The following is a 72,089-nucleotide window of genomic DNA, read 5'->3' as shown; positions in this document are numbered from 1 at the left end:
AGCAGTGCTCGAGAACCAATCAGAGCCAATTGCTTCCTGGAGATGGAATTTATGAACCCCGTAACCAGGAAGTGATCTTCTGTGGGCGGCCAAAGACAGCAAGAAGTGCATTGGAGCTCCGGAGAGCAGCAGGAGGGACCTAGACTGAGTCTGCAATATAATTCCTTTTTTTATGTAATGCGGCTAGGGCTTATTTTTCGGGTAGAAGTTATATTTCAAGCCTCCCTGAAAAATCAGAGTAGGGCTTATTTTCCGGTTAGGGCTTATTTTCAGGGAAATTGGGTAGTATCTGTCTGCCGATGTTTTTTCATTTTTCGTGTGTTCTCCTATAAGTGGACATTTGCCCCTATGGCTATAAAGAATATAGGAAGGTATTAGACAATCCCGATAGGGAAAATTAGGTAGTCTGACCTCTTTTTATAAGAACAGTCTTATATGAATATGAGTCTAAGTCTCTTAGGAACCATCGAATGTGCTTGGCTCCTTCCCAGATCCATCAGCCATATTTTACTGATCTTGTGCGGAATTATAACAGCCCCATCTTCTGCTCAAGTTTCGGCTTCTATAAGCTTCAACAATAGATTATTTTCAGTCAGGCCTCTCCTGCTTCCAAAATACCTCATTTGTAAGCATAAACAGCGCACACGATAGCCGGACAAAGACGTCTTTTATCTGCTCCTTCAATTTGTGACGGGAAGGATTGCTGCGGCAGTGTTTTTGGACAAATGATTACAACGATGATTAGGACCTTGGTGATATGACCGTTTTGGCAAAGATATTATTCCCAAGTGACGAGTCCTTGAGATTTCTACAGCTACTACTTAATGAAGAGCTAACAATGCTGCGTTGTACTGGAGATAACACGGTGTGCAGACATGTCCTTTCTCAGGCAGGAAAACAAAATCTTATTTAACTAGTTGCTTATTTGTTGCATTACAAAAACATATTGGGAAGACACCGCCGAGCGTGAAGAAGAAGCTTTGTAGTCATTCTGTTATCGTGCTACATGACTCAATTGGACGAATAAAGAAACCAAGATTATTTGAAGAAACTCATATCATCTCCAAGTCATTTAACCCCTTAGTGACGAAGCCTGTAAGGCACAAGGGCTGCGGAATATACAAATAAAGATTATTATTATTACTAGCTAGAGATGAGCAAGTATACTCGCTAAGGCACATTACTCGAGCGAGTAGTGCCTTAGCTGAGTATCTCCCAGCTCGTCTCTAAAGATTTGGGGGCCAGCGAGGGGTGGAGAGTGGCGGGGGAGGAACGGAGGGGAGATCTCTCTCTCCCTCTCTCCCTGCCGCAACTCACCTGTCACCCGCGCCGGCCCCCGAATCTTTAGAGACGAGTGGGGAGATACTCAGCTAAGGCACTAATCGCTCGAGTAATGTGCCTTAGCGAGTATACTCGCTCATCTCTATTACTAACCCATCCTATGTTCTTTATCACACATGCTTAGGGCTAATTCCCACGGGCGGATTTCCGCGGCGCAGCCCCGCAGCTATTAGGTTCTATTGAACCTAATAGCGCAATGCTCACGGTGCGGAATTCCACCGTGGAATTCCGCCCTGTGAATTCTTCCGTACTCACCCGCGGCATGTTCTATTTGCCGTGGGCATACGCGTTGACGGCTTCCATTGCGCTCAGTGGAAGCCATCCGATACGCTGTCTTCCACTGTGTAGCACAGCGGAAGATAGTGTGAAAACGCTTCACCGCCGGCCATGTCATGTGATGCGGCCGGCGCGTCATGCGCTCTACTGCGCATGCGCGCCGGAGCGTCATGCAGGACGTCGGGCGGCGGTTCTGGAGGTAAGTATGGGGTCTCTGGGGGGGGGGGCGTTGTGACGGGCTCCGCTGCGGTATTCTGCTTGCAGAGCCCATCACGGCCGTGGGCATTAGGCCTTAGAATTGGGAGGAGAACTATGAGAGTGTGTGGCGTCCTAAGCGCTTGCTCATGACCTGAATGTTGTGGGTTTAATCCCCACTTGGTTCAGGTAGCCAGCTGAAATGCAGTCCTAAGCTCTTTCTCACGCCCTGAAGGTTGTGGGTTCAATCCCCGTTTGGTTCAGGTAGCCAGCTCAAGGTTGGCTCAGCCTTTCATCTTTTTGAGGTCAGTACTGGGGGTAAAAGAGGTCTGGGAAAGGCAATGTCAAACCACCCCACTAAAACAGTCTGCCATGAAAACATCAGGATGTGACGTCAGTCATGACTCGGTGCTTGCTACCTTTACTAATGGGAATATTTAATGCTCTGTCACTTTCAATCTTGAGATCAGCAATGACTTCTTTTCCATGTGTTAGCAAAAGCAAGTTTTCATATAATCAGTGGTACAATGGCCAGGTTACGCCTCTGGTCATGGAAGATTTCCTCCACCAGAAATGCTGATGAACTTGGCTCCCAGTGAGATACCTAGAACAAGACTTCTCTATTTTTACCATATTACTGAATTGAAGTAGGCCCTTAGCGTTCTTACTCATCCTGAAGTGAAGTAGGACATTTCTCTATATGGTCCAGATGTAAAATATCTGCAATGACAGTGACATACCTAGATCAAGGTTCCCAGGTGGAAACAACAACACCTCCACATATGACGATACCTGAGCTGAGATACTTTGCTATAGAACAGAGTCACTTCCCCATCCCTCCTAATGGCGTCAACGAGTACCCTGGGCACTTGCGAAAGCAGCTGGCAAGCGCCACCAACAGCAGGTGTACTTAACCCCAAGAGAGATAAATAACAGCAGCAAAAATGTAATCTAAAGCCCTGCGTCAGCTCCTTAGCACTTCAAATTGGTAGAACTCTTTCATTATAAAGTCAATTATTGTAGGTCACGAAACACCAAAAGATTAATGGTCGTATAGCAACGTATATAGCTAGTTGCAACACGCATGTCCATACTGCTCCAGCCTCTGGTACCTGAAGGAGAATCATTAGCTGGGAATAATTGTCCCCGGCCCCAAGACTTGACCCCTTTGTTCGATTCATGTCAATACTAAGCAAGCACAGTATCTAATTAATCAGGATATGGACTCTTGATCTAGTTAAAAATCTCCTGAGCACACAGGACTCGGTCGCCTTACGAGATTACAGGTGACCTTTCGTGTTGAATTTCAAAATAATTTATAGATGTGTAAACAGTTTTAATGACGATTATACGTCCTGCCTAATGAAATTTTGTTAAAAATGGTCATGAAATGCATGATGGTGCATCATTAATATGGTATTAAGAGCCTACCACTGAGATGATCTGATAAGTTCTCAATAAACATACGCGGCTGGAAATGAGGGATTTCTGGGTAAATCAAGCATTATGTAAGGCAGCGCAGTTACAGAATATAAATGGGTGAAGCATAATGTACCAAGATTTACAAGAGCAATTAGAGAAAAATCAGATCCGCTAATACTAGATAAGGCAGAGATGGAATGTTAAGTTTCAAATGTGTTTATCTTGTTTTTAATGTGAAACTGCAGTTTTTGTATATTTTGTCGCCATGATTTAGGTATAAATATGGGCACAGGTAATATTTTGGATGCAACTTATTCACATAGCTTAGGGGTAGCAGATAAAACTTATTTTGGGAGCCAAAATTACTGCAGATGTAAGCTCCACCCTAACTCTGTCCCCTTTTACTTTGGCCACACCCACAGAACCACCCCTGAGCAAAAGTTCAAGATAATACTGGATTTTTAGCTTGTTTTGAAGATCTATAGGTCCTGAGCAATTATATTGCATCTGTTGCGGTTTGTCGGTTTTGGCATGGTGGCTTCGACGCAGGCCAAGACCTGTCGCCTTGTTATGCAGGACAAGGGTTATTGCACCATGTGCAGAGACCACTGGTGCTGTCTTTCTTTGCTGCATAGATGCATGTTGGATTAGTCATGTCTGGGAGAAGAGTGGAGGTGTGCTTCTCTAGTTCCTGTGCTGGTCCTCAGGTGTGGTGTAGTTGTATATTCTCACTCCTCCTTGTGCTCAGTGCTGCTTATTCTGTTCCATAGTGGAGTACTTGGAATTTGGAGCTCTTCTGTGCTGGGTTTATTACTATTTGCTGACGAATTGCTGCTGGTTCCCTTTCAGTTATATTTCTCTTTTCCTTTCTGTATTTCTTTGCTGTTCGGTTCATCTGTCCGGGGGCCTTTATAGGAACAGTCAGGGCCCAGGATGAAGATCGTGGGGCTGCCTTTATTGAGGCGATTACTCTGCTTCTAGGCAGGGACCCTTCACCCCCTGCTAGGTTAGGGCCAGGCTTCCTTCTCCCTGGAGTGGTGTTACTGTTCAGCATAGCGTGATGTGCATCTATTTTCAGTTGTGTGCACGTTCTCTGATGCCGTGCTGAGCGTAGCGCTTTTTGTGTCGCATGGTCTATGTTCTACAGTGCATAGTAGTATCAACTGCAGTAGTTGTGAACGTCACCCTGTGTCCGTGTGGAGAGTTGTGCTTGTGAGCTTCACGGACATGACAGTATTCTCAAAAAAATATTTGGAGTTTTTTTCATTCTTTTTCATTGGGTAGAAATTATGAGAACTAGAAATAGTGTAGAACACTCAAGTGTAGAACATTTTCAGGAAGATGTAGATTAACTCACCTACCATTTGTAACACTGCTAATGCATCTCGCTCTGCTGGATTACTTAGCTAATGAGTAGCAGCTTTGCGCTGCAATGCTATTTGTGCAGCATGGCCGCCAATCAAACTAAATGGCAGCTGGAACCCAATGCAAAAAGTGTAGTGGCACCCAGCAGTCTGCAGTACAAATGTAGCATACCATCCTTTAAGGATGGTGCTGCTACATCAGAATTGAGGTTGTGTATTACACAACTTTCAATACACACAGTAAATAGATATGTCCAGCCACTGCCAGATTTCTTGCCAAACTCTTCACTATAATCCTCTTATTACCCATTCCCTCTCATTAATGGACTAATTAACTAAAGGGAAATGCTGATCACAGAGTATCCCATTGCTGAGATCCTCAACAATTAACAGTAATATGGAAGAACCTGACAAAAAGTGATCATTTCCTAAGTAAGTGACACCACAGACAAAATAAAGCATTACTATTGTGGCAAACAGGCCACAACTAGGAAGTGGTTTGGGGTGACATCATGAGTCACAGCATGAACACAGTTATTTGAGTGCTGGAAACCGACTGGTGAACATTTCCCTGTATTTTATGGGCTGATTGGTTGGCAGGAGATGTTATTCCTAGCCGTCCAATCATTTATCATGGAAGTGTATTTATTCCAGCCCCGCCTCTGCATGGGCGCCGGTTATTGTCCTGTGGGAAATGTCTGGTGAGGCAGCTGTCTCTTGTTAACTACTAATAGCTATTTAGACTTTGTTAGGGGTGTATTCACTATCACCTAGTGTTGTTTTTCACTTGACTATTTCCAGCTGTTAAATATAGTCTTCCTCCCCTCCATCCAGGGACTGACTAGGAGCCCTAGGTTCCTGATGTGGGGCCATCCCTATTAGGACAATTGTAGGCAGGGTCTGACATTCGAGAGTTGGTTAGGAATAGCTTTCCCATCTCTTTATTTCTTTTAACATTATTTTGCCCTATTTTGTGTTCCCTGTATTTTTGTGATAATACATATGTCTATGTTCATCCTCAGTAGACAATTCTACATCTTGGTTTGACATATCAGTGGCGCCCATGGGTTGCACCATTCTTGCACACTGCATGGATGTAACAATTACATGATTAATATAGTAATAAATCAGCTGTGAATTTCATGAATGTCTTGGATCTTCTCCAAAGTGAGAAGTACTTTCTGCAGATGGTCCTGGCCAAGCTACAATCCTGGAAGTTCACTAAACCGCTACTACTGGTGTATAATACTGTGAATGTGTTGTACAGGGCTTTTATGTCTCTAATTGTTATACACCAATGTTCAGGATTAGTGTTGAGCAAACTGAACTAGTAGAATTCTGTTCCGGGCAGAACATTAACAAAAGCTTGCTTTGGGTTCATACCAAACCAAACATTTAGCAAAGTTTGACCCAAAATACGGTTCTACTGCTTCAGTTTTCTCAATACTAATAATCAAGTCTGTTGGGTTTTTGCCATGTTATCCAATATTTTACCCAGCATGCTGTGCTATGTTGTCGGATATTTTAGATCAGATATGCAATGGCAGCTCTTAATGGAGTCTCCAACGCAGATGGGAAGAACATAAAGCTTTTGGACTAGAGATGAGCGAGTATACTCGCTAAGGCACATTACTCGAGCGAGTAGTGCCTTAGCTGAGTATCTCCCCGCCCGTCTCTAAAGATTTGTTGGCCGGTGGGGGGCGGGAAGCAGCGGGGGAGAGCGGGGAGGAACGGAAGGGAGATCTCTCTCTCCCTCCCCCCCCCCCCCCCCCCCCCGCTCCCCGACAACTCACCTGTCACCCGCGCCGGTCCCCGAATCTTTAGAGATGAGCGGGGAGATACTCGGCTAAGGCACTACTCGCTCGAGTAATGTGCCTTAGCGAGTATACTCGCTCATCTCTATTCTGGACCCTAATGCAAAATCTGTAACAGGGCCCCCAACTATAATTCTTTATTCATAGTACTGGGCTCTCTTTATGGAAAGCAGAGGCTTTATGGGCCAGGGTGCAATTGCTTCTCTGCATCCCCTATAGTTACCCCAGTGGTCATGAGTAAGACTCTAGATTTCCTAAACGGGTATTTGAAAATTAGTTTATTCATTTACAAAGACATTTCCATGGAAAGTCTGAAATCCGTAGTGGAAATTCTGCTCATGTTAAAAATGCTATTGTGGTAGAGGTAACACCGTGTATCTCTTTAGAGCGAAAACCACAGGTTAATGCTTCTATGTCAACGTCATCTCTTTGTTATAAGGGGAAATCCTGTAATCTCAGCCTATGGCAGTGAGACAGTGATAAACGGTGCTCCTTGATGAACCAAGGCCAAAGTTTTGACAAGTGCTGACTGGCGAAAGAGAATAGTGTCAGCCAATATTATGGATAAGTACATCAGCCGTGTCATTCCTGACAACAATATATCATAGGAACAGGTGAGACAAAACATATCCTATACTCATGGAATGCAATGAATACTAAACTCAGGAGGGGGCGGGGGGGATCTCCATTAAAGCTGAGATCTAATAAAGAGGGTTTAGGAGAGATTGGTGGCAGGAAGTCGCCTGAACAAACCGGTATATTTAAAATTTACAGTCAGTCAGGAGAAATCCTACCGTCGGAGCCTCAGGAACAATTTAATTACATGCAGGGCTTTTCAAAGTATAATTTATAATAAATGCTCCACAAATCCTTTATCCGACATAATTTATGGTGTCTGTTTTTCGGTAAGATAAAATAAATACGACCCAGACTTTCCTTGTTTATTTCGTATTCAGACTCCAGCGTAGTAATAGTCACATAATTGTAGGGTTTTCATCTATACATGATATGTAATAATAAGCATCAAAGTACATCGTGAGCGACGCTTTAAATCACTGGTCTCCAACCTGCACCCCCCTGCTATTGGAAAACTACAGCTCCCAGCATGAGTTGACCGGCATTAGCCCGACAGGCTATGCTTCTAGTTGGGAAATCCCTTTAAGCCAATAACCATTTTATCATGGTGACTAAGGGGAATAATATCGATGGATGAACCTTTTATAGCGCTGCATTAGGCCTCATGCACCCGGGCGAATTTTCATTGCGGCATCCGGAGTGGGCATCTGCCTTAGGATTCCGCAGCAAATACCGCCCATAGCATGCCATGGAAAAGTGATTCTTCATGCACATAAGTGGAAACCAATTGTGTTTTCCGCTCAAGGAGGAAAAATTGCAGCATGCTCCATTTTGGGGCAGATTCCACGTGGACGGCTTCCATTGAAGTCAATGGAAGCTATCCGATTCAACAGCCCTTCCGCAATTGACATTGCGAAAAAAGGCTTGGGATTTCCATGTCATCGCCTAGCATGTGCATCGGTGGCCCATCCGCAGTACAGAAGAAAAGTCAGGTATGCAGGGTCACCGGCAGGGGGCACAGCAGATTCCATGCAGGATTCCCCACACGGAATTCGTACATGCCTGTATGCAGGCAGGGAGCAGGGATGGATTCTGTGCGGGATTCCCCACACAGAATTAGTGCATGCTCGTGTGCAGGCAGCCTTAGCAGGACTCCATGGTCCCGAATGACATTGGATACTCTTCGTGGCATACTTTCTACTAACACCTGAGACACTTCATCTGGCATTTTCCTCCATTCATCCTGCGAACATCTGGTGAGTTCTCCAAGAAAATGGATGCTGTTCATATTTCCTGACCGACTTTCCAGTTGGTCCCACAGATGTTCAGTAGGGTTTAGGTGGGAACTCTGTGCAGCCGGTCCAATCATGAAACATCCATATCCTCAGACCAACGTAAAACAGTGTTGGATTTGTGACAAGGCGCGTTGTCTTGTTGGAAGTATGGCTGACCATACCCTAAGTATTACCATATTGTCAACAGCACATTGTTGTCTAGAATGTCAGGGTACACCTCCATGTTCATGGTTCTTGTCACTACAACCAACGGACCAAGACCGTGCCATGTAACACATTCCAAGAACATGACGGAACCTTCACCGTACTTATCTGTTGGCACAACACACTCGGACAGAAGACGTTCCCCAAACACTTCCACACCCAGGTACATCCATCTGACGTAATGGTGGAGTAGCGCGATCCGTCACTCTATAGAACGTTCTTCCATTTCTCAAGTGTTCTATGACGACGCTCCTTGCACCACTATAGGTAGGCCGATGCATTGTACTTTATGGTGGACAACCCGTGTGCAGCGTTATAACCCGAATGTCCAATGGAGCACACTTTCCATTACAAACTATGGCTGACACCTCCAAGGGTCTACATCTTATGTAGCATGGTTTAGGACCCATGGCATGCTAATAATTCTACTAGCAGGGGGGGGTCCAAATACTTTTGGTATGACAGTGTATGCTGCCTACAAATTAGACTGCATTTTGAACATAACAGGTTCCCTTTAATTTAAAAGAAAAATAGTCAACCCTCTTAAAAAGGCAATGTCATCAACCCTAGCGTAACTACCCTGCTTTGACAGCCTAATGGGAAATTTATGCCAAGTTCAAAAACCTATGCAAGCGTACTTTTTTGAATTTTACAGCTTCAGTTCTTTCTATGAGGAGACTCAGACCTATAATACAAATGAAGGATCTGATGGCTTCTTCAGTACTAATACTAAAAAAAAATCTAGGATGAAGATGGAAATTGTTATATCACCGAATGCGTTGCTGTTGTTTAGAATACCAGCAGGAACACTGTGAAATATGTAATTTCCAACCAATTTTGATAACTACTTCTAAGGCTTCCAACCAATCTATTTTCTGCCCATACTTTTCATTCAGTTAAAATAGGGTAGCGTAAAAAATAAGCCACATTATATGAAAATCCAATACACTACACTCTAGGCAATTTGAGATTACTTTTAAGAAGACGTCAAGAGATGGGCATAACACAGTATTGATTTGGTGACTGCCAATTTGCCAGCAATGCTAAATATTTCACAATTTTAACTATTTGATCTCTAGGGTCAATGGAGCGCACGATTTTCTTCTTTCCTTATAGAAATGTAATATGAAAATAATTTACCATTGAGGACTGAGAGGTCTTGTTTGTCATTGTTAGAGGGAGAAAGCAATTTCTACCTCCGTGAGACATACATTGTTCATTCTGTATGCTATATGTCCAAAATGATAGAAAATTTGGATTCAGAGCGTTATGTGCCGGGCGTATTTCTTCATAATAGCTTTTAGCTAGGTTCATCTGGTGGTTGCTATGTTTTAAAGGGGAAATCTACCCAAAATGTTTGAAACGCATAGGGATGTGCTATAAATCACATCCAAAATTATAAATCTTACAAACCCATTTGGCACCACCAAATTTTCATCAAGGTAGAGCAAACTACCATTGATTGGAATTGCCATTTGTTTCACGTACCTCCCAACTTTTTAGATGGTCGATATGGGGCACTTACTGATGTATTGAAGGTAGTGCTGCCAACCGACCGGTAAACCACCAGCCTGACCGATAACTAAGTTCCAAGGCTGAGGATGGTATCGACCATACTGATGGCTGGTAAAAAATAATTGCTGCCCATGAGTACTTCCAGCCAAGCAGCAACCATGTCAGCAAGCAATTTAGCCATGCTCAGCTGCTGTACACAGAGTTCTTGCTTCCTCCCTTAGCCTCTCCATTGCGTACTGCCTAAAGTAGCCGCCAAACCGGACTTGCTTCATTGAGTCAACTACTTGCTGCCATGGTTGTTGCTCATCGGTGAAGAGATCACGCTCTGAAAATTGGGGCCACTATCGGGGCACTATTACTTTTGGGGCTACCAATGAGGCCACTATTGCTCTTGGAGCTACTATTACTATTGGGGCCACTAAGGGGTGCACTATTACCACTGTGCCACTAAGACTACTGGTTCCACTGAAAGGGGGCATTATTACAATAGGATCCACTGGAATTATGGAGCAAAAATTATCTATCATGATAAGCCATGCCGTTAACCATGCCCCCTTCTACAATGACCAGTATTTTTGGTGGTAAAGTTGGCAACCTTAATTATAGAGGATTTATGAGACTTAAGAAGAATTATAAGGGGTGGATAAGGAGGAAGCTAAAGAAAAAAGCCATACTTACCTTTATAAAGGTTGTCCCAACCCCAGAAGAGACTGCAACAGTCATGTAGGGTTCACTATTTATATGACCACTCAGCCAATCCTTGGCTTCACTAATCACCGAAGCATTTGGGGGCTTAACTGGCCAGGATTGGAGTTATCCCTGATCCTAGCTGCTGCAGCCAGGTACCAGATGTATTTCACAGCTGCCACCTACTACATATGGAGTGGGCTCATCCCTTGAGCCTGCTCCATACTGTCCCACTCAAGTTTATCTATGTATTTATGGTGGATGTCGGGAATGGGTTGAAGGGATAGTTGTATCTTTGACATTTATGCCATATTCACAAGATATGCACAAACGCCTGATAGATGCATCTCACTTGATGAGGCATCTGCTGGCTGCTGCATGCAGGTGGAAAATGAATGCAAAGGTGGCTGCAACTGTCTTCATTCACTTATAAGGGTGCAATGAAAACAGCCAGGAAACCATGCTACCCCCATTCTGGAGATAGCTTCAGGTCCCACAGCTGAGACTCTCATCTACAAGACATTTATGGCATATCCTGCAGAAATGCTCTAAATATCTAATATAGGAGTTAATGTAAATACAATATATTGCAGTTTGATTTGTTTCTGCTATAGGATGAAGCCTCAGTTAAACATCCGAGAAAATTCCTCAGACAATAGACAAGCTGCTGCGATTGGGAAGTGGCGGGACCTCTGGTTAACAGCTTGCTGGTTCTCTAAACTAATATTTTGAAGCGCGTTGGATGAAAGTTATGTTTTTGTAGGTTATTTCAGATCAAGGATTATTTTCTAACATTTGGTATTGTAAATTAAAAATTAGCATTTTAGTAAATTCTAAGTGAAATTTGGAATCGAGAAAAAAGTTGTTTTTTTTTAATGACCTGAAATTAGCAGAAATAAGATATAACATTCAATGGATTTGCTTCGTTTACTGACTTAGTAACAGTGGCAACTCTTGCAATTAAAATTTATTTATAGTATGGAGGTATCTTGCATAAGATTTTAAGGAGCCACAAATTACTATAATTTACATACAAATTTACCATCAGTGCTGCCTATCAAAGCCTAACTAGTCCTCAGGGGAGGTGTCATGGTACTGGCTGCAGAGTAAGGACCCGGTCCAGGATGACATCGTGCTACCAGCACTTGTCCTTGACTTCAACACATCAGCACTGGGTGCCAAAAGTGAAACATCTCCTGTTGCTTATGGTTGAATTGGTTGGCTGGGAGGTGGGACAGCCCAGTCAGCCAATCTTCATTACTCTGTGTATATTTATTCCGGCCCCTCCTCTCCGAGGGTGCCATTTATACTCCAGCCTCAGTTGGTGTGGTCTGACTTGCTGTCTGATCTGTCTATTAAAAATTTGTCGCCAGTCTGACTGCTGTTTGACTCCTGTCTGACTCCTGACTGATCCCTGTCTGAAGACCCTCTTCCTGAATTGGTATCTGGTTTCTGAAGTGGTTCCTAATTCTGACCAGAATATTGATTAAGATAAGTCTGTTTGGTGATTACTTTATCTGGAGTGTGGTTATATATTTTCCCTATGCATCTGTGGTCTATAAATTTGTGTTAGATCTAACCTTTCCCACATTTCCTGTTACCAACTAGGAAACATCAGGGTAACCCCAGGTTCCTGACATGGGGCTATTCTCATCAGGGCTATCTCCTTGTTTGTAAGCAGGGCTTTCTCACAATAGTAGGCTTTGGTCAGATGTCCCTTTCCCCACTATCTGGTTTCATTCTAAATATTTTGTGCTATCTGTATTTGTATATTGTGTGTATAACCATTCATAAAAAACATATTTACTTAATTGTAGGCCATGTAGAATAAGCTCTGCATGGGCGTAACAGGAGATCTGCAACTGATGAACTTGCAGCAGTGCCCATGCTGTGATATAATTTGATTGAAGGGTTATTCACATCTGAAACTTTTATGGTATATCCCTCCACTGCCCCTGGCTTGGATGAATGCATCAGCATTAGAACTTACAGAAACACCTGAGCACACTTTGTTATGCTGTTCCTATAGAAGTTTATGGGAATGATGGAAACAGCATATGACACAAGCTATACTGTTTCCACAGCTCCCGAGTTACATAAATAGCATAGCTCATCATACTACACTATTTCCATAACTTTTATTGATCATAGATTCCTATAATGGTAGAGTTGGAAGGGACCTCCAGGGTCATCGGGTCCAACCCCCTGCTCAGTGCAGGATCACTAAATCACCCCAGACAGATGTCTGTCCAGCCTCTGTTTGAACACTTCCATTGAAGGAGAACTTACCACCTCCCGTGGTAACCTGTTCCACTCATTGATCACCCTCACTGTCAGAAAGTTTTTTCTAATATCTTATCTGTGTCTCCTCCCTTTCAGTTTCATCCCATTGCTTCTAGCCTTTCCTTGTACAAATGAGAATAAGGCTGATCCCTCTGCACTGTGACAGCCCTTCAGATATTTGTAGACAGCTATTAAGTCTCCTCTCAGCCTTCTCTTCTGCAAGCTAAACATTCCCAGATTCTTTAACCGTTCCTCATAGGACATTTCTATAACTTCTATGGGAATTACAAAGACAGTGTAGGAAAGCCTGCTTGGTGGTTTCCGTAAGTCATTTCCACTGCAGTCAGCCAAGCTGGAGGAAGTGGGAGTCAAAACTTGAAATATGCGCAGGTCACAGGGGTGGCATCTGCATCTATCAATCTTTCATGGCATATCCCATGGGTAAATCATAAGAATCTCAGATGGGAATACCCTTTAACAAGCCGAATATCATGTAGTCAAAAAATTGAATGAGCATCTTATAGTCAATTACATCACTAAATAAACACTGCTCCAAGCTCCACCCCTGAGGAACAGTCATGTGTTAAAGAGGTTGTCTGAGTTATAGAGACCTCTGTCATCTGGTAACTCATGCAATAAAATAACAAATCAGCAATTACTCACCTCTCTCCACTCCCCGCTTTTTCCTTACCGCTTGCCCCGGTGCCCACTGTCTTTGTTTTTAGGCTGCTCTGACATCCGGTAAACCTGCTGTAGTAGTCAATGACAGAACTCAGCCATGAGTAGTGTCATGATGAGCAGTTTCATTGGCTGCTACAGCTTTTTTGTAGCTTGTTTGTAAAGCAACATCACAGGAAGACCAGAGCTGGCGGTGGGGACGAGAGGGGAAGCAGAGAGCAGTAACTAACCGCTAATTTGTTATTGTAAGGCATGGGGGATCCAGTGAAAGCGGCTTCCTTAACTCAGACAACCCCTTTAATTGAAAGGCGAGTAATTTATTACTAACTATGATCTAGATCAATGCTTCTTAACTCCAATCCTCAAGTACCCCTAACAGGTCATATGTTCAGGATTGACAGTGCCTCAGAAATTGCTACAAGTGTTCTCTCTAAAGGATATCATCAAATTATGACCTACTGGGAGGACTTGAAGACTGGAGTTAAGAAACACTGATCTAGATGTAGAGCTTTGCATAAGAGTGACTCACATGTTATGGTTGCAGAACTTTTTATATCTGCAAAAGTTTAGCTAAACTACAGAAGAGGAGTTTACGCATTTCGTAACTAATAAGTTTGTTTATAGCTTAAAAAACATACTTTAATGGAAACTGCAATACTGTAAATGAAATTCAGATACTTCTTCACAAGAACAGAGGGTGTTAAAAATTTCATTATTGCAGAGTGTTAAAATATAGTTGTGCCTAGCAAATAGTTCACTTTGCACATAAACTTACTTAAAATTAGAATAATTTTACAAAGCCAAACAAAAAAAAAACATTGCCTGTGATACTGATGTTCGCCCTTCCTGCATGTTTTTGTGTGTAATTCTGAATAACAGGTGTAACCACAGCTTATGTTAAGTATTAGCTCCTCATAACCAAGTATTCTGAGCAGTTGTCGAAGACTCATGATGTATTTTTGTTTTCACTGCAATTTTATGCTGGGTATCCAGAATGTGTAAAAGATCTGGAATAATCTTAAATCAAATTTAGTAACATAGTATGTAAGGCCGAAAAAAGATAAATGTCTATGCAGTCCAGCCTATTACCCTCCACCCCTAATGTTGATCCAGAGGAAGGCAAAAAAAACAAACAAACAATGAGGTAGAAGCCAATTTTCCACATTGCTGACTCCAATCTGGCAATCGGAATAATCCCTGGATCAACAACCCTTCCGAAGCTATTAATGTTTATAACTAGAGATGAGCGAGCACCTCATTAGCAATGCATACCTTAGCTAAGCACCACACTACCTCCAGCAAAGCACAATCACTGCCTGCATGACACTCCGCTGCCACTTCTCCTGGGTTACATGCTGCCCAACCCCCCCCCCCCCTGCATGACCCAGTGTCCACAGCGCACACCAAATTGTCCCTGCGCAGCCTTCAGCTGCCCTCATGCCACACCACCCTCATGTCTATTTATAAGTGCGTCTGCCATGAGGAGGAACCGCAGGCACACACTGCAGAGGGTTGGCACGGCTAGGCAGCGACCCTCTTTAAAAGGGGCAGGGCGATAGCCCACAATGCTGTACAGAAGCAATGAGAAATAGAATCCTGTGCCACCGCCATCAGGAGCTGCACACGTGGGCATAGCAATGGGGAACCTATGTGCCACACACTATTCATTCTGTCAAGGTGTCTGCATGCCCCAGTCAGACCGCGGTTTTTTATAAATAGTCACAGGCAGGTACAACTCCGCAATGGGAATTCCGTGTGCACCCACAGCATGGGTGGCTCCCTGAAACCCACCGGCTGTACATAAATGTATCCCATTGCAGTGCCCTGGACAGCAGAGCTAACGTCAGATTAAATGCAGGTGGGCTTCGGCCCACACTGCATGCCCCAACCTGACCGGGCTTTTTAATTCATAGACACAGGCAGGTACAACTCCCTATTGTGAAGTCCCTGTGGACCGACAGCATGGGTGGGTGCCAGGAAGCCACCGGCGGCACATAAATATATCCCATAGCATTGCCCATCACAGCTGAGGTAATGTCATGTTTAATGCAGGTGGGCTTCGGCCCACACTGCATGCCCCAGTCAGACTGGGGTTCTTTAGAAGTGGACACATGTAGTTACAACTCCGTGTGGACCGACAGCATGGGTGGGTGCCAGGAAGCCACCGGCGGTACATAAATATATCCCATTGCATTGCCCATCACAGCTGAGGTAATGTCATGTTTAATGCAGGTGGGCTTCGGCCCACACTGCATGCCCCAGTCAGACTGGGGTTCTTTAGAAGTGGACACATGTAGTTACAACTCTGTGTGGACCGACAGCATGGGTGGCTCCCTGGAACCCACTGGCGGTACATAAATATATCCCATTGCAGTGCCCAGCACAGCTGATGTAACGTCAGCTGTAATGCAGGTGGGCAAAAAATTAATTGGATTACACTGTAGGCGAGGGCCTCAAAAAATTGGTGTACCAACAGTACTAATGTACCTCAGAAAAATTGCCCATGCCCAACCAAGAGGGCAGGTGAAACCCATTAATCGCTTTGGTTAATGTGGCTTAATTGGTAACGAGGCCTGGAGGCAGCCCAGTTAAAATAAAAATTGGTTCAGGTGGAAGTTTCAACGCTTTAATGAGCATTGAAACGTATAAAAATTGTTTAGAAAAATTATATGACTGAGCCTTGTGGGCCTAAGAAAAATTGCCCGTTCGGCGTGATTACGTGAGGTTTCAGGAGGAGGAGCAGGAGGAGGAGGAGGAATATTATACACAGATTGATGAAGCAAAAATGTCCCCGTTTTTGATGGTGATAAAGAACGATGCTTCCATCCGCGGGTGCAGCCTACGTATTGCTTAGGTATCGCTGCTGTCCGCTGGTGAAGAAGAGAAGTCTGGGGAAATCCAGGCTTTGTTCATCTTGATGAGTGTAAGCCTGTCGGCACTGTCGGTTGACAGGCGGGTACGCTTATCCGTGATGATTCCCCCAGCCACACTAAACACCCTCTCTGACAAGACGCTAGCCGCAGGACAAGCAAGCACCTCCAGGGCATACAGCGCGAGTTCAGGCCACGTGTCCAGCTTCGACACCCAGTAGTTGTAGGGGGCAGAGGCGTCACCGAGGACGGTCGTGCGATCGGCTGCGTACTCCCTCACCATCCTTTTACAGTGCTCCCGCCAACTCAGCCTTGACTGGGGAGCGGTGACACAGTCTTGCTGGGGAGCCATAAAGCTGGCAAAGGCCTTGGAGAATGTTCCCCTGCCTGCGCTGTACATGCTGCCTGATCTCTGCGCCTCCCCTGCTACATGGCCCTCGGAACTGCGCCTTCTGCCACTAGCGCTGTCAGATGGGAAGTTTACCATCAGTTTGTCCACCAGGGCCCTGTGGTATAGCATCATTCTCGAACCCCTTTCCTCTTCGGGAATGAGAGTGGAAAGGTTCTCCTTATACCGTGGGTTGAGCAGTGTGTACATCCAGTAATCCGTAGTGGCCAGAATGTGTGTAACGCGAGGGTCACGAGAAAGGCATCCTAACATGAAGTCAGCCATGTGTGCCAGGGTACCTGTACGCAACACATGGCTGTCCGCACTAGGAAGATCACTTTCAGGATCCTCCTCCTCCTCCTCCTCCTCAGGCCATACACGCTAAAAGGATGACAGGCAAGCAGCATGGGTACCCTCAGCAGTGGGCCAAGCTGTCTCTTCCCCCTCCTCCTCCTCCTCCTCAACGCGCTGAGATATAGACAGGAGGGTGCTCTGACTATCCAGCGACATACTGTCTTCCCCCGCCTCCGTTTCCGAGCGCAAAGCGTCTGCCTTTATGCTTTGCAGGGAACTTCTCAAGAGGCATAGCAGAGGAATGGTGACGCTAATGATTGCAGCATCGCCGTTCACCATCTGGGTAGACTCCTCAAAGTTTCCAAGGACCTGGCAGATGGCTGCCAACCAGGCCCACTCTTCTGTAAAGAATTGAGGAGGCTGACTCCCACTACACCGCCCATATTGGAGTTGGTATTCCACTATAGCTCTACGCTGCTCATAGAGTCTGGCCAACATGTGGAGCGTAGAGTTCCACCGTGTGGGCACGTCGCACAGCAGTCGGTACACTGGCAGATTAAACCGATGTTGCAGGGTCCGCAGGGTGGCAGCGTCCGTCTTGGAGTTGCGGAAATGTGCGCTGACCCGGCGCACCTTTACGAGCAGGTATGACAAGTGTGGGTAGCTTTTCAGAAAGCGCTGAACCACCAAATTAAAGACATGGGTCAGGCATGGCACGTGCGTGAGGCTGCCGAGCTGCAGAGCTGCCACCAGGTTACGGCCGTTGTCACACACGACCATGCCCGGTTGGAGGCTCAGCGGCAAAAGCCAGCGGTCAGTCTGCTCTGTCAGACCCTGCAGCAGTTCGTGGGCCATGTGCCTCTTCTCTCCTAAGCTGAGTAGTTTCAGCACGGCCTGCTGACGCTTGCCCACCGCTGTGCTGCCACGCCGCGCGACAGCGACTGCTGGCGACGTGCTGCTGCTGCTGACACATCTTGATTGCGAGACAGAGGTTGCGTTGGAGGAGGAGGAGGGTGGTTTAGTGGAGGAAGCATACACCGCCGCAGATACCAGCACCGAGCTGGGGCCCGCAATTCTGGGGGTGGGTAGGTCGTGAGCGGTCCCAGGCTTTGACTCGGTCCCAGCCTCCACTAAATTCACCCAATGTGCCATCAGGGAGATATAATGGCCCTGCCCGCCTGTGCTTGTCCACGTGTCCATTGTTAAGTGGAACTTGGCAGTAACCGCGTTGGTGAGGGCGCGTACAATGTTGCGGGAGACGTGGTCGTGCAGGGCTGGGATGGCACATCGGGAAAAGTAGTGGCAACTGGGAACCGAGTAGCGCGGGGCCGGCGCCGCCATCATGCTTTTGAAAGCCTCCGTTTCCACAAGCCTATACGGCAGCATCTCCAGGCTGATCAATTTGGCAATGTGCACGTTTAACGCTTGAGCGTGTGGGTGCGTGGCGGCGTACTTGCGCTTGCGCTCAAACAGTGGCGCTAGCGACGTCTGGACGCTGCGCTGAGAGACATTGCTGGATGGGGCCGAGGACAGCGGAGGTGAGGGTGTGGGTGCAGGCCAGGAGACGGTAGTGCCTGTGTCCTCAGAGGGGGGTTGGATCTCAGTGGCAGGTTGGGGCACAGGGGGAGAGGCAGTGGTGCAAACCGGAGTCGGTGAACGGCTTTCGTCCCACCTTGTGGGGTGCTTGGCCATCATATGCCTGCGCATGCTGGTGGTGGTGACTCCCCAGCTGATCTTGGCGCGACAAAGGTTGCACACCACTGTTCGTCAGTCGTCAGACGTCTCTGTGAAAAACTGCCACACCATAGAGCACCTTGACCTCTGCAGGGTGGCATGGCGCGAGGGGGCGCTTTGGGAAACAGTTGGTGGATTATTCGGTCTGGCCCTGCCTCTACCGCTGGCCACCGCACTGGCTCGGCCTGTGCCCACACCCTGACTTGGGCCTCCGCGTCCTCGCCCGCGTCCACGTCCTCTAGCCCTACCCCTACCCCTCAGCATGCTGTATTACCAGTAGTGCAGAAACAGAACGCTGTAATTAAATGTGCCACTTATTGGCCTGTGGTTGGAGGCTGACTTCGCTTACGGAACGCACAGCAGAGCCAGGAAATAATTTTGCGCAAGCCTGCTGTAACACTTAGCTGGCTGCGTATGAATTAGGACAACTACCCCCAGCAGAGACCCAGTACACTGAGGACGGTCACAGGCAGCCCAAATAGATTTTTTTTCGCAAATGTTTTTGGAAAGGCCCACTGCTTATATACACTGTATATGTCTTCTCTCCCTGCGTCACCACTACTGGCCCTGGAGTATGTAAAATAACTGCAGACTGTTGCACTGTGGACTGGAATACAGCGGTGATGTAACAGCCAACACAGAACCAGGAAATAATTTTGCGCAAGCCTGCTGTAACACTTAGCTGGCTGCGTATGAATTAGGAGAACAACTACACCCAGCAGAGACCCAGTACACAGAGGACGGTCACAGGCAGCCCAAATAGATTTTTTTTCCCAAATGGTTTTGGAAAGGCCCACTGCCTATATTCAATAAATATGTCTTCTGTCCCTGCCTAACCACCACTTCTGGCCCTGGACTATGTATAATTACTGCAGGGCGCAATGCTCTGCACGGCCGATATACAAAAAAAAACAAAAGTGCAACACTGCAAAAAGCAGCCTCCACACTACTGCACACAGTCAGATGTGGCCCTAAGAAGGACCGTTGGGGTTCTTGAAGCCTAAAATACTCCTAACAGTCTCCCTATAGCAACTCCAGCAAGACAGCACTTTCCCTGATCTCTGTCAGAACGCATCTGTGGCGAGCCGCGGGAGGGGCCGATTTATATACTCGGGTGACACCTGATCTCGCCAGCCACTCACTGCAGGGGGGTGGTATAGGGCTTGAACGTCGCAGGGGGAAGTTGTAATGCCTTTCCTGTCTTTCAATTGGCCAGAAAAGCGCGCTAACGTCTCAGAGATGAAAGTGAAAGTAACTCGAACATCGCGTGGTACTCGTTTCGAATAACGAGCATCTCGAACACGTTAATACTCGAACGAGTATCAAGCTCGGACGAGTACGTTCGCTCATCTCTATTTATAACATATAATATTGTATCACTCAAGAAGGCATCTAGGCTGCTCTTGTACTGTTCTATGGAGTTCTCCATCACCACGTCCTCAAGAAGAGAGTTTCATAGTCTGACAAGTAGCATGGTGCTTTGTGGATGGTCAGAACCTTGCACAACATGAAGTAATGAGGAAAAAGAAGTCAAAGTGCAAAAGATAATGTGAGCATGGGTGTAACAAGCGGGAAAATCTTGTAATAACTTGTTGGCTTTCTACCAGTGTCAGACTGGGGCATCCAAAGCCCACCAGGAAATTCAGCTTGGGGGCCAGCTGGTATTGCTACATGCAAATGTTACTTAATCCCCATTCACAAATTCAATACTGCTGCGTTCTTTATATATTTCAATAGAAAGGTGGTTGTGTTTGTTTACACCCTTGTTTCCACTGAAGTATTCAGAGAATGCAATTTATCCCATTTATCAAAAATTTGCAAATTCTGTGGCCCAACTTGTATGAGGGGTGGGTCGTTGGTGACCCCCCTGGCTCAAGGTCCACCAGGGGTTTCACCTGTTCCCTTGTGGGCCAGTTCAAGCTTCCTACTGGGTTTTAGGGCTGTCAAAAGCTTAATTCATCCATGGTATGTATACACAGGCAGGGTTTGATGTGGATCCACTGTGTCACCCAACCAGGAAGGCGTGACTTGGAATGCAATGTGACCAGGGGATCTAGCCCTATGCTGGAAGCAGGGGATGGAAGGTCCCTGCTTATTAACAGCAGAGAATTCACCCTGACAAGGGCGGCCCTGTGTGGGAACCTAGGTGCTGATTAACCCTGTCAGGACTGATCAGCAGGAAGCCAGGAAGTTGGATAACAACACACTGTCTGCAGAACCAAGGAGTTAGCAAGTTCAGAACCAGCCTGGAAGTACTTGAGCAAGCTGAAGACAAAGCATTAACATACACCAACACTGCAGCAGAGGCTGTCAGGTCTGAGGCCTCTATTTAGTGGTGAAGAGATGACCAACAATCTGCAGCTGGGTTGAAGAGACAGATCCAATTTAACCATGACAGTGCTGAAAAAAAGGCAATCACAGATTCAGAGCACGACGCCCACGTCTGCCAGACCTAACACAGGGGACCTGGTGCATATTTGGTAAAATTGCCCAAATATAAATCCCTACTGGCAACTTATCACAAACAAATAAATAAGATTTATGGGACTTCTTTTTCATTCTCACCTGAGGAGGTGTTGCTATGGAAACCTTCAAAACAATTGAAGTCATCAAAGAAATACCTACCACCTTAATAGCAGCAGTGGAACTTCTTATTTCAGTTTTTTGGAAAGAAAAACAAATACCTACAGTGTCACAATGGAGAGATTACGTAACACAATTATATAGATTTGAGGAATTAGCAGCTTGGGAGTCTAGCTCGAGAATTAATTTTCTTGAAATATGGTCACCATGGACAACATATTTAAAGGAACAAATATTATAAACTTGCCTTGTGTGATGCAGAGTGTTACGGCAGCATAAATGCAGACCTAAGCTCTCGTTCACAACCTGAAGGTTGCCGGTTCAACCTGAAGGTTGCCGGTTCAATCCCCGCTTGGTCCAGGTAGCTGGCTCAAGGTTGACTCAGCCTTCCATCCTTCCGAGGTCGGTAAAATGAGTACCCATGGGACTTTACCTTACCTATTATAAACTAACCCAACACATTGCCACCACAGGGATGCTCTAAAACTACCCAATATTAAGCTTACAATCTGATGACCTTCTTTTTTCCTTGATCTCATTGATCTGGTTTTACTTCTCATTAATTTAATTTACTTTTTTATCATGTCCGTTCGATTCTGATTACTTTTCAATTTGACACCGCATTATTGCTCATCTATATATATAAAGCTGAAAGCCCTCACTGACTCACTGACTGACTGACTCACTGACTCGCCAAAAGTTCTCCAACTTCCCGATGTCGTAGAAACATGAATTTTGGCACGAGCATAGATTATCTCCAAAATAGGAAAAGTAATTGGGTCCCAACTCGATTATTCAATTCTAGCGCAAAAGAATTGGCGTTGAAATTTAACGTACATAATCTAAATCTGTCACTTCCTAATGTCATAGACACTTAAAACTTGGCACGGGCATTGAATATGTCATAAATAGGAAAAGTTAATGGGTCCCAACTCGATTATTCAATTCTATGCGCAAAAGAATTAGCATCCAAATTTTACGTACGGAATCTAATTCTTTCACTTCCCGGTGTCATAGAAACTCGAAATTTGGTATGGGCATTGATTATGTCATAAGTAGGAAAAGCTAATGGGTCCCAACTCGATTATTCAATTCTATGCGCAAAAGAATTAGCGTCCAAATTTTACGTACGGAATGTAATTTTCTCACTTTCCGGTGTCATAGAAACGTGAAATTTGGCACGAGCATTGATTATGTCATAAATAGGAAAAGCTAATGGGTCCCACCTCGATTGTTCAATTCTAAGCGCAAAAGAATTAGCGTCCACGTTTTACGTATGGAATCTAATTCTCTCACTTCCTGATGTCATTTTATATAAAGGAAACGTCGCATGGTTACCTCCCGTGGTGTTTCCTGGGTAACACAGAGAACTACACAAAATGGTGAACATATGTTTTTCCGGTATAGGCCTCATGTCCACGGGGAAAATAAGATCCGCTGCAGATTCTCCATGTAGAATCTGCAGCGGGTCCCTCCTGCCCCGCGGACATGAGCGCCGAAAATAAGAATTTAAAAGCATTTACCTATCCGGCGCGGGCGGGGAAGGTCAGCTGTTCCTCACGGTCGGATCTTCATTTTCGGCAGGCCGATGAATTCCTCACGCCGGCGGCACGTCGCCGGCACGTCGTCGACGTGCCGCGCGCATGCGCCGGGCACATCCGCCGAGCCGAAGCAAGGAAGATGCGGCCGTGAGGAAGAGGAGACCTTCCCGGTCCGCTACGGATGGTAAATACTTTAAATTCCTATTTTAGGTCTCCCGCGGATCCGGACGGCTTCCATAGGCTTCAATAGAAGCCCGCGGGAGCCGTCCCCGCGGGAGACCCACACGAAAATGGAGCATGGTCCAGATTTTTCCATGCTCCATTTTTTTTTAAATCCCTTTTATTGACGATCCGCGGGTATTTATCTACCCGCGGGTGGTCAATGCATCCCTATGGGGTGCGGATCCGCATGCGGGAGATCCGCTGCGGATCTTAAATCATATTTTGCCCGTGGACATGAGCCCTAAAGTAACCACGGCTTCATAAGATTTCCGTGTGAACACCAGATAAACACCAGTACCAAATTAACTCGGGCGAAGCCGGGTATATCAGCTAGTTTTTATATATTTTTTTTGTTTTCTGTCTTTGTTTATATAAACTTTACTTATTTGTCCTATCAAATCATATATGTTCTTTCAATAAAAAGAGATTTAAAAAAAAGTTCATTCATGTTTCTGCACGGTATGTTCACACAGGCAGATGATCAGCTTTTGGGAACAAACATTCTTTGGTATGATCATAAAGCTGGTCACACAGGTAGATCTACAGTCGGCCAGCAAACATTTTTATGCTGATGTAGAGAGGCATTCTATGGTTACTCCTGCTTTATTTAGTCTGTAGAAAATTGTTTCATGCAGTAATGAAGCTGAATAGCAGATACATGGTTTATATAAATGTGATCTTTTGGTGCCTGATAGTGGTCAGTATAAGAAATGACAGGAAAAATGCTGCTTTGCATGATTAATTAACTGATTGGCATGGCAGATCATGTGTCTCTGGGAGATGAAACAGGAAGTGAAGCAGTGGAGAACTTGATGCAGCTGATTGAAGGAAAAAGCATCTGAGAGACTTGGTGTACTGCTTACCACTGTCTGAGCAGATGCCGTGCTCAAGGAAGACTCCTAGAAGTGCAAAGCTGCTGAAGCACAAAGACTAAAGTAAGGTCACCGCTGCTGGGACGGTGATATAGAGCAACATGACAGAGTGACGCGTCAGGGTGATACGTCATTCCCCAGCTTGTTGGATTGGTAGCTAACATCAGATTCTGGGAGTCTAGTCACTGCCAACACAGTACTGGAGATGTAAGTAGGGACAGGACTCAGTAAAAAACCAAGTGTACGCACAGTAAAGAGGCACAGAGAGTAAGCAGGCCTGCTAGAAAGAGACAGACATGGCAGATAAAGCTCATTGCGTGGAGAATGTTATTGTACTTGTGTTCACTAACCATAAATTGTTTAATGTGTATATTAAGTCTTGCAATAGCATTAACCAGTGTTAGCTAGCATTAGTCAGGACTGTAGGATAAAACGGTAAAGTTACGCAACATTTACCAACAGTTCACTATCCTTTCATTAGCCTATTTCCCTGCCATTACGAGTTGTAATAAAAATCTATTTGTTCATATGACCTCTGTCCACAATCTGTGTTGTCTACCATCTACCACAATTCCTGCATAAAGAAGCAAATCAGCTGATGAACAAGCATTTGCTCATTCATTGGCTGATATTTGTACATTCAAATGAGCTGAGGAAAATGAATGTTTGGGCAAATGTCCGTTCCTGACAATTGGTCAGTCTAAATGGGCCTTTAGTTACCAAGTTGCCTTTTAGGCGAAGTGCCTTACTCATGGGCTTTCTCCAACAAAGAAGATGATGTAGCAGGTTGAATGTGCCAATTGCTAGACATCTCTTTGCTGAGATTTAATTGAATTCATATATTTACTGGAAACATTTAGAAATAAACTTACCGCATATACTCGAGTATTAGCCGACCCGAGTATAAGCCGAGCCAATAACTTTTACCAGAAAAAAATGGTAAAACTTATTGACTCTATTATAAGCCTAGCTATACTCGAGTATATACTAGGTAAAGGAAAAATGCAATACTCACCTCCCAGTCGGTTTCTGTGTCCCTGGCGCGATTGTCTCCCTGGTGGTGCAGCAAGCTGCTTAAGAATTCTCCCTGCTGTCATCTCCCTGCTCGGCTTTGAATTCCCCTGCCATCAGAGCTGTGTAGGTAAGTGCTTTGATTGGATTGAGCACCAGCCAATCACAGCCGGCACTCGATAAACCAATCACAGCCATTCAGTGATGTCATCCAGGAAACAGCTGTGAATGATCGAGCACTAGCTGTGATTGGCTGGCACTCAATTCAATAACAGCACTTCCCTACACAGCGCTGACGGGGGGGAAATTCAAAGCTGAGCAGGGAGATAACAGTGGGGAGAATTCTCAAGCAGCTTGCCGCACCGCCGGGAAGACCATCGTGCTGGGGACACAGACGCCAGCTGGGAGGTGAGTATTGTGGGTTTTTTGCTGTTTTATCTTTTACCTCACTCGAGTATAAGCCGAGAGGGGCTTTTTCAGCATAAAAAAATATACTGAAAAACTAGGCTTATACTCGAGTATATACGGTAGTCCTTAATTCCATTGTATCATCAGAACATGATGATGGAACAGGAGAGGTTGTACTTGATGATTTTTTTTTGAGGCTGTCATTTATGTTGTTACATAGCCTATTTGTTGATTGGGGTACTTGTCAACAAATTCTGTAACATAATTAAATTAAAAAGCTTTCCAATCCAATTATTTTTTCTCATCCATTCTCCCCAGCTCCAAATAAATTGGAGCTGGTGAGAATGGATGAGAAAAAATACATTTCCCTGCACCCTCCTGAACTGACAGAGTTCAGGAGGGTACAGGTGCTCACTGCAACGTGGGGGGGGGGGCTGCTTACCTGTCCGGCGTCTTCCGCATTCTCCCTCTGCCTCCCGGCTCGGCGATCATGTGACCGCTGGGGTCAGGTGGCACCAGCAGTCACATGATCACTGAGCCGGGAGACAGAAGGGAGAATGCGGAAGACGCCGGACAGGTAAGCAGCCCCCCCCCCCCCCACGGTACAGGCTCCCGGCTCGGCGGTCATGTGACCGCTGGGGTCAGGTGACACCCGCGGTCACATAATCGCCAGCCGGAATCTCCGTGCATTACATAGCGCTAATGTTAAAAACCCTTTCTGCCTTCTCCTCGGGGGTCCTCGATGAGGATCAGTGCAGGAGTGTATCTGCACCCGATGTGTCTGATGATCGGGTGCAGATGCACTCCTGCACTGCAGTGTCGGGCCTGCCCCGACATCGGAGCTGTGGAGGGAAATTATGATGTCGGGGCAGGCCCGACATTGGATTGGAAAGGGTTAATTTAATGAGATTTTATAATTAACGTAATAGAATACAAAAATGAAACTCAAAAATGCAAAAAAAAAACTTTAGTGGAAACCCTACAAAACACAAAGAAAATGCAGGAAAACCTGAGAACGACTTAAAGTACATGAAAGCTCATTATGAATTGAGATTAATCTAAAACGTATTTTTGTAAAGTATATCATTCTCCAAGTCTATAGAAAATAATTCTTTTGATTCCGGCACGCTGCATGAATCCAGAGACTTATTTCCATTTCATTAATTGCAATAGTCAGAAACATAAAACATCCTCAAAATTAGAATAACATCAAGGAAAAAGAAAGAACATGGATTTATTTTACTGCTGCGTTTTCTGTACAAGTATGAATAGTTGAAGAGAATCCTTTTTTCGTGTCCAGCCAAAGAACATCCCTTATTTAGAAATGCGGAAACACAATGAAAATTATTCAATCAGCTGCTTTAAAGGTATTTCTCCACTTCGGATGATCTCTTTTTGACTAAAAAAAATCCCCTGACAATAAGTTAATAGCAATTTGTCCTGATACTGGGACCTCTAGTAATTAGCTGTGATCTGCTAAAGAACTAAGTGTTCAGTTTCCCTGTAGAGCCACCACAGGGAAAATGAAGCAGTGCACATTCTTCAATTACATCAATGGGCTGTTTTGTGTAGCGTATGGACAAAGGCATACTTACTATAGAGAAAAAAACTTAAATTGGCCTTGCATTACCATTTCTGGCTTCGATACCCATAAAAAAGATGGCCTGCCACTATGCTAGGCAAGCCATTGTATAGAGGTCATAGCTCGAGGCTCTTAGTGGAAGAGGACCTAGATGTGATTGGCCAAACCTCCTTCAACTGGGTGGAAAGGGCCTTCTCCAAAAGATCTACATTAACAAACAAAGAGGTGGACAATTGACCTAAGGGCCATCGAAAGGGTGTGGAAGGGAAAACAAACACCAAGTCCTTCTCATACTACCACGGGTCGCATTTAGATTTATACTATACCCATCTCCAGATACTATGTATTTCATTGTTAGTAGGGCTTTCCATAGAGGAAAATGCTCTCTGTAGCTGTTTTCTGCTCTTGCCACATTTGTAGCAGGACTGAAGCATACCCTGTTAGTACATTGCGTTAATATCATGACACGAATATGCTATTTGTATAGCATGCCAGTCATTCGAAGATAATGTCAATGATTGGGCTCCGCAAACTGCGTATGCACACTAAGTGAATGGCACATCTGTCATAGATGAGGCCACTATATTGATTCAGAATTGCCTAGTAAGGTATAAACAAAGCAACCCCTTTAATGAGTCAATGTCCCTTTTTCTACAGTTGGACAGCTTGGATATGTTTTCTTTAACTTGCAGATACTTTACTTATTGAATGGTGCTTTTAGATGAATTAGGGTCGAAAGCTATAAACTGAAGGATTGTCCATCTTACAGTCATCCTGCTGGTGATCAAAATCATAGCAGAGTCGGAAACTCTTGGTTTGGACACCAAGGGTGTGTAAGGATTCCTTAGGGGAAATCTACAAGCAGCTGACTAGGAATCTAAGACTGCCCATTGGACTCCTTAGGTCATAATGAACAGACATCTCCATCATTAAAATACCAGTTATACTAAATCTTGAAGCCTCATGTGGCGTTGAGAGCTAAGACAGCAGAAATGCAGTCCTAAGGTCTCGCTCATGACCTGAAGGTTGTGGGCTCAATCCTCGCATCATTCAGGTAGCCGGTTCAAGTATGACTCAGCCTTCCATTCTTCTGAGGTCGGTATAATGAGTATCCAGCTTGGTGGGGGGTAATAAATAAATTACTCAAAACTGCTGCGGAATAAGTTGGCGCTATACAAATAACAAGATTTATTTATTTTATTTTTATTTATCTTTTCCCATTAATCTATATATCAATCTGATCATCTCCTTCTGCTCCGTGCCTGAAGTTTGAACTAGAGATGAGCGATCACCAAAATGCTCGGGCGCTCGTTACTCGAGCCGAGCTTTTTGTAATGCTCGAGAGCTCGTTTCGAGTAACGAACCCTATTGAAGTCAATGGGACACTCAAGCATTTTTCAAGGTGACCCATGCTCTGCATTGTTTTCAATGGAGCCACGGCTGCTACCGGCAGCTCCATTGAAAACAATAGTCTGCCAGCACTCCTGAATTGTTTTTCATGGAAGGGCTTTACATATAAGCCCTTCCCTGAAAAACAATCATTTTAGTGTAAAAAAAAAAATATAATAATAAATTTAAAAACTTACTCTCCGCCGCTGCCGTGTCCCCCGCGGGGATGAAGAACACATCTGCCGTATGCGGCAGATGTTTCCTTCATCCACGCTATTGAAAGGAATTCACTGCTGCTACTTCTGCCACATCTATGACAGATGCAGCAGAGGAATTCTTCAATTTCCAACCGCAGCTGTCACACATGACAGCTGCGGTAGAGGATCCTGCTGCCGGCCCCCCAGTAATTGGATTTCATGGAAGGGCTTTAAATATAAGCCCTTCACTGAAAAACCAGGAAAAATAGTGTAAAAACAAAAATGGATACTCACCTTCCTTCAGCTGCTGGGGCTCAGCCGCATCTTCTCCGCGCTGTCCCTGGCTCTGTGGTGCTGATCTATCAGCAGGCAGGGATTTAAAATTCCTGCCTGCTAAGAGAGCTGATTGTTATTGGCTGAGGTACTCAGCCAATCACAGGCAACTCTCGCCTGTCATACATTCATCGAGAGCTGCCTGTGATTGGCTGAGCGCCTCAGCCAATCACAATCAGCTCTTTCAGCAGGCAGTGATTTTTAATCCCCGCCTGCTGATAGATCAGCACTACATAGCCGGGGACAGCGCGGAGAAAACACGGCTGAGCTTCCAGCAGCTGAAGGGAGGTGAGTATCCATTTTTTAAAAATTTTTACACTATTTTTTCTGTTTTTTCAGAGAAGGGCTTATATTTAAAGCCCTTACCGTAAATCCAATTACTGGGGGGTCGGGAGCAGAATCCTCTGCTGCAGCTATCATGTGTGACAGCTGCGGTAGGGAATTGAAGAATTCCTCTGCTGCATCTGTCACAGATGTGGCAGATGTAGCAGCAGGGAATTCTTTTTTACTAATGGGGATGAAGGAAACACCTGCCGCATGCAGCAGATGTGTTCTTTATCCCCACGAGGGACACGGCAGTGGCGGAGGGTAAGTTTTTTTTTAATTTTTATTTTTTTACACTAAAATGATTGTTTTTCAGGGAAGGGCTTATATGTAAACCCCTTCCATGAAAAACAATTCAGGAGTGCCGGCAGAGCATTGTCTTCAATGGAGCTGCTAGCAGCAGCCGTGGCTCCATTGAAAACATGTGGGGAGGAGAGGGTGAATTTTTTTCGAGCACCGCTTGGTGCTCGGCTCGAGTAATGAGTACATCAAGTAGGCTAATGCTCGAACGAGCATCAAGCTCGGACGAGCATGCTCGCTCATCTCTAGTTTAAACAGATTCTCTTAAAGTTGATGCAAAAATATTTGAGAATGCATATAAAGACTAGTGCAAAGGAAAAGGAGAGTAGTTACCCGTGGAATCAAGTTACCACTTTTTTATTTTTGAATGGACCTCTTAAAAGTGAGAGCTGATATCCAATTAGTTGCAATATTGAATTGGGGAATATAAGTACTTACCAAAACAGACATTTTAGAAGGGGTGATAGGTCCACTTTAATACCAAAAATGGGATTTTCCAATGTAGATCTCGATGCCTTTAATTTTTACTCTTGGAAACCCAAAAGACAAAACTAAATCTGTTGCTACACATAAAACTCCCTTTAAATTTGCTATTTCCTGAATATACCTGCTTATAAAGATGTAAATTCATTGTGGTGCTCAGCGAAGTGAAAAAATCCCAAGCTAGAAGCTCGGTAGAAGGTTATTGTAATTTGTAAATGTTGCTTTTGAACGGGATTCAGTAATACCTGCTTTGGAAGCATTAGAGGAGTTGATACAAATTGTCTATTTCATACCCGGCTTCCAATCTGCTAAAAGCTTTATGGAAATATAGTTATTACACAGTTCATAGAGAGGGGGTTTTATTTTATTTTTTTTCCTTCGGCAGGAAGTAGAAATATCATTTTGCTAACAAAATAGCAATATGTCACTTTTTTTTCTCTACCCAATGCTGTACCAAGAGTTGCACAGTGGGAGCCAAATGGCCTTCCAGACTTAGTCATCTAGATTATAGAGATCAGCCTGATAACAGGTGTAGATTTATATTGCGTTGACCAAAAGCAATGTTAAAGAAAAAAATGTTGAAAAAATTGAAATGGTACATTAAAATCTCGATATTTTCAACCTTATTTTTTTATCACCATGGTAACCAGTAGAGAATATGTAACTGTACAATATTTTGAAAAGTTTTTTAATATAGTTCTGTTTATTTATTTACAAGGTCATACATATCATAGGGGCAAATCGTGTGACGGCCATGAGGCCATGGGCAGAGAAGGTTTAGTGGTGGTGGGACCTATCTCTTTTGTTACTTGCCCCTCCAGAGGAACCACATTGTTGAAGTTCCTCTTGGGTGGGAATTTTTCCAATGCTCATGAAAAGGATATGGAAGGCAAGACAAATACCAGGCCCTTCTGTCCTGGTTGGTAGAACTTGGGAACATGATGATAGCTTATTGGCATTTTTGCTATGAGGCCCCCTCTTTTTAATATCTGTTGCTACATAGGCACCAAACATCTTTTAGTAGCTTCTCCAGATTACAAGATCTTGGTGAGCTCAGGCGCTTCTAGTATATGGGATGCCTATATTGGCCTCAGTTGATTTATTGGGCCTAGAGAAATGCCTAATTTTGTGCCACTTTACATTTAAACCCCTCCTGATCGTATCACATAAATATACTTCATGCGGTTCCAAAGGGTGTATAGAATGGGCTCAGGAGTCAAGTTTGCCCTATACCTGGATGCTGCCGGCAACTGATGCAATCAGAGTTAGCTCCAATTGTGTCAGTTACCTATCTAGATGCTGAGGTCAAAACTGACCACACACCTAAACAGTCAGCTAGAGGTGGTGGGGGAGGAGGCGGTTCCCCTCTAATGTCCCATTGGTCCCCCCAGGATGCAATCATAGGGTGTCAATGGGCTAGCATGGCAGCCCAAAGCCTAGTGAAGGCTCCAAGGGCTAACATGCATCGATGCCTATTAAATAGACAACATTGGAAATCACTGTATACTGCAATACTAAAGAACTGCAGTACACAGTACAAGGGATCGCGAATTCAAGACTTCTATGAGGACTAATAAAAGATCTAGAAAGTTTTAATAAAATGTTTAAATCAGCCAAAACATAAAAATGTTAAAAGTTCAAAAAACATCTTCCGGCTTTTTCCATAAAAATGTAAACAATGAAGAAAACCCACATATTTAGTAACGCCGAGTTTGTAAAAGTCCGAACTATTAAAATATTGCACTCTTTATCCCATTCAGTGGAAACCACTAAAATAAAGTACAGAATGTCAGATTTGCAGGAGGTTTTTTTTGTTACCCAGCCTCTGAAAAGTTTAATAAAAAGTGATCAAAAAGATGTATGTATCCTAAAATGGTGTTAAAATCTACAGCTCACCCCACAAAAAAGCAAACTCTTACACAGCCCAATCGGTGAAAACATAAAAAAGTTATGAGTCTCAAAATGTGGAGATAGAAAGAAGAAGTAAAATATAAAAAAAAAATATATAAATTTGGTACCACTGTAATCATACTGACCCTCATAACATAGTGCACATGAACACCATAAACACTAACCACCCAAAAATGACATAATTCCCTATTTTTTTTATTTCACTCCGCCTAAAAATGTTCTCAGTACATTAAATGGTACCATAATAGTAGACTGCGATGTCCAGATACTGAACTGTACTATGTACAATGTTACACCTTAGTTTATGGGCATTGCTACACATGCTGATTCTCTCGCTTGGAAACCCAAATACTCCTCAATAACTTTTTAAGGTTCACTTCCCTATGAAAATTGACACGGACGATGATTATTATGCCTATCAAACCATGCCACCTCTCAACGGGGTGGAATGTGCAAACAGGCGTTTGACTCAAAGTGCCACAGACATGTATCCAGTGGAACAGCGAGTGTCTGTTGTTCATGAATACCAGCGAATGGGTTCATTTAACCAATGTCGAAGAGGATTTCAGCATAGGTATGGAGAAGGAAGTTACCGGTAAAATCCTGTATTCACAAATTCGTGAGAAATTTTGAGGCAGCCGGAAGTGTTTTGACTCAACACACAGGAGGCTGAAAGATGTCTTGTTGCATGGTGGATGATGTGAAGGATTGATCACTTGTAGAGATGAGCAAGCATACTCGCTAAGGCAAACTATTCAAGCGAGTATTGCCTTATGCGAGTACCTGCCCGCTCGTCTCAAAAGATTCGGGTGCCGGTGGGAGAGAGCGGTGAGTTGCGGGAGTGAGCAGGGGTGAGCGGGGGGGGGGGGGGGGGGAGAATGAGAGAGATCTTCCCCCCCCCCCCCCCGTTCCTCCCCGCTCTCCCCCGACGCTCCCCGCCCCCTGCCGGCACCCGAATCTTTTGAGACAAGCGGGCACGTACTTGCACAAGGCACTACTCGCTCGAGTAGTTTGCCTTAGCGAGTACGCTTGCTCTAATCACTTGCATTGCCAAGAAAATCCTTAAGAAGGCTTTCGCAAGCAACTGATTTTTCTTATTCCACATGTCAAAGAACTGTAAAAAAAAAGCAAAACTGCACCCATAGCATATGACCAAGAGGTGCTTCTTGCATTGAGCAGGTGGTTGGACCCGATGACCATGGAGGTCCCTTCCAACTCTACCATTCGATGATTTGGAGAAACGTGTATGATATTGTTTATGATTCCAACAATGCAGCATCAGCGGACGTCTTTGCGAATATTTAGACCTGCATTGGATGCCGGAGGCGCCATTTTCAGCCTACTGCATGCTTATCTAGGCAGACCTTGTTTTGCAAAATACAAGGTAATTATCTATCAATGTTCACAGGCAACCAGACAAAAAATACCAAGTTATCGAGCAATGCTTGGGCTTCCTAGCAAGAGAATCATCTCGTAGAACAACTTGTGGCGGATAGAAGAGACCTTATAAGCCACCGAGTAGGGAGTAGACATTGCACATATAATATAACCTGACCTCTAGAAACTAGAAGGTGCTTGTAAAATTTACTGCTAGTAATATCTTTGTCTACTGAAGATCAGCTTCTCTATATAGCGAGGAAGACCACAGGTCAGGTGTTGCATGGATGGCCGGCTGTAAGACCTAGAGAAGAAATATTGTAGGCACCCGGAAGTGCATCCAAGGTAGAAATTCAATGAAGTGCTACAAAAGAGCTGGTCAGATACCTAAAACATACAGATGGATTAGAAGTGAATGTGTCATTGTTTACACCTCGTTGTAACGCTATGAATTAGGATTTATTCACACATCCATTGGTGAGTTGTGCCTGACATTCTTGACTCGGACAGCACACGGATGCTGCCCAAGTGGTGGGGACAGTGGGCATTGCTGGTCTTATCCTCGTCCGTAATATAGATGAAGATAAGTCATGCAACCATCTTTTTTTTACATGGACTGCTGGTCTTTCAAAAAAATCACATAGATGAAAAGGCCCATTAATGTCAATAGGTCCATATGCTGTCTGTGTGCAGCACATTGCCAACACGGACTACACACGGATATAAATATCTGATGTGTGAATAAGCCCTTAGGATCATGTAGTAGATGTACTTAAAATCAGGGGTGGGATTCATTGCCAACAACAGGTTTCCCCTACTAGGTACACCATGCAGCGGTGATCACCACAGGAATTGGGAGGCGAAAGCTTACTTTCGTACCCTACATTATTTCCTCCATTCACTAAATGGGCAGCACAGCAGCAGGGAGGGCGGTGGGATCGGTTGTAATCAAACCGGTGCCACTTCTTTCCAGTTCGGCGAACTGGATGTAACTTCAACAACTGATTCGGCCAAACCAGGGACAAGACTTATCTAAGACCAACGTGCAAAATATGCAATTTTGAGTTATGCCAAATGACTCCAAATTTTCACTCCCAATGGAGGAAATCTCAAAGCAAATTAAACGGGCTGCCCAGGAATACCACAATATGGCTGCTATGAGTGCATCCCGTTGCAATCCATCCTAGAACAGAAGAATGCATGTGCAGACCAGAGGGGAAAAAGTAGCAAAGCAGCAGTGGTGGAGTCTAACATTACACTGTTCGGAACAGTAGGGTTGCCACCCAGGAGTAAACCACCGGCCTTGCTGGTAATTAAGTCCCAATGCTGGTGCCAATATTTATATTTTTACCAGCCACATTGATGACTAGTAAAAAAAAATGCCCCCTGTTGGCACCTCCGGCCAAGCAGGTCTAGTCTGGTCACCATAGATGCTGTATGCTGAGACCCTGCTGCTTCCTCCGAGTCTGCGCTGTGTACTATACAAACAGGGACACAAATGCCAAGGGGAGGAAGCAGGGTCTTTGGAATGCAGATTCCGGGAAAAGAAGCATGGTGTCTGCGTACAGTAACTGCAGCAGACCCGCTTTGTGAATAAACTACTTGCTGCTAAAGTTGTTGCTCAAAGATGAGGAGGGCACACTATTACCATTGGGACCACTAACGGGGACTCAATTACTATAGGGACCACTAGTGGGGGCACTATTACTGTTGGCACTAATAACCTGCACACTATCACCATTTAGGCCACTAAAGGGGTGCACTATTACCATTGGGGCCAACCCTAATAGTAAAGGTGGGTGCACTATTACCACTGGGACCACTGAGCGGGGACACTATTACCATTGCGGCCACTGAGAGGGGGCATTATTACTATGGGGCTATTGTGAGAGAGAGAGTGCTATTACAATAGCGGTCACTGGAACAATGGAAGTAAAATTATAATTTTTGGTAAGTCACTCCCTCTGACCACATCCTTTTTACATTGGCCAGTATTTTTGGGGGACAAAGTGGCAACTCTAAATATAGCGTTAGGCATTTTTCCGCCAATGACCGGGCTCCCTTCGGTTCGCATTCATTCTCCCATCATAGGATGAACTTCTAGAGGTTACACAGACTACAGCCATTTCGTGGCATTCCTGCACAACCCCTTTAAGAACTAAATGAAATACTTTTGACTTATGTTTTTTCTTAATGCACATACTGCATGTAGATCAGACACAGAATGTTCATTGGGGGATGGGACTGTCCATGGTAAATAGAAGATTATTGGCAATAGCATACCTTAGGTCCCCGATGGCAGCCTTCATACTAGAACTAACTATGCATGCTATATTATATTTGGTAAATATTTTGTACCAGAACCAAGGAGCTTCAAAGATTCATAGATGAAGCCATATTGACCTATTGTATAATCTATCTTCCAAAAGTAATTGTAGGCCTGAGCAAGAATGAAAAGTAATATTTACTTATAACCTGTTAATACTTAGTGGGGCTCCTTTGGCTGTAATGACATTGGATGCTCTCCGTGGGATACTTTCTACTAACATCTAATACCATATCAGCTGGTATTACCCTCCATTTATCCTGCAATCATATGGCGAATGGATGTTGTTCATATTTCTTGATCCGACATTCAAGTTCACCCCAAAGATGTCCAGTAGGGTTCAGTTGGGATTTTGCACAGGCCGCTCCAATTGTGGAACATCCATACCCTTAAACCAACATAAACAGTGTTGGATTTGTGAGAAGGCGCGTTGTCTTGTTGGAAGTATGGTCGACCATTTCCAGAGAATTGCCACACTGTTGGCAGCACATTGTCTAGAATGACAAGGTACATCTCTGTGTTCATGGTTCTTATCCCTACAACCAATGAACCAGGACCATGCCACGTAAAACATCTGCTGACCATAACAGAATCTCTGCCCTACATAACTGATGGTAGAACAGGCCAAAGGCATTCCCCAGCCATCCTCCACACCCAGGTACCTCATCTGATAGAGCAGCATGATTCATCACTCCATAGAGCATTCTTCCATTGCTCAACTGTCCAATGCCTACACTCTTTGAACCATTGTAGACGGGTCGTTGCATCTTTTTTTTAAAAACTCACCAGATGTTTACAGAATTAAGGGAAATCCCAGCTGAAGTGTACCAGACGGTAGTAGAAAGTATCCCACGGAGAGTGTCCGATGTCATTAGGGCCAAAGGAGCCCCACTAACTATTACCATATGGTAATACTACTTTGATTCTTTTCTCACGTGTCCAATTACTTTCGGAAGGATAGTGTATACATCAGGTCAGCCAACCTATAAAAAGAGCATGTGCTGTTTTTATAGGCAGTGTTCATCAAGAGTTGCGAGTCAGCCGTAGACGCACCTTCAAACAATGTCATTTGCATTCCACAGAGGGAAGGTATCATTTCCGAATATGAATATATCAGGGACATTTTTGGAACACAAGTGGAGCATAAAGATCTGTATTTTGCTTTTTTGTTGTTGCAGTCTGAAGTTCTGCTGTTTTATGCCCCATTGATCTGTTTGCTTGATACTTGACGAAAAGACACACAAGGCAGTTATACAAGGCTGTTTGCTAGAAATGCCTATTCTAAAATGTGATTTATGAAATCTGAGCACTAACTAAATGAATCTACAGGCTGTCTGTGCACAATGATGTTTTTCTTTTTTTTTTTTCCTACTCCCCCCCCCCCCCCCTCCTCCCGAAAATCTGTCCTTTACCACTCAACACTGAAGACATTTGTCTGCCGAGAAAATCGACTCTGACAGGGAAGGTCATTGTAACCAATTGTAAGTCTCAGAATACAAATGTGCCTTTTAACTGTTGGCATCGCAAACACCGAGCGTGTCTCCATCATTGATAAATCCTTGAAAAAGGCTCTAATGTGTCTTCATTTTAAAAGGCAAGCGCCTTCAAGGTTGCTGTAAAAATGTAGACTGTCTGAGCGTCGAAGAAAATCTTGGGTAAAAAATGGCATTCTGCTGTAGATTAAAAGATAATAACACTTCTATTAGAATCTCTAAGCTATGGCGTATTGATCTCATCAGGGAGGCCACCGCAGGTTTGATATGAACAGAACAGTTTTAGAATTAATCACAGGGGGGTTTTTGCATGGTTCACAGGGCGTCCCCATTCACACTGCATCGTTTGCAATATTTATGGTCCCTACCGGTCGCCATTATTAAGTGCAAGTGTGTCGCTCGCTATTTGGCCCTGCTGTGTTAAAACACAAAGTCATCCTTCAAAAGTAAATCTTATCTAAACTATGCACACAAAACCAATTACATTTTAATTTACATTTTAATTTCACATTCTACATTCCTCCTTAACACACAACGGCCTCCACCGGCCTGTCTTTCTCTTGGATTAACTAGCGTAGACAGGCGGGTTACGGTATTTTTTTTTTTTTTTTTTCAAGTTGCCGCTGGACTACCTGAGCATATTGATGAATGTTCGGTCGAAGAGAGCTTGGTTGATTGCCAGAAAAAAAGCTGAAATGTGCAATGGAAAAATAGCGCAATACATATAAATGATCTATCACTCGCTCAGACTCCGAGGACGAATTATACAAAAGTCCATCATGTTTTATTTGCAATACAAAAGTAAAAGCAGAAATGTAAGTAAATGAATGTTCGAGTTGTGCACCGGGAACGGTTGCGGTGGATGGACGTTATATTTCATGTGGGGTCCGTGACCTGTTCTACAAATTAATTTGTGGCACTTTTGGGCATATATAACTTTGCTAGAGACAAACAAGACAAAAGTTGATTAGTTTTGAATCATTCATGCATTATAGTCTCCCTTCTTTCATAAATCAAGAGCTATACAACCAATTTTAGTCATTAGTGCCAGGCAGCTGCTGCATAGTCAAACAAAATAATGGAATGCATCAAAAAGGCAGAGATGCACACAAGAAGAGTGTACAGTATTTCACTAAAAGTAATTGGACATCTAAGCAAGAACCAGTAGTAGTGTTTATATACATATATTAATACTTAGTGGGGCTCCTTTGCCTGGAATGGCATAGGATACTGTCATGTCATCAACCAGGATGTGCTGGATCCGTAACCTGCAGATCTCGCACAAAAGCACACAACCTGTGTAAAAACAATAGTAAACCAAAACATGGGAACTCTTTCCCTATCTAAGGCCTCATGTCCACGGGGAAAATCAGGCTCGCTACGGATTCTCCATGGAGAATCTGCAGCGGGTCCCTCCTGCCCCGCGGACATGAGCGCTTAAAATAGGAATTTAAAAGAATTTACTCATCCGGAGCGGACCGGGAAGGTCTTCTCTTCCTCACGGCCGGATCTTCTTTTTCGGCCGGCGGATGAACTCGTCACGCCGGCGGCACGTTGCCGACGTGCCGCGCGCATGCTCCGGGCACATCCGCCGAGCCGAAGCAAGAAAGATCCGGCCGTGAGGAAGAGAAGACCTTCCCGGTCCGCTCCGGATGAGTAAATTCTTTTAAATTCCTATTTTAGGTCTCCCGCAGATCCGGACGGCTTCCATAGGCTTCAATAGAAGTCTGTGGGAGCCGTCCCCGCGGGAGACCCGCACGAAAATGGAGCATGGTCCAGATTTTTTCATGCTCCATTTTTTTTAAAATCCCTTTTATTGAACATCCGCAGGTATTTATCTACCTGCGGGTGGTCAATGCATCCCTATGGGGTGCGGATCCGTGCGCGGGAGAAGAGTTAAAATCCGCTGCGGATTTTAATTCTTCTTTTGCCCGTGGACATGAGGCCTAAACAAACACAGGGACAAGACCTGTCTAAATGCAGGCAATTTGTTCTGACAAGGACGTACCTGACCTCATACCTTGGTTCTTAGTTAACCCTATGTGGGACAGGGGAATAACATAAGAAATAATATAGAAATGAAAACAATCACAGACTTAACTTTGAGATGCAGCAGCAAATGAGAGATCCAGGACCAAGCTCTGACTGTGATAGAGCTAGATTGAAGATTCAACAGCAATTCAGCTCAGCATCAGGCCAAGCTAAATAGCCCTGACAATTGCCCACAGGTGCGACTAAGCATGTTTCACCTAATACCACACCCACTGAAGACAGAAGATGGAGAACTACCTGCAAAACCTGCACCAGATTTTCATCAAGGCAGCAATCCCAGAACCGCCGCAACAATTACTCTCCATGGTATACTTTCTACTAATGTTTAATACACATCTGCTGGTATTTCCCCTCTGTTCATCCTCTAAATGTCTAGCAAGTTTTCTCAAAGACGATACATCTTAGTGTCTAAAATGGTACAAGGAGCATCATCATTGGTCAGATGAGTAATGGAAGACAAATCATCCATTTTCAAAACAAATGGATGCACTTGGGTGTGTAGGATGTCTGGGGAAGGCCTTTTGCCTGAGTGTGTTGTACCAACAGTGAAGTACGGCAGAGGTTCCGTTATGGTCTGGAGATGGCATGGTCTCATTCCGTTGGTTCTAGTGACCAAAACTGTGAACACAGAGGTGTTATTTGTCCTAGATAATAATGTGCTGCTGAAAATGAAGACAAGTTAGGTGTGAAGATGGATTCAGCTGCATTGTGTGCATGCACAGTGAAACAATTGTAGTGGCCCGAAGCTGTGGTGTGGATGCATGTGAATGACTGTTGTGAGTGATTCTTATATGTGTGCCCCTATAACTGCATGAGTGATGTGATTTAATGTCTTGGGTAGTTAAGAGGTGGAGTTTAGATAGACGAGTTAAGAAAATGTAGTCGGAGGTGGTGGATATTCCTACGGTGGGCTAGGCATAGAGTAAGGGGCCTTCTGCCATGACAAAAAGAAAAGAGAAGCCGCTAAGAAGCTTTAGAACAAAATAGAAAGCTTGAGTGAATGTTGATTACTGAATCGGGAGTGCATACCTCACGGATGGTCTATTAGATAACTGCGACTGGAGACGTCTAGAGTCCTGAGGGAAGAGTGTCTCCTAGAAAGCGTGTAATATGGAAGGTGTGGAAGAGAAGTAAAAATCTGTAAAGAAGATTTGTTATTTCTGCACAGTATACTACATGTAGAGGAATCAAAGCTGGAAAAGTTGTGAGTAAAGTTTGCAAAGCACCTCCAGGTGTTTATCTGAAAATTTGTTATTGGACTGTGCCATGTGAATAGCGGCCTAAGAGAGGTGTTGGCGTCACGTGACATTCAAATTCTTCAATTGTACCTTTTCCGGTTCACTGTGGCCTATCGAGCTATGCCAAGCTGGCGCCGCTGGCAGGAGAGATCGCAGAGCCACCCGTGACATCCATTTTGTTTCCCTGTGGTCTTCCCTCTCATCACGGAGGGCCTCCCACTCAGGTTGCCTCATTGTACAATGTGTACTGACCATGGTTTCACCTGCACAAGGTATACTGTCCTCAGCTCTATCTGTACAATCTGCATATGGCCAAAGCCATTGGACTCATCTATAGTCATTTTAAATTCTTTTACTACCTAACATGCAAGCAAATGGTTTTCACATGGGCATGTTTGAAAAGTTAACCTAAGATGTATAAACCCATGCAGGTGGTTTAGTAGTCTTAGGCCTCATGTCCACGGGGAAAATCAGGCCCGCTACGGATTCTCCATGTAGAATCCGTAGCGGGTCCCTCCTGCCCCGCGGACATGAGGGCTGAAAATAAGAATAAATGAGAATAAACTCACCTCCCATCCGCTCCGTTTCTTCTCTTCGCCGCGGCGTCATCTTCTCTGCGTCGCGGCCGGATCTTCTTTCTTCGGCTCGGCGGATGCGCATGATGACGTCGGTGACGTGCCCCACGCATGCGCCGGCCCGAAGAAAAAAGATCCGGCCGCGACGGAGAGAAGATGGCGCCGCGCGGAAGAGAAGAAACGGAGCGTGTGAGTAAATTCCGAATTTTGTCTCCCGCGGATCCGGACGGCTTCCATAGGCTTCAATAGAAGCCCGCGGGAGCCGTCCCCGCGGGAGACCCGCATGAAAATGGAGCATGGTCCAGATTTTTTCATGCTCCATTTTTTTAAAAATCTCTTTTATTGACGATCCGCGGGTATTTATCTACCCCGCGGGTGGTCAATGCATCCCTATGGGGTGCGGATCCGCGGGCAGGAGAAGAGTTAAAATCCGCTGCGGATTTTAATTCTTATTTTGCCCGTGGACATGAGCCCTTATACCAAGGGACAGGTTACCTTCAAAATTGTTTGTGACTCAATATTCTGATTATTAATTCACTAAAAGAGTTCAAGTTCGAGTTTCTTTTTTACTAGCAATTTTTTTTCCTTTAGCTATCAAAATTATTTTTGCAGTTTTTTTTCCGTGACATATAGGGCTATTTTTTAAATATCGTTTTCATTGAATTTCTTTTCTGTTTTTTAGGTTAATTGTGGGTAAAAAGCTAAATAAAAAGATTTTTGTTAACATTTCTAGTTGTTTTTTTTTTTTAATTAGAATATTTACGCTAAAATAAAGTATGAGGGCAGGTTTCTAATTTTGTTTTGGACATTTTGATATATAATATGTATGGTTTTGCATTAGGGTGCCTTCAGACGACAGTGTATTTTCTGCGTGCATACACGTGCACAAAAACACACGTCTATTAGCCCCTATGCATTCCCTATGGTGTGTGCACATGTCCATGCTTTACAGGCGTGTGCCTGCAAAGATAGGACATGCGTGCACCATAGTGAATGCACGCATTGTCTTCACTGGAGCCGTGGCTGCTGCTGGTGGCTCCATTGAAAACAATAGTCTGCCGGCACCCCTGCATTGGTTTTCAGGGAAAGGCTTTACATATAAGCCCTTCCCTGAAAAACAAAAATTTTAGTGTAAAAAAAAAAATAAAAAATACACACAGTTTCTCATTGGTATATATATATATATATATGCACTTACCTCTCTGCTGCTGCCGTGTTTCCTGCAGGGATGAAGAACACACCTGCCGTATGTGGCAGATGTCTCCTTCATTCTCGCTAGTAAAAAGAATTCCCTGCTGCTACATCTGCCACATCTGTGGCAGATGCAGCAGAAGAATTATTCAATTCTCTACCACAGTTGTCACACATGTCAGCTACAGTAGAGGATTCTGCTGCCGGCACCCCGTCAATTGATTTCAGGGAAGGGCTTTAAATATAAGCTCTTCGCTGAAAACCCAGTAAAAGTGGTGTAAAAAACAAAAAAAATACATACTCACCTCCCTTCAGCTGCCAGGGCTCAGCCGTGTCTTCTCTTGCTGTCCCCTGCTCTGTAGTTCTGATCTATCAGCAGGCGGTGATTTAAAATCCCCGCCTGCTGAAAGAGCTGATTGTGATTGGCTGAGGTGCTCAGCCAATCACAGGCAGCTCTCGCCCGTCATTCGGGAGGCTATACCCAGCCGTAATTTTACAAATGGCTAGGCTTTCAGCCCAGGACCAGGCGCCATATATTTACTGTGCCTGATCCTAAACAGGTTAAAAAATTTGAGGTAGCCAACCATCGCAAGTTCAAGAACCAGAAAGAAAAGTAGAAAAATTAAAGGTAACATATTTGGTATTTCTGCATTCATAAAAGTCAGATCTACTAATCAATCAGGGTGGCTTCACACGAGTGTGTTTTTGTGCGTACATAAGTGCGCACCCATGTACATGCAAAAACACGCGTGAACGCAGGTCTGTGCATTGTTTTCAATAGAGCCGCAGCTGCTGCTGGCAGCTCCATTGAAAACAATGGTCTGCCGGCACCCCTGCATTCTTTTTCAGGGAAGGGCTTTACATATAAGCCCTTCCCTGAAAAACAAAAATTTTAGTGTAAAATAAATAAATAAATAAATAAATAAACTTACCCTCCGCCGCTGCAGTGTCCCCCACAGGGATGAAGAACACATCTGCCGCATGCGGCAGATGTTTCCTTCATCCCCGCTAGTAAAAAGAACTCTCTGCTGCTATATCTGCCACATCTGTGACAGATACAGCAGAGGAATTCTTCAATTCTCTACCCCAACTGTCACACATGACAGCTGCGGTAGAGGATTCTGCTGCCGTCAATTGATTTCAGGGAAGGGCTTTAAATATAAGCCCTTTCCTAAAAATTCAGTAAAAGTGCTGTAAAAACCAAAAAAAATCGATACTCACCTTGCTTCAGCTGCCGGGCTCAGCCGTGTCTTCTCCTGCTGTCCCCTGCTCTGTAGTGCTGATCTATCAGCAGGCGGTGATTTAAAATCCCCGCCTGCTGAAAGAGCTGATTGTGATTGGCTGAGGTGCTCAGCCAATCACAGGCAGCTCTCGCCCGTCATTCGGGAGGCTATACCCAGCCGTAATTTTACAAATGGCTAGGCTTTCAGCCCAGGACCAGGTGCCATATATTTACTGTGCCTGATCCTAAACAGGTTAAAAAATTTGAGGTACTTTATTACATTGATGAGATGGGTTTAATCTTTGATTTTAATCTGATTGCCATGTTCATTGCGACAAAGCAATTTTCTCTTCTTATACGGGGCAATTAACAGTTACCTCATGGGGGGTTTTAATTCCTCTTGATCGACACTGTAGGTTTAAAGGTTGTACTTAATAGAGTAGAGTTCCATGTTTTTAATCCTCGTAGAACTATAAGTTTTCTCCTTGATTAATTTCCCAATAACCTATTGTGAACAGTTCAGGACAGCCATGGCTAAATCTTAAAATTTAAAGTGATCCTCTGGCCCCTGGAACAAAATTTTGGCCCATGACTGGAAGTGGGAATTATATTACCTGCTCTTGGTCTTCTGTGACAGTGTTCCTCCAATCCGCCAATCCCAGGTCCAGTTTCTGGTCGTCAAAGATGCAATTAATGTAATCTTCAACTACCTAATCCCCACAGTGCATTGGTAGTGTTAGACTACCGATGCATTACACCTGCTCTTTATTGGTGGGTGTTGCTCACATGATCAATTCTGGATAAGCAGAGAGCAGTGAAAAGTGTTCATTAGGTAGTTAGAAAATTGTGGCGGCCATCTTGAATAGACTAAAACAGGACTCTGAACCAACAGATTGCAGGGAGAATGGCAGAGAAGAGCACCCATAGACAGTATACCCTCCACCCCACACCACCTATTTTTTAGATAGGACTAAGAGTGATTAATATGTTTATGGATTTCTCTACTAACCCTTTCCAATTCTCTGTCTGACGTCTTCCTACATTCTGATTGAAGCTTGTACAGCTCCAATGTCAGAAGATGTCCGACAGGGTATTCTTACCATCTTCTGCCAGCCACTCTGCTGTCGAGGGGTTAAGCTAGGTATAAAGGACAACAATGCAGCATCACATCATATCTGCCAAACCCAATAATACATTTCTGCTCTTTCTATTTAGGGTGATATAGGAGAAAGTTAGAATAAAGTTCTTGGCTAACAAATTAGTCTATAGTCAGATATCTTATACCTTTGTCCAGATGTTTGACAATTTTTTTTAAATGCATCCAAATTTGTTAAAGCAATAAAAGCAGCTATACTTATGTTTCCTCACTGCATCAATTTAGCTCTGCAGCCCCACCTTTCCCCCAATCTTTGTTTAGGAATGGCTACCACCTCACTACTGCAGCCTCAGGGGCCTCAGTCATCAGGTGCCATTGTCTTGGAATCACAGCTCCCAGCATCTGAGTGGTGATGCCAGGAAAGCAGCACCTGACCACAGCGGCGTCTCATTGACTGCAGCAATCAGGTGGTAGCCATTCCTATACAAAGACCGGGAGGACTGCGGAGTTGCTGCACTGGATTGCTGGGGCAGAGGACACCTAAGTACTCCTGCTTTTATTGTTTTAACAGATTTGAATCCACTTTTAAAAACATTTTCTTACACCTGGACAACCCCCTTTAGGTTCTTTTATATCAGCCGAATTCTCAGGCTGATGTAATGAGCACCCATTGATAGGCTTGTTTCCTTTTCTATTACACAGGCTGAGAATTGGCTTATGGAGGCAAACAATTGGTACCACAATAGGCTGGTTGTACATCTCTCTGTTCATACGAGGAGTTGTATTGCTGATCAGCCTTTTTATGATAACGCAAACTGAAAAGGTCAGCTGATGAACAAGCGTTCACACATTCATTGGCTGATTGTTGGCTGATTTACATGGCCTTATTGTTGAGCCAATGAGCATTTGGAGGAACATTCGGGCCTGACAGTCAGCCAGTGTAAAAGCATTTTTAGGCTATATTTTACAATCCATTGATTGCTATGGGATAAATAAAATGTACAGATTGCCAACAGTAGGCAAATAGTCATCCTATTTAATTATTGGGCCCAAGCAATGTTCTGAATGCTTCTTTGTCTGACAATTGGGCTTGTAAGGGAACCAACAATAAACCGACCAACGAGCAAATCTCGGGTTCATTTATTTTGGCATTGTTGGAGTAATCACTTAGTTCAGGTAATACCCAAGGGGTATCGTAGCTTTATTAATCAGGTATGTGTAATTGTATATGTGATGCATCGGAGAAGAATACACCTGAAGCAGACAAGACAGCATTTCAAGCTTTTCTTCTGAAGCACATTTATTGAGTATGTCTTACATAGTAAACTTAGTACTATCAAAAGCTGATCACGAGCTGCCTGATCAGCATCCAATCATAATACAATAGGCATTACGTAGTGAATCTTAGTAAAGTTATGGCCTGTGAATATTCATGTATCTTTAGCTGAGAGTTCTTATACCGCAAGGACTTGAAGCCTTGGAAATCACATCTAGTACAAAAGCTAGGAATAATGCCAAAATATCTGGAGGCATAATTACAAATACAAGGACTTTTGTTAAAAAGAACAATTCATTATAAGCTGTATTTTTTTTCACTGCTGACAGTCGCTTTGTGAACTGTAAAAAAACTGGCTGAAGGAATGATGAGCTTAACAAATCATTCTAGGTTACTTCCACGACAAAAAAATGCTCGCTGATAGGTGGTATGAACAGAGAGATGTATAGCTGGCCTATGTTGGACAAACCTTGATATTAGCGATTGTTCATCTGCATAAGCCAATTCTTGGCCCATGTAAAAAGAAAAAAAAAACACAACAAGCACCGATCGACTAGAAATGCTGATCGACACTTTTTACGTCAGGAAAAGAATTTGCCCCGTGTAAAAGGACTATAAAAGTGTATTTATCTTAGTCAATAGGCCTCTATGCATCTTTAAAAAAGTTAAGAACAATGTATCAGACTTATCTCAAATTTGTTAGTTACTTGATGCCTAGAAGATAAGACTGGAAACACCTGCTTGATGATATTTGTGCACAGATTGCAATTACTGTTGGTTATCAGAAGATTCCAGAATGCAGCACAATGTATCATTGCTTAATTTGACATAAAAAGGATTTTTTTCCCCTGTATTTTGGAAAGCTTACGGGGCAGACTTTTGTAGCCAAATCTATTCCCTTCTGTCTCTTCATGTCCAGTCAATTCAATAGCCCAGCACAATTTGAGACTGTGGATTGAGCAATTACATGCTCCCCTGCTGATGATTTCAGCAAACAAATCACTCTTCATTTCACCGGAGTTCACTTAGAGGGAGTAAAAGAGCTAAACAGAAGACTTATTTGTAAGATGGAGCAGCAGCCCACCAATGCAGTAATCAAGGCTTACAAGACCATTGGTTCCATGCTATGGCTTCCAAAATATAAGAAGTAGAAAGTTCACTTCAAACATAGTTGATTCCACATCTCAAAAACCCTGTGGTGTAGAGAGGACGCCATAGCAAATTCTAGACAACCCCTATACATACCACCATCAAGGGTCTGTAGCACCTGGTTGTTTTGTTCTACTCCTTTGTAGATGGCATGGGGAGTTTGACCTAAGAGTTCTTCCTCCTTTTATATTGAAGTGTCTTAGAAGAGTCAACTTTACTTTAGTGTCTCATCAACTACTCAGGATCAAGATGAAGCCAACCTGAACTAGGGTCTGTCTTATCCATGCCTCTTGGCTTTGTATTGACTGGTAGATACATGCATAGTCTGTGAAGCGTGAAAAGCTGGTTGGTGGGGAAGGGACCTTGTAGAATTAAAGGTGCAAAAGGCAAGAAAGGTCTTTTTAAATTAACTCAACAAAGCATAATGGCCATCACTGGAATCAATTGCTTGGTTTGGCCACTTTGGGACATTGTTTATAGCTTAGCAATATTCAAAGTATAGAAGATCAGTCTGCTCCAGCAGGAGAGGCACAGTAATTGCATGACAACAAGCTGGTGGGGGCAGTGGTTCTCAGGGTGATGGCTCAGCTCAGTCTTTACCTGTGACAATTCTTCCCAGCTTTTTGGTGCTCAGTCAGTAACCTCTGTCAATAATGGAGATGGAACAATACCTCCACAGTGCAACCTATTGGAAGGCAGCATTCCTTCAAGCCAATGTTAGACTCTTTATACAAACCTTGTAACAATGACTGGGAATTGAAACAGCTGTCTGTGGATGGAGCCTGGCTTTGCTTTCGATTCCCGGTCATTGTTACAAGGCTTGTATAAAGAGTCTAACATTGACTTGAAGGAATGCTGCCTTCCAATAGGTGGCACTATAAATGTATTGTTCCATCTCCCTTTTTTGCATATTACCCAGAGGAGCATGAATGGCCGTTTAAGTCTCCTCACTCACCGACTAGGTGCTCTCCCTAAGTAGAAAAAAATAGCGCTTCTAGCTTCTGTCAGTTACTGTCTCAGATACATTGCCCATAGACCTGGCCTCAGTCTTAGATTCTTTAGGTCCTCAGTTCTTGCAGACCTGCTTGTCACTCGCAGTCTTCTAATTGACCCACTTTTCTGCATCACTCTTCCAAGGGGAAGATATACCCAACAATGTCTCCAGCACCAGCTAACTCCCATGAGTTACTGCATCATACTTTATCAGAAGTTCTCACACTGACTCTAACACTACCACTCCAACTACCACAATATTGGTGGGAAAACTACTCCTTAGCTTTGCCACAGACTCATATGAGCAACATGGTACACCTACATCCTTGTGATCTCAAGCTGGTTGAGGTTAACTACTATCCAGTTTCCCAACAATCATAGCGACTATGGCCATTTTTCCCCAGCATCGTATTGTAAAGGTCATGGTTGACTAATCTGAAATGAGGACCAATGCACCCATGACATAACATTGCAATAGGAATAGACAGGTTAAAAATATGATTTTTTTACTCCATAATTCCACCAGTTAAGAAAAACATACACAAACAAGACATAGCATAGCATAAAAATGTAAGTCCCAAAGGGTTACTTTATATAAGAGGACTGTAGGGCACAGTCCCAAAGACTATCGCTCTATAGCTTTTTACACGGGACACAGAAGCAATAGTCATTCAACGAATGGAGGTGGAGAACATCGGAGACGTCTTCCGGCCGCCCGACTCCATTCACTGTGAACAGTAATCGTTCAAAGATAAACGACTGCCTATTTAAACAGAGCGAGAGTCGCTCATTAGTCGCTTCATTTTAGTAAGCTGAAATGAAGTGACTAGCAACTAATGAGCAATTTCTTGCTCAGTACCTTGTTGGATCCCATGTTTACAAATATCACTGAAAATTGCTCGTTGGAGCGATTTTTCATCCAATAGTTGTCCCATGTAAAGCCACCCTTATCCTATTAGCAGAGGCGTAACTTGAAGCTTCTGTGCCTCAAAGCAAAATCTGTAACAGGGCCCCCAACTATAATGCTTTATTCATAGTACTGGGCTCCCTGTATACATCCTCTGTGTAGTGACCCAGTACATCATCCTGGTCCCCTCCATAAATGTCATACATGTCAGTCCTATGTGGATGCACTGTGCAAGCCTGCCTTGTCATTTGGCTGCAGCGCTTGAGAGGGTAATGTCTCTAAAATCCAAAACTTGCATGTAAATGTATCAAGTCTGTCATGTGGTATGAGAGAAGGTTTAAATAGGAGTGCTTGAGAGCGGGAAAGAGTCTTCATCTTCAACCTGTGCTCTATCTCCTGGATGTGAGAGAGTCTCCAGCACAGAGCCACATGGAGGCACCTTTAGCATTCTCGTGGTGAAGATGGAAGAAGAGGAAAGATATCCTGTGTTGCTTGTGGATTGGATGTGAGTGGAGTGAGCCCCCAAGAGTAAGAGAGTGAGCAATTGTAAGTGACTGCTTCTTTTCAAGGCCAGTCAGAGGTACTACTTCACTGACTAATTTTCCTATGTGGGCGTCTTGAGCTTAGATCACCGTGTAGAGGTACACCCTTTAATTGACACACCCCTGCGTCTTCCAGACTGGGTGGAGGTACTGCAAGAGAAAATAAACAGTGATCACACATGTGCGTCTTTGAGCTTGTGAGAGCTATGTGGAGGTAATACCTTTTGAAGACTAACATTTTACCTGCACTGTGAAGTCTATAAGTGAACTGCCTTGTAATAATTGCTCAAAGTTTTGAAGAAAAGTTTGCCGGGCTCTAACCATTCCTAGGGATCCATGGTACTAAGAAACTGTCTGAGACTGCATTTATTCTCCGCCGAAGGTCATACCGGTGTGTGAAGGAATGGTGTTATCACCCATGACAACTACAACCCCCTATCCTAGGGGTGTCATTGGCAACCTGCAGTGATACTCTGCCCTTGGCTGCATGTGTCCCTCCGGGAAGGAGTTCTTAAGTGCCACCGTGACACGTCAGCACTATACCCTCCCAGCTCCCCACGTATGTCAGGCGTCTGGGGTCTCCCTATGCGACGCTGCACTCTGCATCCCCTATAGTTACACTCCTGCCTATGAGGGCTCCTTTACTCCCTACAAGTCCACACATGTGTGATTCTTTTGCTTGTTTTGCAGTCACAGCTGGCAGTAGATATTTAGGTGCAAGTTGAGTTGGATGATCGAGCAGCAACATGCCACTGTGCAATTAGTTATGAACCTAGAATGCCAGTAACATTTTGATGGTATGTTTCTATCTCCTGTACTAATAATTAGAGTTGAGCGAACATACTCTGTCGAGCTTGATGCTCGTTCGAGTCTTAGCATACTTGATGGTGCTCGTTACTCGAACGAGCATCCAGTCGTGTTCGACCCCGGCCCAGAGAGAGAGAGAGAACACAAACCAAGAAAAAAAAAAAAAAAAAAGCTCGAGACCCGGCGTCCCACATACAAAAATACTCGAGTCTCCCATTGTAGTCAATAGGGTTCGTTACTCGAGTAGAGCTCTCGGATTTTAGGAAAAGCTCGACTCGAATAACGCGGACCCGAGCATTTGGGTATTCGCTCATCTCTACTAATAATGTAACAAATAAATGGGGTCAACCTTTATCCATAAATAAAAAGGTATTTGACATCTTTATCTCTGAAGACATTGTATCACCACAACAACACCCATCATTATGCGCTGTTAGAGCATAAGGAAGTCAAAGATACGGTTCCTCTCTTGAACCCAATCTATGTGCCAAGAACAAAAGCTGATATGCAAATGGGAGATGTTACAATGCCCTGGCAATAGCAACTATTAGAAGGTAGCTTTCCTACAAGTCAATGTCCGACCTTTAAACAGGCCTTATAACGTCACTGGAAATATAAGAAAAATCAGAGTCTTCTGCAGAAGGAAAACCTTGTACAGAGACCTGTTTCAGGATTTCTGGCCTATGATGTGGGTTGGAAGGAGTACGGCTTCTCCTTGTGGAGAACACCTAGTACATGTGAGGAGACTTAATAGGTCATGTAGTGATCCTCTGGGAAAATAGGCATGAAAATGGGAGATGGTATCATCTACTAGAAAGTAGCTTTCCTACAAGTCAATGTCCAACCTTTTAACAGGCTTCGCAACATGACTGGAAGTTTAAGGCGAAACCAGGTTCTTCTACAGAAAGAAATGACGTCCATGTACAGATGCTTAGAGTTTTTCTCCCTCATCAGTGTATAATAGATTGCTGGTTGGGCGAGAGGCCTATGATGTCGGTTTGGAAGAGGTACAGTTTCTCCTTGTGGAGACCATGTAGTAGGTGTAGACTTAATAGACCATGTAATGCTACTCTATGAAATTTTGTATGCAAATGGAAGATGTTACATTACCTTGGCCTTCTAACAGTCATATTGCCTAGGTATTGTATCATCTGCATACCAAATTTCCCAGAGGAGCATTGCATGGCCTTTCTGATTGAAGCCCATACAGCTCCGATATCGGAAGACGTCAGGCAGGGTATTCTTACTGTATAGTACTGGCCGCTCTGTTGTCGGGGGCCTCTATGGCATGTCACATACCGCAGTACTGGCTCTAGCTAGCAGATGGCGCCATTGTAAAATGGCAGAAAGAGAAAGCCCCCTAGGAAACCCTGAATTCAAAATTGGATTGCAAAGGGTTAGGTCTCTTTACACTAGAATCAGGAACAAAAGATAACATGTGATGTCGCATTTCCATAGATGTGGGTCCTTTCTGCGACCACCAGTGATAACATTTGGTCACTAAGCATTAGAGAAGCCAAAACCTGTGTTGACCTTATTTTATAATGGGGCTGTTTTCGAGAGACAACCTCTTTAATTCTGCTTTGGGAGTTTTTCTTATACTATGATCAGCCAAGTTACTTCTGGGATGCAGATTGGAAATTCATCAGTACTTACACCAACTAAACATAAATGATATAGTCAGAAGCATATTTACATTCCCGGCGCCTTTAGGCAAGACTCCTGAGCTCTGTTGGGTATTATCATTTACTCTGACTTAATGTAGGCTTCACATAGCTGCAAACAATGGCTATATTTGGCCCTGTGTTTAAACTAAGCAGAATTATCAGTACACATGTGAGAATTGCAGCTTTATTGTAAAGCCAAGGCATTTAGAAGGAGGGTTGTGTGAGGTCTAGTTCTGGAGAGAATAGCACTCAAGGGAAAAATGAGGGAGTTTTTCTTCCCCACTCTTTTTAACCGGTGGTTGCTGCTTTTAGCTGAGGCTTACATCTCTTATCCATGCATTATAGTTTCATCATATACTGGAAGTAAAGCAGACCTGGCAGCTCGCTTGTGGTAACTCTCGCTGCTGTCACCGGATGTTAACAGGAGAAAACTGCCCACTTGGCTTTCCTGCGTTAATAAAAGATGATAAATTGAAATTGACGGGATCTAAAAAAACTAATACATCCAAAAGTAGTCCTGCAAACCGGTCAAGCGCTGACGGGTCTCATGAGACAATAACTGCAGAATGATGTTCTACCTATAAATTGCACAACCTCCCTGCAGTAACTAGACGTTGATAGAAGATTGACCGCAGAAGAAGACCACCAGGGCCCAACTGCAAAGGTTCAGCTTGGACTTTCCCCCCACAAGCTACTTTTCTTCATTGCCACCAGCCATGGTTCTTGGCTCCCATCAGTAATATTGTAAGCTTCTCCCCTCCTAGCACCTGCGTGGCTGCTGCAAACAATTTGATGCCTACTTGAATTTGCCCCACTTGGTGGGATTTGGACCCAGCTACAACATGGCCACTTTGATTTCCCAATTTGACCCTATTTGGAGGTTGTTTCTGGCTGCAAGACTTACATGGAGACATGTCCCCAATCAGTAATAATGCTGCCTTATGTCCCTACACACTAATAATTGCCCCATTATGCCTGATCAGTAATAATGCCTCCTTATGACCGACATAAGTTATAATGACCAATTATGGCCCCCGTCAGTCATAGTGCCACTGCTTACCAACTTCTACCAGCAGCTGATGCCCCCAGGCTGCAGTGGTATACCCTGCTGTACCCTTTAGTCTCTGTTGTACAGTGGCCACTGACTAGCAGCAATGTTGATGGATAAGTACAACCACAAGAGACAAGATGGCAGGAGAAGAGAGGTGTGCATGCAGTGATAACTGATTTGCTGCTAACAGCCTTGCTGCATGCTAGCCACTCTTTCACGGTCACTGGACTTTAGTAACCAAATCATCAGCCCAGCTGCACTGCCTAATTGAGTGGCCATGCTAGGCGGGAAGACGGGAACGTAAGGTGCGATAGTGCATACAGTGATGTCGCGTTCCCTCTCTCTGTCTCTTATTGGAAAGTGACGCCGCAGCTATCATCAGGCTACAATCCCTCCCCTCTTTCTTAATGGATTGCTGTCTTCTGCCATGACGGCCAGGTGTATAGTCACAGCATAGTGTTGCAAGGGGGACCCGGTTGCAATTGTGACCACTTTGACCCCTATAGCTATGCCACTGAAGACCACATTGTCCATCTAGTCTGCCCTTCAATTCTTTCTTGTTACCATTCAGCCATGTAGATCTTCGTATAACCACTGACGGCAGTCATTTTGAACATTTTCTGTAAGATAGTAAAGCTCACTTTTCATCCTAGTCCTGTATTTGTCTTTATCCTTTACAATCAGAAATTGTTCGTTATGCTAATTTCTCTTAAATGTATTCCCTTTGGTTATTTTAGCGCTGGAACAGGCAGCGCCACATATATGGCTCCGTGCAATGCGTGAAAGACCTCCTTAGCTTCTTCATAGTTATTTCTGTGGACACTCTGTATAAAGAGGTAATATGGTTACTTGGACTTCTGTAGGTGAAGGGGCAACATGAGAAGATTGTACAGGATTAGAAAAACATGGCTGCTCTCTTGCAAAAAAAAAAAAAAAGTTCCATGCTTCTTTAGAGTTTGTATGTGGTATTGCAGCTAATCCTCTTTTACTAAGATGGAACTGATGTGCAATACCACACACAACCTATGGACAGATGTGGCGCTGTTTTTGGGTGAGCACAGCCATGTTTTACTAACACGTCATAGGTCTCTCTTTAGCGATGCCAAAATCCTACTGCACACTGATGAGGGGAAAACACCCCAAAACAGCTGCCTGTGCATGGGTTCTGGCTTGGTGTTCAATTACCAATCATTTTTAAGTCCTGTGTAAAGAGTCGGACATTGATTTGCAGGAATGCTGCCATCCAATAGGTGGCGCTGCAGAGGTATTGTTCCATCTTCCTTATTTGCATATTACCCAGAGGAGCATGGCCTTGTAAGTCTCCTCACTCACCATCTAGGTGCTCTCCTCAAGGAGAGACAATACCCCTCCCGACTTACTAACCCTGGAATGTCACTTAAAATTGTGAAGGGGAACTAGATAATTTACCAAAAGTGGGACCTCTGTAAAAATAAGGAGTGGGATAACTATATATTTCCTTATAGAGGTCATAGGGTTAAGAGGCCACCTATTTGTTTCCATGGCCCCGCAAAAAGAACTTAAAAGAGTATTCCTATCTCAGTCAATCATGGCTGAGATGGGAAGACCATTGTGTCTGCCTCAGCCATTGATAACCAAGACTATAGAAACAGCCAAACTGGCTGCGCTACTCTGTTTTATTAACTCCCAGTCACCTCTATGGAGTTCTGGAAATGGGGTACAGCAGTGAGTTCAGCTGTTTCCAAAATTCTAGTTACCTTAGGCAGAGCAGTTGGTCAGAACTGGGTCGGAGGACCTCAATTCTAGAGATAGTTATGGAACCTAGTGATAGGACCAACATTTATTAGACTTTTATGGCATATTTGAGAAGATTGAAGGAGAACACCACCGATGGTCTCCAGACTAGTAAGGAGATTTGGGGAGATCCTTATAACTCCAGCTGAAATAGAACTTTCCTTTTGAGCTGGAGTTGTCCTTTAAACTAACCAGCTAATGAGCTTCTATCTGTATTAAAGGGGTAAATACTATTGATGACCTATCATCAGGATAGGTCATCAATAGTTGATTGGTGGGGATTCACTGCTTGGGATCCATGGTGCAACCGGGCTGGATGTCCATATCAGTAGTCAGAGCCGTAAGTGTAATAGAAGACTTCATTCCATTGAAATCAATGGAGGTGATGCCTTCTATCACACTTCAGCTTCTCAATGCTGTCAGAGCCGAAAGTGCAATAGAAGTCATCACTTCCGATTACTTCAATGGGAGCAAAGTCACTTATAAATTAATAGCTCCAACCCCAATGACAACATTTAGCCTCGCTACACTGACAATGTGCCTGGCGATCAACTGATTGCTGGAGATCCCAAGTGGAGGATCCCCACCGATCAACTACTGATCACCTATGCTGAGGACGGATCATCAATAGCATTTGCCCGGAAAACCCCTTTATTCCTATAGAATGACTTATTGTATAAAGTTCATCTAAAAGTCTAAAAACTTCAATATATCAAAAAATGACCAATGCAAACAGTCTGAGGACATTTACGCAAGTAGATTGTAAACCCACTTCAAAAATGGATAAAATATACATTTAATGAAATTAGGTTTCAAGGTGACGTTTAATTGCTTTGGCTTGATAGATCTGGTCCAAGGGACTAAGTCATTATCCTCTAACAATTATCTAGAATAGAGGATTCTGTCAGAGCCCGGAATGAAACACAAAAGCAAACCATCTCAAATCATTTCCCCCTCCGCCTTTTCATCTTATTCCGCTGCTTCGGACAATGAGGAAAAATCTCTAAATGTGATTTTCTGAAATGTATTACTCAAACCGTGCGGTTATTATATGCCTGGTGAGCAAACAATGAATTACAAGGTGGAAGCTGTTTCCCTTATTTGAAGGGTGTTACGTTTTTGTACTAATGTTCTAAAAAGAAATACCTCCATTTGCTAAAGGCCGGATTTAGAGGCAAAGTATGGATAATCCACAGTTTTACATTTGAAAGGTGCTCCGATTATTTGGTACTGAGCATATTTCTCTGTGCGCGAAAAAACGTAAAATGAAAAATATATGCTAATAAGGATTAGCATTTTCTAAATGAATATCCATATTCATCATTTTGTAGCGGGTGCATGCGGAGAGCAAGCTCCTCCATGATTGCTGTGTACATCACCAAGAGCTGAGATGGCCGTATGACCTGAATTTTTATTTCCCAGATCAATCATGGGCCAGCTACACCACAAATATAGGAGTCTACATCAACCAGCATGCTGAGTTTTGTCATTTCCTGTAGACTATTCTACCAATAGTACAGCAATTGGACGCCTGAGCAAGGATCAATGGTATAATTTATTTACACATGTTAATCCTTAATGTGGCCTCCTTTAATCCTAATGACATCGGATACTCTCCATGACTTACTTTCTACTAATTTCCGATACACATCAGCTGGAATTTCCCTCCAATCATCCTGCAAATATCTGGTGAGCTCTCTCAAAGAAGATGGATGCTGTTCATATTTCCTGACCTGACGCTCCAGTTCATTCCAAAGATGCGTGGGTGATCAATGACAGTGATCACATTCCAAAGAAAGTGAGGGTGATCAATGAGTGGAACAGGTTACCACGGGAGGTGGTGAGTTCTCCTTCGATGGAAGTGTTCAAACAAAGGCTGGGCAAATATCTGTCTTGGATGATTTAGTGATCCTGCACTGAGCCGGTGGTTGGACCCGATGACCCTGGAGGTTGCTTCCAACTCTACCATTCTATGATTCTATGTTCAGTAGGGTTCGGGTCGGGACTTTGTGCAGCCAGTCCAATTGTGGAACAACCATATACTCAAATCAAAGTAATACAGCATTGGATTTTTGACAAGGTGTGTTGTCTTGTTGGAAGTATGGCTGACCATTCCCAGAGTATTACCACATTGTCGGCAGCACATTATTGTCTAGAATGTCAAGGTACACCTTCATGTTCATGGATCTTGTCACTACAATCATTCCAAGACTATAATGGAACCTTCACTGTACTTAACTGTTGGGACAACACACTCAGGCAGGTGATCCTCAGACATTCTCCATAGAATGTTCTTTCATTGCTCAACTGTCCAATGACGATGCTCCTCGCACCATTGTAAACGGGCCTCCATGACATAAATGAACATCATAGACTGGCTTGCCTTTAGCTTCTATGACGGACATTTATGTGTCATATGTCCTGCACCTGCATGATCTCTGTAATAGCCAGGATCAGAAAGTCTCTGATCCCTCTCATTTACTTCCTAGATGCCAAGGTCAATAGCAACCATGGTATCTAGCTGATTAGAGGGAGGGAGCTCCATCTGTCCCCACACAAACTCTTGCAGGATGCTGATGGGTAACCATCGCAGCTAGAGGCCTACCAAAGACCCCCAGGCATGCCATCGCTGTATGCCTATTGGGCTGATCCTTCAGCACCACCTAATAGATTGCTTTGCAGTTTTAGATGCACAGGGAATACTTTTTACTAGAGATGAGCAAGCATACTCGCTAAGGACAATTGCTCGATCGAGTATTGTCCTTAGCGAGTATCTCCCCACTCGGAAAAAAAGGTTCGGCTGCTGGCGCGGGTAACAGGTGAGTTGCGGCGGCGAGCAGGGGGGAGAGAGGGAGGGAGAGATCTCCCCTCCGTTCCTCCCCGCTCTCCGCCGCTCCCCGCCCACCGCCGGCAGCCGAATATTTGCTCCCGAGCGGGCAGGTACTCGCTAAGGGCAATGCTCGATCGAGTAATTGCCCTTAGCGAGTATGCTCGCTCATCTCTACTCTTTACTATACTGAATATACCAAAGATCACATTGTGATGTCCCTAGTGGGTCTCAGTAAATAACAGCATGAATTAATAATATCCTTTTTTTAAATTAAGTTAAAAAAATTATATATATATATACTGTATACACACACACATATATATATACTGTATACACACACATATATATATATAATTTTTTGTTTTGTAGAAGCGAAGAAAAATAAACCACACCCATGGTGTCACTATAATCACCTCCAAACTGTCATTCAAAACCTAATATACCAAGAACAATATTACCAATAATAACGCTATATAAGGGCCAAATAATTCCACCGCACCATGATCACATATTACCATCACAGTGATTAATATCAACATACTACACACTGAATCGCAACTTCCGGTCAAAACTTGTCTCTGCAGAATTTAACACAGAACCTTTGATTTCTCAATTTTCAAGGTATCTGGCTTGATTTTCCAAGCTTCTATATAATCTCCCAATCAGAGGCGTAACTTGAAGCTCCCGGGCCACGATGCAAAACTTGTAACAGGGCCCCCGACTATAATGCTTTTCTCATAGTACTGGGTTACCTATATAGAGAAGAGAGGCCTTATGGGCCCCCTAAGGCTCCTTGGCCGGGGTGCAACCGCATCCCCTGCATCCTCTATAGTTACGCCCCTGCTCCCAATCCATACTACCCAAGATAGTAGTAATGCCACTTGATGTCAGCCCCATAGTAATAGTATCCCCCTTTTTATTCTTTCCATAGGCCCCATATAGTAAGTGCCACTTATTGTGACCCACAGACAGTAAAAGTGTCCCCACTCAATAATGATGCTTTCTTAAGGCCCACACTAAGTAAGGTGACTGCGAGAGTGAGGAGCGGCACAGGTGAGTATAGCTTTTTTTTCACATTTCACCAAAAAACTTCCTCCCCTCTACCAGCTCTAGGAGCCAACCGCACCACTGGGAATTTTCCGGATGGGTTGAATGGCCAGTCTGCCCCGGCCCCCATATACAATGTCTTAGTGATAGGATGTAATCATATGCAGTGCCTAAATCAGTGAGTGTCCTCATTCACCAGTCCTCACCGAGAGTGCTTCATATGCAGTGCCTAGGCTAGAGAGGGACCACAAAATGCCTCAACCCGAGAGAGTCCCATACATAGTGCCTTAGCCAGAAAGTGCCACATTTGCAGTACCTCAGTTAGAAAGTGCCCTATACACAACGGTCTATCTAGAGTAACCCATGCACAGTGCCTCGGCCAGAGAAAGAAAGAGTGTCTCCATGTGCAGTACCTCAGTCAGGGAATGTCCTCATGTACAGCGCCCCAGCCAGGGAGTGTCCCCATTCACATTGCCTTGGTTAAAATCCATTTACCCCGGACGAATGTTGGGCAAACGATGCCCGACACTCGTCCCTGTGTCTCTGCGCTCCCATGCTCCTGCACGGGAGCTAGTATTGCTGGCTCGCTCACATAATGGCCAGCAGGGTGGGGCGGGCAGTGTAGGAGATTTCTCTCCTCTTGCTCCCCCAGCCCTCTTTATTCACTTAATACAGCGGCCGTTCACTACTGAACGCCCGCTATTTGCACTGAATGATGAGCTCATTGTCCATTGTGTATGCTGCATAAACAATGAGCTCATTGTTCAGTGTAAATAGTGGTTGTTCAGTAGTGAACGGCCGCTGTATTAAGTGAATAGAGAGGAGCAGGGGAGCGAGAGGAGAGAAATCTCATGCACTGCCCCACCCCCTGCTGGCCGCTCTGTGAGTGAACCAGAACCAGTAGCCTCTGTGCAGGAGCACGGAAGCTAGGAGACACAGGGATGAGTGTCAGGCATCGTTTGCCCGACAATCGTCCTGTGTAAATCAGCCTTTAGAGTGTCACCTATTCACAGTGCCTCACCCAGAGAGTTTCTCAATTCATATTGCCCCAGCCAGAAAAATTCCCTATTCGCAGTGCCCCAGTCAGAAAGTGTCCCCATATATAGTGCCTCAGTCTGGGACTGTCCTTTTCTTGAATGCTTCAGCCAGAGAGTCCTATACACAGTGTATTCAGCCAAAGAGCCTTATACACAATGTATTCAGCCAGAGTCCTATATACAGTGTATTCAGCCAGAGAGTTCTATATACAGTGGCTTTAGCTAGAGAGTCCTATATACAGTGGCTTTAGCCAGTGTCCAATACACAGTGTATTCAGCCAGAGAGTGTCCTACACACAGTGTATTCAGCAAGAGTGTCCTATATACAGTGTATTCAGCCAGTGTCCTATATACAGTGGCTTCAGCCAGAGTGTCCTATATACAGTGTATTCAGGCAGAGAATCCTATATACAGTGTATTCAGCCCGAGAGTCCTATATACAGTGGCTTAAGCCAGAGAGTCCTATATACAGTGGCTTTAGCCAGAGTGTCCTATACACAGTGTATTCAGCCAGAGTGTCCTATATACAGTGTATTCAGGCAGAGAATCCTATATACAGTGTATTCAGCCCGAGAGTCCTATATACAGTGTATTCAGGCAGAGAATCCTATATACAGTGGCTTAAGCCAGAGAGTCCTATATACAGTGGCTTTAGCCAGAGTGTCCTATACACAGTGTATTCAGCCAGAGTGTCCTATATACAGTGTATGTTACGTTCGTGTGGGCAAGTGAGCACCGGGCACACATGAACATTACCGGAGATAGTGACTGCCAACAGTAGCCAAATACTCACCTTGCATACCCGCACACATAACAGATGGAAATGCTATAAAAGTACGAGGTATTGGTTCATGGATTGGCCAAGTCACTTAAGCCCACAAGCCTCTACAAGGCTCTTTGTTGTCTTGCGGGTCCCTACACTAGCAAGATAACTGACCCCAAGCTGCAGGGAGAATGGCAGGACCCTACCTATAAGAAAGGCAATCACCTTGATAAATGCGGCCCCACGCTGGAATCTCGCTCCTGACTATCCCTGAAGGGTTAATACACATAACTAGAAAGATTGGCACATAGAACACAAATCACACAGCAAGCTGCACGGACAAGGGATACCAGACACCTAACGCACATCAAGCTGCAAAGGGAACACGACTGTTCTCCAGGGAAACCAAACCATAGAGTAAAGGGATACCAGCCTCCTCCTGCAGAGGGCAGATTTTTATCTGCAACCAGACTGGTTGGTGTCCAGCTAGCAGGAGAACACCACACCCAGCCAGCTCAATCATCCCACACCTGTGGGGCTGTGCTGCTAGAAACCTATATGGTACAACAGATCCCAGCCAATACAACCCTTGCAGTACCTCTCCCTTAAAGAGGGGCCTCTGGGGATACAGGTGCCTAAAAGTGCATTCAGCCAGAGAGTCCTATATACAGTGCCCGCAGCCAGAGAGTGCTCCACAGTGCCCTAGTTAGAGAGTGTTCCCATGCACAATGCCTCAGCCAGGGAGACCGCTCATCCACAATGCTTCACCCAGTGAGTGTCTTATATACAATGCCTACAGCCAGAGAGTGTCCTATATACAGTGGCCACTGCCAGAGAGTGTCCCATATACAGTGCCCACAACCAGAAAGTGTGGTGTCATATATACAATGCTCTCAGCCAGAGAGTGTCCTATATACAGTGGCCACTGCCAGAGAGTGTCCCATATACAGTGCCCACAACCAGAAAGTGCTCCACAGTGCCCCTGCCAGAAAGTGTCCTATATATAGTGCCCACAGCCAGAGAGTGTCCCATATACAGTGCCCACAACCAGAAAGTGCTCCACAGTGCCCCAGCCAGAAAGTGTCCTATATACAGTGCCCACAGCCCGAGTGTCCTATATACAGTGTCCACTGCCAGTGTCCTATATACAGTGACCACAGCCAGAGAGTGTCCTATATACAGTGTCCACCGGCAGAGAGTGTCCCATATACAGTGCCCACAACCAGAAAGTGCTCCACAGTGCCCTAGCCAGAGAGTGTCCAATATACAGTGCCCACAGCCAGAGAGTGTCCTATATACAGTGTCCACTGCCAGTGTCCTATATACAGTGACCACAGCCAGAGAGTGTCCTATATACAGTGCCCACAACCAGAAAGTGCTCCACAGTGCCCTAGCCAGAGAGTGTCCAATATACAGTGCCCACAGCCAGAGAGTGTCCTATATACAGTGTCCACCACCAGAGAGTGTCCCATATACAGTGCCCACAACCAGAAAGTGCTCCACAGTGCCCTAGCCAGAGAGTGTCCTATATGCAGTGCCCACAGCCAGAAAGTGTCCTATATACAGTGTCCACAGCCAGAGAGTGTCCCATATACAGTGCCCACAGCCCGAGTCTCCTATATACAGTGTTCACTGCCAGTGTTCTATATGCAGTGACCACAGCCAGAGAGTGTCCAATATACAGTGACCACAGCCAGAGTGTCCCATATATACTGCCCACAGCCAGAGACTGTCCCATATACAGTGTCCACAGCCAGAGAGTGTCCTATATACAGTGCCCACAGCCAGAGAGTGCCCCATATACAGTGCCCACAGCCAGAGAGTGCCCAAATATACAGTGCCCACAGCCAGACAGTGTCCCATATACAGTGCGCACAGCCAGAGAGTGTCCAATATACAGTGACCACAGCCAGAGAGTGTCCCATATATACTGCCCACAGCCAGAGACTGTCCCATATACAGTGTCCACAGCCAGAGAGTGTCCTATATACAGTGCCCACAGCCAGAGAGTGCCCCATATACAGTGCCCACAGCCAGAGAGTGCCCCATATACAGTTCGCACAGCCAGAGAGTGTCCCATATACAGTTCGCACAGCCAGAGAGTGTCCCATATACAGTGCGCACAGCCAGAGAGTGTCCCATATACAGTGCTCACAGCCACGGAGTGTCCCATATACAGTGCCCACAACCAGAGAGTGTCCCATATACAGTGCCCACAACCAGAGTGTCCCATATACAGTGCCCACAACCAGAAAGTGCTCCACAGTGCCCTAGCCAGAGAGTGTCCAATATACAGTGACCACAGCCAGAGAGTGTCCCATATACAGTGTCCACCGCCAGAGAGTGTCCCATATACAGTGCCCACAGCCAGAGAGTGTCCTATATGCAGAGCCCACAGCCAGAAAGTGTCCTATATACAGTGTCCACTGCCAGTGTTCTATATGCAGTGACCACAGCCAGAGAGTGTCCCATATATACTGCCCACAGCCAGAGACTGTCCCATATACAGTGTCCACAGCCAGAGAGTGTCCTATATACAGTGCCCACAGCCAGAGAGTGCCCCATATACAGTGCCCACAGCCAGAGAGTGCCCCATATACAGTGCCCACAGCCAGACAGTGTCCCATATACAGTGCGCACAGCCAGAGTGTCCCATATACAGTGCGCACAGCCAGAGAGTGTCCCATATACAGTGCCCACAGCCAGAGAGTGTCCCATATACAGTGCCCACAGCTAGAGAGTGTCCCATATACAGTGCCCACAACCAGAGAGTGTCCCATATACAGTGCCCACAACCAGAGAGTGTCCAATATACAGTGACCACAGCCAGAGAGTGTCCCATATATACTGCCCACAGCCAGAGACTGTCCCATATACAGTGCTCACAGCCACGGAGTGTCCCATATACAGTGCTCACAGCCACGGAGTGTCCCATATACACTGCCCACAGCCAGAGAGTGTCCCATATACACTGCCCAAAGCCAGAAAGTTCTCCACTCACAGTTCGCAAACCTGCCCTTCTGGGACTTTCGGATGGCTTCCCTTGTTTTGGGAAACTGTCTTGCAATCTAGGAGGGTTGGCAAATATGCCCAAGAAGGTAGCTATAGAGTATGTATATGTTGCAGTGGCGGCAGGCCCTGCCGCCCGTAAGAGAACAACGCTATTTAAATAAAGCAATGTGTAGCTGGAAATAATGGATACATGCAGCTTAGCACAGATGAACAGCAAACAAGACAGATTTATCCTATTTAGCAGAATGTAAACTTCTCGGATGCCACATCTGTGGCTGCCATCTAGCAGCGCCCTCTGACATCGCTCGTTGTAGACTCATCTCTACGGCACGTGTGGGTGTTCGAATCACAGACATTGTTTAGCGAGAAAATAGACAGCAAGCCAGTAATTTCTACATCATGGCTTTTCCCATTTGTCAGCTCTCATAAACGCAGCGCTGCAGACAGGCCGCACAATTTTCTCCGGCTCGGGCGGATGAAGACATCACATATACATTTTAAGGAAGGTAGAAGTCATTGGGATGTGCGGCGCTCACGGGTGGCAGATTTGCATGTGCACATTCGCTGATCTGTAGAAGAGAAGCTCGCTGGCGTGTTTCATAACACCATGGAGATTAGTCGGAACTTGGAGGATCTGCTTATATACACAACTGCAGATACTTTTTGACAGCCAGAGTGGCCTCCAGAGGAACAGACGGAACGCTGTGTAATCAATATTTCTTTTTATGTAAGCGTGTTTTCCTTATGTTTGCCAAGTACTACCGCACTTCTCTCGCTGGAATTTTTTTTCCCTTTCTTATTTATTAAAGGGGAGAAAAGTGGAAATAATTTGGATAGGGAGAAACATCTGCATCACATGCAACACCGCCACGGGATCCGAACCGGAGGGCAATGCAGCAACACATAGAGGGAGGAGCTGATGGATCATAGTAGACATGAGAAATGGGAAAACTTGCTAAGTATCTAGTTTCCTTGTGTCATATTCACACATATGGTATGCACGATGGCTTCACAAGACCGTAAGCAAAAAAACGCTTGCCTCAAGGCAACGTATTTGCGCATGATCAGGGTTGTTGAGGTTGGTTGGTGCGCATGTTGGCATATAGCACTGAATTCATGAATGGGTGAGTGACTGCTGCCTCTGATTGGCTCAGCGCAGGGACCAATCAGGGGCAGCTCTCAGCTGTCATTCATGAATGGGTATGATTGAGAGCTGCCTCTGATTGGTGAGGCTGTGACCAATCAAAGGCAGCTCATTCAGCAGGCGGGGATTTTAAATCCCTGGCTGCTGAATAATACTCAGAGCAGTTCAGGAGAACTGCCGGCCGGACGCGGCTGAACTCCGGCTGCAGCGGAAAGGTGAGTATAATTTTTTTTTTTTTTTTACACATTTTAGGATGATTTTCAGGTAAGGGCTTATATTTTTAAGCCCTTCCGTAAAATTCATCCCGCGCTCACTGGCAGCCCATTGCTTTCAATGGAGCCGGCTGTAATGCCGGTTCCATTGAATTCAATGGGCTAGCATCATTCTTCTCTGCCACAGCTGTAACAGCTGTGGCAGAGGAGAACGATCTTTATGCTGACAGTGCGGGGGGTGGGGGGGTCTCACTCTTGCCACTATTGTGGCTTAATAGTGAGACCTCGGAGCCCGAAATGCAGCCCTGCATGTTGCTCCTCGCCTGCCCTATCCATTTCTGTGTTTTTTACATGACTTTGGTGATTTGCTAAGATTTTCACAAATGAAAACCTTAGCGGAGCACCAGTCATATACAAAAATACTCGAGTCACCCATTGACTTGAATGGGGTTCGTTACTCGAAACGAACTCTCGAGCATCACTGAAAGTTCGACTCGAGTAACGAGCACTCGAGCATTTTGGTGCTCTCTCATCTCTACTTTTAACCCTTTCTTCGGTGTGCACATTCAGTGTACCTTATGAGGCCGGCCTCACTTACGGTTTGCTGCCCAGCTGGCAGTACTTCTGGCTCCTTGCCAATGTCAGCACAGCCCCCTCTCTGCTTTTCCCAATGGTGCAGCTCAGCTTCTCCAGTCTTCCTCTGGTCTCCCACAGCTCAACTTGCCCCATTTTACATCAGGGCATGATTCAACCTGAAGGTTCCCAGAAAGCACGCTCAGTTCTACTGCATCATAATTTGGAACAAATTCTGGCATACACAACAATTCTGGCACAATTTTTGGCACATCTTCCAGTCTTCATTGAACCTTAACCCTATAGGATGAGTCCCTTACATCACTCCCCTATTTACTTTTATTTGCAAGAGGCTGGTTTTCCTTGGGGGCCACAAGCAGCTCATGCCCAAGTTTCAGTCTAATCGGCTCAGTAGGTGTCTGTGTGCTGAAGTAAGCCCAGCTGCTTGGTCCAAGGATAGGTAACAAAACCAAGAGGCAAGGCCGTTGCAGAAAAATGAAGAATTGCCTTTATGTTGAATGGGAACAAAAGACAAGTCTCTGCCTCTATGCACCATTTATAACGCTGCAAGAGGGAAATGGAGGTCATTAGGGCCAGAGGAGCCCCACTAAGTATTAGCATATGGGAATAAATACTACTTCTGATTCTTGCTCAGGCGTCCAATTACTTTTGGTAGGATAGTGCATACATTTCATTTGTATGGCCGGTATACTTACTGAATGTAATCAAATGCATCAGCGCTTTCCGTCAGCTACTTACTATTGAGGGTGAATTGCTGACAGTCTCGGCTCTGCTGCATCTAAACTACATCCTACTCAGAATCAGTGAGATGAAAGTGGAACCTAATTAGAAAATACTGAAGGCAACTGAAAGAGTAAGGGACTTTTCATAGGGACGGAATTACTGCAGAATGCCACACCACAATCCGCAGCTTCAGCTATGTATGTTGATGCGGAATGGCAAGGAGGTTTTAGGACTAGAGATGAGCGAGTATACTTGCTAAGGCTAACTACTCAAGCGAGTAGTGCCTTAGCCGAGTGTCCTCCAGCTCGTCTGTAAATATTCGGGGGCCGGCGGGGGGCGGGGAGCATTGGGGGAGAGCGGGGAGGAACAGAGGGGAGATCTCTCTCTCCCTCTCTTCCCCCCGCTCCCCCCTGCTCACCACCGCAACTCACCTGTCACCCGTGGTGGCACCAGAATCTATACAGACGAGCGGGAGGATACTCGGCTAAGGCACTACTTACTCATCTCTATTTAGGACATTTTCAATTCCGCATCAAAAATCGCTTGTGGATTAATGAAAGAATAGAAAATATGTTATCTTACTAAATGATGTAGAGTGATGTGTGATGAAAAAAATACGCCTCAAGAGGTTTATCCAGCTGCACCATTAAACCATGACCTTAACCCCATAATGACGTGTCCCTTTTTTTCCTTCCATTTTCGTTTTTTTCTCCCCCCTTTTAAAAAAATCGTAACTCCTTTATTTATCCATCGACGTCGCTGTATGAGGGCTTGTTTTTTGTGGGACGAGTTGTATTTTTTAATGGTGCTATTTAATGTTCCATATAATGTACTGAAAAACTTTTAAAAATTCTAAGTGAAGTAATATAAAAAAAAGGAACTTCCACCATTTTTCGTTGCATCTTGTTTCTACGGCGCACAAACTGTAACAAAAATGACATGATAACTTTATTCTATGGATCAGTGCGATTACTACTATACCAAACTTATATGTTTGGGTTTTTTTGCTGTACGACTTATTTTTTTTCAAAGACATAAAATTTTTTAAAATTCTGCCGCCATCTTCTGCGCGCAATAACTTTTTATTCTTCCGTCGACACAAACAAATTTGTGGGATGTCCTGTCGTTTGCGTTGGTACCGTTTTGGAATACATACAACTTTTTGATCACTTTTTATTGCATTTTTTCGTAGAGACCAAAAAAGCACATTTCTGGCATTCTTTATTTTTTTTTAATGATGAAGTTCACCATACTGGGTAAATAATGCGTTACTTTGATAGATCAAACTTTTACAGACGCAGCGATACAAAATATCTATTTTTGTTTTATAATTTAGATTCTTCTATTGTAAATATGGTAAAAGGGTTTTTTAAACTTTTATTACTTTTTTTTTCAACAATTAGTAAAACTTAATCATTCTTATTTTTACCTTTTTTCTTAGTCCCCAGAGCGGACAACAACTTGCGATGCTTTGATCGCTCCTGCAGTATGATGTAGTGCCATAGCATTACATCATACTGCAATCGGACAGGCAATCTATCAAGCCACCCCACGCGAAGGCTTGAAAGGAATTCTGCCAAGACAGCCCTGGAGCCTTTCAGAAGGGCCCTGGCTGCCATGACACCTGCAAGGCTCCCTGCGATCAGTTCGTAGGGGGCCGGACGGGTCCCCCGAACATCGTTCGGGGAATTTAAAAGTCGCTGTCAGAATTGGCAGTCACATTTAAATGGTTAATAGCTCCGCCCAGTTGAGTGGAGCTGTTGCAGCCAGGTATCGGCTGTAATAAACAGCTGGCACCTGCGATGTATGATGAGAGGTCACCACGTAATCTCCCCTCATACATACCCCAACCCCGCAGGACATAACTATACATCCTATAGCTGTAAAGGGTTAAAGGGGTTTTGTCATAAGAAAAAAAAATCAAAAAAAAATCGATACTTATATATTCCTTCCCCCGGCAGTCTTCTTACAGCATCTTCTCCTGGCTCCTCCAGTCCCCCGGGTCACCTCACCTCCAGCCGGCTGGATCCTCTTCTTCCTATTTTGGAACGTCTATTCTGGGCATTCTTCTTCCTGCAGGTCAGTGTATGTTATGTCACTAGTGACGTAGTGTTCACTGCCTAGCAGGGAATGTCGGGCTATTGCAGTGACTGTGCATGCACACTGTCTCACCACTAGGGTTCATATACTATTGTCGCGAGACAGCACACATACGCAGTCTTGGCAATAGCCCGGCATAGGATTCGGCATTCCCTGCTAGGCAGTAAACACTACGCCATGAGTGACCGGGTACAGTCTTCTTACAGCATCTTCTCCTGGCTCCTCCATTCCCCCGGGTCACCTCACCTCCAGCCAACCGATTCCTCTTCTTCCTATTTTGGAGCGTCTATTCTGGGCATTCTTCTTCCTGCAGGTCAGTGTATGTTATGTCACTAGTGACGTAGTGTTCACTGCCTAGCAGGGAATGTGGGGCTATTGCAGTGACTGTGCATGCACACTGTCTCACCACTAGGGTTCATATACTATTGTCGTGTGACAGCGCACATACGCAGTCTTGGCAATAGCCCGGCATAGGATTTGGCATTCCCTGCTAGGCAGTAAACACTACGTCACGAGTGACCGGGTACAGTGACCTGTAGGAAGGAGACTGCCAAGAATGGACGATTCATCACAGGAAGAAAAAGAATCGACTGTCTGAAGGTGACCTGACTCGGGGACTGCAGAGGCCAGGAGAAGGTGCGGTAAGAAGACTGACAGGGGAGGAATAGGTAAGTATTGTTTTTTTTTTTTTATGACAGAACCCCTTTAACCCCATTAGTGACCAAGCCTGTTTGCGTCTTCATGACCAGGCCAAATTTTGGAATTCTGACATGTGTCACTTTAACATAGAATAACTCCGTAAAGGTTTTGCATACCCAAGTGATTCTGACGCTGTTTTTTCACCACATATTGTACTTCATTTAGGGCTTAGTCAGACGGATGTTTTTTACATGCGTGAAAAAAATATCGCACTTCTTTGACACCCATATGCTCTATCTTTTGTAGGTGCGAATTTTATGAGCATGTAAAAATCAGACATGTGACCGCTACCATTGAAAAGCATTGGTTTTATATAGATGCGGATCGCAAACGTAAAAAACATGCAGAGCAAAAAATGCTCGTCTGATGGAGCCCTGAGGTGGTAAAAATAAATCGATAGAATTTGTATATATTTATTAAAAGCGCCAAAATTGGGAACATTTTGAAAAAAATTTAAGATTTTCACATTTTCAGCTGTAATATCTCAAATATGTACAAACATACTGCACAAACTTTTGATGAACTATATATTTCCATCTGTTTACTTTATTATGGACGCAGATTGGAAAAACTTCAGTTTTTTTAGATTCACTTAGGAGACGTACAAATTTAACATTAATTATTAACATTTTGAGGAACATTTTGTTTTCCTCCACCAAGCCAAGATTGCAAAGGCTCATAGGTGTCAGAATGATAGATACAACCACAAATAACATTTTAAACTAGAAGGGTTGAAACTTTAACTTTTTTTTACCTTTCTATTTACTTTAATGCAGCCGTTGTTATCTGACAGCCCACAGCATGGAGCTGTCATGTTCAAAGGCCACATGGCTTTAATCTCCAGAGCGGGCATGTTTTTACGGCCCTGGGGATTAAAGCCTATTTAGGGCTCAGTCAGATGGGTGTTTTTATGTGCGTATGTTACTTGAGTTTGAGATCCGCACCTATATAGAACCGATGCTTTTCAATGGCAGCAGTCATATGCCCAGTATTTACCTGCGCACAAAAATGTGCAGCAGTAAGTATGGGGCAGCGGATTTTAAAGCGCAAGTAACTGTGGCATCCGTCTTTTTTGCATATGAAACCCCTAGAGGCTGTCACATCCAGGGGTTTCACCTTGTGCTCAATGGGGCCTGTGGAAGCAGCACTGACTACGTTGAGAACATATAGTGAAGATGGTGATCCTCTGGCACAGGAACGTGATGTTCTCCCATTGAATTCAATGGAGCCGGCGCTCCAGCTGGCTCCATTGAAAGCAATGGGCTGCCGGCAAGCCCTGCAGTAATTTTCGGGGAAGGGCTTAAAATATAAGCCCTTCCCTAAAAAAAAATTCCTAAAATGTGTAAATGAAAAAAAAAAAAAATATATATATATATATGTATATAGTCACCTCTCTGCAGCTGCCTGGGCTCAGGCGCATCCAGTCGAGTCTTCTCTCTGCACTGCTTTGAAGTACTTTCAGCAGTCGGGGATTTTAAATCCCCGCCTGCTGAAAGGGCTGCCTCCGATTGTCTGAGCACTGTGACCAATCAGAGCTGCCTCTGATTTCTCACAGTTGTCAGCTAATCAGAGGCAGTCCTTTCAGCAGGCGGAGATTTTAAATCCCCGCCTGCTGAAAGCACTTCAGAGCAGTGCAGGGAGAAGACTCGGCTGGATGCGCCTGAGCCCTGCCAGCTGAGGAGAGGTGAGTATATATTTTTTTATTTTTTACACATTTTAGGGATGATTTTCAGGGAAGGTCTTATATTTAAAGCCCTTCCCCGAAAATCACTGCAGGGCTTGCCGGCAGCCCATTCCTTTTAATGGAGCCGGCTGTAGCACCGGATTTCTTCATCTCTGTTCTCTGCAAGGCTTCATGGGCTATCCTTAAGTCATGTAATTTTCCTCCATCATGTTTCTGCCATATTAGTGGCACCTGAGATTAACTGCCTGAGCTTTGGGTTCACACTGAACCAAATTGTTAGCAAAGTTCAACTTGAAATATAGTTTATCTGTTTTGCTTTAATCAACACTACCGCAAAGGGGAAGAACAATGGGCAAAGCACCCTGAGAGGGACAGCTATAAGGATAGAGCACAGACCAGTGTTTAGGCTAAATGGTGCAAATATAAGTGCTGCTGGCCTAGTAATGCTGGTCAACCATAGGTCTTTTAAACAATAATGTACATAGATGATTGTGGTGAACAAAGGGTAGAGCTCTGGTAAAATCCATTGATGGTGAGGCACTACTGACTGAAGATACCAGCCATACTGTATCACTAGACCCCGGCAGCCATTAGTATTTCCCACTGGCTCTGATAACTTTCAGATATATTGACCAGTTGTCTGATGAAGAGGTTATGTGCCTCAGAACACATTTTTGCTAGTTTTCAGTATAATGTACTCTTGTTCCACATCAATAATATGTTCAGTCAATAGTGCCTACCATCAATAGGTCATGCCAGAGCTCTAGCCTTCTTTCACCATAGTCTACTATGTATTTGAGGGATAGATTACTAATCAGGGTCAGATTGGCCCACCACAGTACCAAAAGATCTACCATTAGGCAAATTCCCATTTGGGCATGACTTTGAAGCCGATTTCTTTCCCCCATCGTCTATTTCTTTTGCAGTTTATCACAAATACCTTATTAGTCCTTACTGATGATATATCTTGTTGGCACAAGGATAACACCACAAGTTCTGAGGCAATTAATAGTGGATGTCCCAATGCTCTGCATAGACATACAGTAGAACGGCCTCCAAAATGGTTTTCCAAGGAATCCTAGTGTGATGCCGCATCTGATCCTCTAGCTTCACCTCGAAGAGATACATTAGCTGCTAACCCATTTACCGCTATAGGAATTAATGGGAGGTTCATCCCATCCCAATCTGCAGTTAATGACCAGATTAGGTTCTATAATTGTCAACCAAAACTTTACAGTACATGGTTTTACTGAACACGGGAAGGGGCTAATACGTCTCAACAGGTCATTAACTCCATTAAGTCCTTTTGACACTCTTGCATATCTCTGTCACGGTGTTGTAATTTTGGATTTTGTAAGTAGAGTATCGTTTTGGGATTCCTATGCGGCATTGATCCAAGGCAAAAACTTTTTATTGT

The sequence above is a fragment of the Eleutherodactylus coqui genome, chromosome 11 (genome assembly GCF_035609145.1).
Source record: "Eleutherodactylus coqui strain aEleCoq1 chromosome 11, aEleCoq1.hap1, whole genome shotgun sequence".
Lineage (NCBI taxonomy): Eukaryota > Metazoa > Chordata > Amphibia > Anura > Eleutherodactylidae > Eleutherodactylus > Eleutherodactylus coqui.
Note: the sequence above shows the minus strand (reverse complement) of the source record.